The sequence below is a fragment of the Vicia villosa genome, unplaced genomic scaffold, assembly GCF_029867415.1.
Source record: "Vicia villosa cultivar HV-30 ecotype Madison, WI unplaced genomic scaffold, Vvil1.0 ctg.000941F_1_1, whole genome shotgun sequence".
In the NCBI taxonomy this organism is placed as follows: domain Eukaryota; kingdom Viridiplantae; phylum Streptophyta; class Magnoliopsida; order Fabales; family Fabaceae; genus Vicia; species Vicia villosa.
Window position 1 is genome coordinate 622,667 of NW_026705423.1, and position 72,089 is coordinate 694,755.

At 34.3% G+C, this 72,089-nt stretch overlaps 4 protein-coding genes, 1 long non-coding RNA gene and 1 pseudogene across 16 annotated transcripts; 1 reads left to right on the forward strand and 5 right to left on the reverse strand.

The window, feature by feature from the left end:
- Positions 1-15,708: 15,708 nt before the first annotated feature.
- Positions 15,709-20,505, reverse strand: LOC131632438 (MADS-box transcription factor 1-like). Of its 11 annotated transcripts, none has more exons than XR_009293014.1 (11): positions 20,186-20,505; positions 19,960-20,013; positions 19,679-19,829; positions 19,313-19,543; positions 18,733-18,878; positions 17,700-17,767; positions 17,516-17,615; positions 17,397-17,438; positions 17,270-17,311; positions 16,993-17,174; positions 15,709-16,354 (listed from the first exon to the last, which is right to left on the reverse strand). XR_009293014.1 is itself a non-coding variant. In XM_058903180.1 (10 exons), exons 4-9 carry the CDS (start codon positions 18,821-18,823, stop codon positions 17,037-17,039), a joined length of 420 nt encoding a protein of 139 aa, XP_058759163.1. In that variant the 5' UTR covers positions 18,824-18,878; positions 19,313-19,543; positions 19,679-19,829; positions 20,186-20,505; the 3' UTR covers positions 15,729-16,354; positions 16,993-17,036. The 11 variants fall into 11 exon arrangements, 5 of the variants coding, with proteins under 5 accessions (XP_058759163.1, XP_058759166.1, XP_058759162.1 ...); XR_009293013.1 differs by having other exon boundaries at positions 19,960-20,031; XR_009293015.1 differs by having other exon boundaries at positions 19,313-19,384; positions 19,458-19,543; positions 19,960-20,505.
- Positions 20,506-25,532: 5,027 nt separating this feature from the next.
- LOC131632460 (uncharacterized) lies at positions 25,533-26,813 on the reverse strand (annotated as a pseudogene).
- A 3,797-nt stretch (positions 26,814-30,610) lies between these two features.
- Positions 30,611-43,190, reverse strand: LOC131632472 (ABC transporter G family member 35-like). 2 transcript variants are annotated; one of them, XM_058903215.1, is made up of 22 exons: positions 43,006-43,190; positions 42,446-42,860; positions 41,100-41,309; positions 40,927-41,011; positions 40,548-40,707; positions 40,373-40,449; positions 40,235-40,288; positions 39,787-39,877; positions 34,697-35,597; positions 34,364-34,524; positions 34,161-34,267; positions 33,924-34,077; positions 33,723-33,830; positions 33,330-33,484; positions 32,914-33,246; positions 32,464-32,754; positions 32,299-32,382; positions 32,081-32,214; positions 31,740-31,967; positions 31,470-31,641; positions 31,106-31,360; positions 30,611-31,012 (listed from the first exon to the last, which is right to left on the reverse strand). In XM_058903215.1, the coding sequence occupies exons 2-22, from the start codon at positions 42,808-42,810 to the stop codon at positions 30,740-30,742; spliced, it is 4,398 nt and encodes a 1,465-aa protein (XP_058759198.1). In that variant the 5' UTR covers positions 42,811-42,860; positions 43,006-43,190; the 3' UTR covers positions 30,611-30,739. The 2 variants fall into 2 exon arrangements, with proteins under 2 accessions (XP_058759198.1, XP_058759199.1); XM_058903216.1 differs by having other exon boundaries at positions 42,959-43,190.
- Positions 43,191-52,941: 9,751 nt separating this feature from the next.
- On the reverse strand, positions 52,942-54,216 carry LOC131632461 (uncharacterized; the record flags this gene model as incomplete). The annotated part of the gene is made up of 2 exons (XM_058903204.1): positions 52,942-53,301; positions 53,461-54,216. Coding segments are annotated over 2 exons (768 nt in total), but the record flags the coding sequence as incomplete, so codon positions are not given.
- A 2,335-nt stretch (positions 54,217-56,551) lies between these two features.
- Positions 56,552-58,745, reverse strand: LOC131632464 (uncharacterized). Its single transcript, XR_009293022.1, has 3 exons — positions 58,374-58,745; positions 57,937-58,228; positions 56,552-56,910 (listed from the first exon to the last, which is right to left on the reverse strand). It is a non-coding gene; the product is annotated as an uncharacterized LOC131632464 (long non-coding RNA).
- Positions 58,746-59,854: 1,109 nt separating this feature from the next.
- LOC131632463 (uncharacterized) lies at positions 59,855-60,805 on the forward strand. The gene has a single exon (XM_058903206.1). The coding sequence runs from the start codon at positions 59,967-59,969 to the stop codon at positions 60,495-60,497; it is 531 nt and encodes a 176-aa protein (XP_058759189.1). The 5' UTR covers positions 59,855-59,966; the 3' UTR covers positions 60,498-60,805.
- The last annotated feature ends 11,284 nt before the right edge of the window (positions 60,806-72,089 follow it).

A 72,089-nucleotide genomic window follows, 5' to 3' on the forward strand; every position in this document is an offset into this window, starting at 1 on the left:
ATTTATTGTGGAATCAACAGGTAGAAGGAGTAACTTTAACATAAAAGATGCACAAACTTGTTAATCCTCAAATTCCTCAAAAATTCAAAACAACTCAAGATCGTTTCACATGTATACTTTATGATGAATATGAATCTTGGATTGTCCAAGATCGAGCTATGTTTATATGGTTACTATTCACCATTTTTCGAGTATGTTCTTCCTAGAGTTCTTTCCTGTAAACACACATTTGAAGTTTAGCATAAAATGCATAAGTATTTTAATGCCCAAATGAAAGCTAGGGTTCGTCAAATGTGTGTTGAACTCGAGTAAACAAATAAAGGAAATAGGTCGATTACTGAATTTGTGTTGAAAATCAAAGCTATTTTGAATTCTTAGTTAGCTGTTGGAAACTCAATTAAGATACAATATCAAATCAATTCAATCCTAGATGGTCTTCCCTAAGAATACAACCCCTTGTTTTGCAAATGTATGGGAGTTCTGAATCCCCTTCTCTCTATGATGTGAAAGCCCTTCTTTATGTCCGAGAAGCGCAGTTGAATAAATTTTGTCAAGAGCTAGATGTGTAAACTATTGTCGTGAATCTTTCTCATACAAGTAAAGAAGTAGGTAGCTTCAGAGGAGCATTCTCAGCTAGTCGTGGCAGAGGTAACAAGTTCACTCGTGATCCTAGTCGTGGCAGAGACTACATGTTCACTAGTGGAATTCAACAGGTTCATGACTAATACGTGTCGTGTTAAATCTCAAGCTTCTAAACAAATTCTTGTTAAGGACTTTCTAGAATATAATGGTCTATATTGCTTTCCCAAGCTGCCTTTGGACCTATCAAACATACAGTGCATGAATAAAAGCTACCTGAATATTCTCAATATGGATGATAATGCTCATACTAATTTAGGAAAGACAGAGTTTCGTGGCTTGGTTAATCATGATGGGACATTTTACTTTGGTTTTTATGATAGTTTTAGTTTATCCAATATTCTCCACATGGAAATACACGCGCTTTTGATGGACATTAGATTCTGTTGGCAAAATGAATTTAGAAAAACGATGCATTTTTCGAATTCCTTGCATGTGGTCCAATTGGTCACAAGAGAGGATGTCTCAGTTTCACCACTACGTAGATAAATTAAAGATTATTAAAGATTTCTTGCACAAAAATTAAACCATATATCTACATTACACCCTTCACAAAGAAAATATTTGTGTAGATGCTATAGTCAAGATGAATGCTATTAACCTAAATACTTGTATTTCAAGTTCCCTTTCTATTTTTTCATCGACTTTATTAGCTTACATGTTTTGTATGTCCTTTATATGTGTTAGAAGTAATTCAGATTCAGTTTCATTTAGTTTCTGTTGAAAGAGTATTGTGGTGTACTTTTCGTTATTATCGTATCCACATGGATTATTGCGATATCACCGCCGTTCTATAGCCTATTTTGTCTTGAGTTAATGTTACTTTAGTTTTAGGTTTGCAAAAGATCATTCAATTCTTTTAGTAGCAAAGAGTAAATTAATGAAAGTTCTAAGTTAAAGAAAATGTATCAAGATTCGATTTCATCGACCTAAATTTGTATGTCTCTTTATAAATATACGTATATGAACATGGTAACGATCAACATAATTACGTATCGACGCCTATATCATCCGTGTCCGCAATGATATAGTTAGATTTACCGTATTGTTTAACCGACGATTTCTCCATCCTTTAAACAATACAAATAACGTTTTAAAACCGATATTAAGTAAACATCAAACGCTAAATCCATGTCTGCAATTTATAGTTTGATAGATGATAAAGTTAGATCTAGATACAAATATTGATGTCTCAAACACTTATACCAAAGAAAAAGCTTTAATAAACAAACTAAACCATCTATATTGATCATCACTTGTTCATACATAATATATTCACAAGAACACATACAAAAAGCTAGGAAGATTACATCTTATCTTGATACAAAAGAGATTTAGCTATCCATGAGAATGGTAGCTTGCTCAAGAAGTAAAGGATGAAGATCGACAAGCATCAAAGGCGATTAATCGACGATCAAAGCTTCCAATCTTCAACTATTAGTTTGCTACAGTGATTAGGGTTTATGAGCTCTTAAGAATGTAATGTAATGTCTCCAAAAATCAGAATTACTCTTTATATAGTAAAATCATTTTCTGTCCAGGGCGCGTCGCGCCCTCCAGCGCGCTTCGCGCCAATACACTTAAAAATTTAAACCGCCCATGCGCGTGACGCGCGCAACTCTCTGCTTTGAAGCTCCAAAATATCTTGCCCAGGGCGCGACGCGCCCACATCTCCGCGCGACGCGCGCTTACTTCTGCCAGGCACTCTCTTGCAAAGCTCAAAACAAGCTCCAAACTTCCCCAAAATTGGCTAAAACCTACAAAATCATAACTAAAACACATATTAACATAAAATGAAAGCTTAATATTATAAACTATAAATAATTATCTAAAACTTCAGGGAATTGTACGAATATCCGATAAAAACGGTCGAAAGGTGCCATTAATTAAACTAAATATAAACACAATTTGGCACCTAACAACTCTCCCCAACTTAAACTCTTGTTTGTCCTCAAACAAAACAATGATAAATTACCGGGAACACAAAATATCACAAATGAAACAACAAGGTAGAAACAAGAACAATTGAATGGTTCAAATTCCAAAAGTACACAAAGATCAATCCTTACCAGTTTTCATCAAAGTACCATGATAACAATGCTAATCCTATATACAAATTCTATGTCAGAAATTCCACAAAGCAAAAGAAGTTCAAGAATGAATCACACCTACGTATTTCTCTACTGAGAGAACAAAAATGGAGGATCCTAACACTCACCAGACAATGACGCAAACACAACGAATTAATTATAAACTCATCTAAGCATAAGACATATAAAAAAGTGTATAAGCATGAATCACTAAGGACTTTCGGGTTGTAGCTTGGTTTGGTTAACAAGGAAGTGTCTCATATCTCATGGCCATTGAATCGAAAATGTCAAAACCTAAGAGAGCATTCAAATTCAATTATCACAACCTAAACAACCAAGTTTACCACATTATTCATTACTTGCTCAAGGGTCACAAATTTTTTTTTTTCTTTCTTTTTTTTTTTTCATATATATATATATATATATATATTTTTTTTACTCTTTTTCTTTTCTTTATTATAAACATAAATATATATACCCCTTGAGCACTATCTTTTGATATATCCTCACCAATGTACACCTTTATTTCATTCTCCCCAACTTGTATATTACCAAGACATCACTAAGAATGCTCCCTATTCTAAGGCAAAAAGGAATCAATCCTTACCATATCAAATGGCAACAGTTCAAGGTAGAAAGAAAAGAAAGTCATCAAGATTCTATCAAAAATCGGTATAGAGATCTATATACAACATAAGCTTAACCGATAAGAATCTTGGAAAACGGCTCAAAGTGGTTAGCAAATACTCACACACTCACCGGGTAGGTTACATTTGGATTGGAAGTTTTTCTCATAGTGCAGAACAAAACGCCTTGATCACTTTCATGCTTAACACAATTTAATAATAATGCAAGATTAATCATAATAAAAACGAGTTAAAACGCACATTGCTGGTATCCAGCACAATTTATATATATACACAGTGGAAAGTCTCCTCACAACTACAGCTAGGCTAAAGTGATTCACAATTGAACTAATTTTATCCACAAAAATTAATGACACCTAATTTGTACAATTAAAAGCATCACAATCAAAGGTACTTGATAAATAAAACGATAAAGGATGTACCTTGCGTGTACAGTTTTCAACTTATATCATCACCACTCAAATTGTGTTGCATCATCCAAATTCATCGTGGCAACAAAAATTCGTGTTCCAGCTAATTAATCATCAGGACAACTTATGAAACCATTATTTCTAAAATATAAACACTAAACTAAAATAAACTACTTAAAAATAAATAAATGCAAAAATAAAATAAACTGAACTTATATAAAATAAAAACCACACCAAACGGTGTTAATTATCCAAAGGCGTAAACTTAGCCTTTCAAAGTACCTCATCCACCAGGATGGAACAAAATTAAAAACAAAGACAACTAAAAACTGTTCTAATTATAAAACTAAAAACAATAAAACATAAAGCAATAAAAAAAATAAAGTCTACTCCTCATCGGAAGTCTCCGGATCATCCTGCTCCATCCCCTCCTCAGGATCTGGCCTGCCCTCAGGCCATGAAGTATAGGCAGATAAATCATCCCTGGAACCAACAGGCTGCTGCAGAGAAAGCTGCCGGATAGAATCCTGCAAAAACATAAACGCTCTCTGATGCGCCATATGCATCTGATAGTTCCAATCACTTGCATCACCATACTGTGGACCAGCAGGCGGTGCAGCAGCAACCGGAACAGCTTGAGAAGTATCGGGAAGGTCAGATGCACCAGCAGCAACACCAAAAGGACGACCTCCAGGCAAACAATACCTGTTAGCAAAAATATCATCTATAACACCATCCATGGGAATCCTACCACCAGGTGGAAACCGGACATCAGCCTTCCTGCACAAACCCATTATTAAACCGGGAAAAATCAACCTACATTTCACCCCATCTCCATGAAGAGTCCCATTCAGGGCGACTCTTTTCAGCTCGTTCGCCACAATCCTGGACACATCAATGTTATCACCATTCAAAATACCCTGAACCAAACCTGCCGTATCAATGGTGAGGGAAGAAGTGTGACTCCGTGGCCTAATGTTGTAAAGGACCACCGAAGTCACCAACTGAGCCTCCTCCGTCAACTGACTACGAGTAAAAGTCTTTGGCAGCCCAGCTTTAGTCAGAGTATAGGTGAAACCAGTCCTGCAAATCCTCTCCCTAATACTCTCCACGTCCCAGTTCCCTCTATTCAACCTGGGATGGTACTGGCATTCTTCTACCAAAGCAAGAGGGTTATCCAGAAAATCAAAAATAGCCTCTTTGCTAAAATCAATGGCCTTACCTCTCACCCATGTTTTAAACGGGTAAGCTTCAGTACCTGACCAACCGCTCGGAGGCAAGGCGTTTGCGTAGAATTCTCTGACAATCTCCACCTGATAGAATTTTGGTGGAGCGAACAGCTTGTCCCAGAATGTTTCAGATAAAGCAGTCCACGCCCTTTGGAAAAGGCCGTGGTCAATAGGAACCACCGTGCGTTCACTCCACACAACTCGGCTTTCAAGCTCATGGTACCTCGCCTCTTGCTCCGGACCTAGAAACTTCGTCCGATCAAACCTGCCAGCTTGAGAGGAAGATCCCTCACCAGATCCAGTCTTCTTTCTCTTCAAAAAGGGTGCCATTCCTGCACAATTTCAAATCAAACAAAACACACAAAAATTGAAGCAAAGTTAGCATAACCTCTATTTTAATTGCCTACATCAATCCACATTCATCATCAATCACAAAACAGACCCTATACAACTTCACAGAATGCATAAAAAAAATTCAAAGTTTAACCCAGGGCGCGACGCGCGCTTAACAGGGCGCGACGCGCGCTCTGCGAAACCCAGAAAATTTCCTTCAAAAACTATAAAACAGAAGAGGAGACAAGCTTCTCCTCCCTTCCAAAGGTCCCAGAAAGCAAAAGATACATTAAACGATTGTCTTCTACCCTAGTTTTTCAAAATTATTCAAAATATTCCTAAATCTAAAAACCTAATAACTAAAACTAATTTAATGGAGAAAGAGAAGAAGATAGAACATACCTTGATGATTGATGATGGTAGAGAGACAAAAATAGTGAGGAAATGCAACAATCTAAATGAACAAGTGTGTGTTGTGTTTTTCTTTTCTTTGAACCAAGAGGAGAAAGGGAAGAATGGAGGCAAAACCTCCAAAAACCCTAAAAACCTCTTCTGCCACGAAACCGGGTCGGGCCCAGCATGGGTAGGCCCAAACCAAAATTATTTTTTTTTTCAAAAATACGTACAGCGCGCGACGCGCGCAGAATTGGCGCGACGCGCCCTCATCTCTGCCAGGAAGGGGCTCTTGAATTCACCCAGCACGCGACGCGTGCAGATGGGTGCGGCGCGCGCTACACCAGAAACAGCAAAAAAACTGCATTGTTTCAGCACGCCCAAAAATACCGGTAGATCGTTTCTGGCTCGACGACAACTCAAAAATCCCACCTGCACAAAAAACACAAATACAAGTGAATATATACAACTTGGGGTGCCTCCCAAGAGCGCTTTGTTTAACGTCGGTCAGCTCGACGGTCAAAGGCAATCAAGGATCGCCAAACGATAAAACGCAAGTTTCACGATTAAAATCGCTTCCTCGATAAACCTTCAACCTCTGACCATTTACTACCCACTCTTGGTTTAATTTTTGGTCCTCTATCACAATAGCCCCTTGGCTTCTCACTTCTTTGACCAAAAACGGTCCGGACCATTTAGATTTCAACTTTCCCGGAAAAAGTCTTAACCGGGAATTGAAGAGTAAAACTAATTGCCCTACCTTAAAGTCCTTCATTCTAACCTTACTATCATGATAGAATTTGGTTTTTTCTTTGTAAATTGAATTAGACTTATAGGCATGCAATCTCATCTCTTCCAACTCGTTTAATTGGATTTTTCTTCTCTCTCCACACAACTTGTGGTCAAAATTCAAAAGCTTCAAGGCCCAATATGCCTTATGTTCTAGTTCTACGGGAAGGTGGCAACTTTTACCATACACCATTTGGAATGGTGTAAGACCGATCGGTGCTTTGAAAGCGGTCCGATACGCCCACAAGGTTTCATCTAACTTCATTGACCAATCCTTCCTAGAGCTAGACACAGTTTTCTCAAGAATTCTCTTAATCTCTCTATTGGTCCTCTCAACTTGCCCATTAGTTTGTGGATGATATGGAGTAGCTACCTTGTGCTTTACTCCATATTGCTCCAACACTTTTTCAAGCGGAGCATTACAAAAATGAGATCCACCATCACTAATTATCACTCTTGGCGAGCCAAACCGCGAAAATATATTTTTCTTCAAAAACTTTATCACGGTCTTACCATCCGCTTTGGGTGAAGCAATCGCTTCCACCCACTTAGACACGTAATCCACAGCTACCAAGATGTATTCATTTGACATTGAGGAAGGGAATGGTCCAACAAAATCAATGCCCCAACAATCAAATACTTCTACTTCTACAATACTTTGGAGGGGCATTTCCTCTCTTTTCCCTATTCCACCAGTTCGTTGACAACTGTCGCATGAGGCAACATGGTGGTAAGCATCTTTGAACAAAGTAGGCCACCAAAATCCCGATTGAAGGACTTTTGTGGCCGTACGCAAACCATTAAAATGACCACCATAAGGCGAATTGTGGCAATGCCACAAAATGCTTTTTGCCTCCTCATCCGCGACACATCTTCTCAAAAGATTGTCACTACTCAACTTAAACAAGTGAGGATCATCTCAAACATAAAAATTAGCATCGTTTAAAAACTTTTTTCTTTGATTCCAAGTTAGATCCTCCGGTATCCAGCCAGATGCTTTGTGATTAGCCATATCTGCGAACCAGGGTCTAACTTCTTGTACCATGTACAGTTTTTCATCGGGGAATTCTTCCCTCACTTCTTTTTCATTGTTTGTCACCTCGGTATTCACTAACCGAGACAAATGGTCCGCAATCAAATTTTCTGTACCTTTCTTATCTTTCACTTCAAGATCAAATTCTTGAAGCAAAAGAATCCACCGAATAAGCCTCTGTTTTGAATCAGGCTTGGTGAGAAGATATTTGATTGCGGCATGATCAGTGTAACACACCACTTTAGAACCAATGAGGTAAGAGCGAAACTTTTCCAATGCAAATACAATTGCGAGCAATTCTTTTTCGGTAGTGGCATAGTTAATTTGTGCCTCATTTAAAACTTTGCTCGCATAATGTATAGCATGGAATTGTTTGTTCTTCCTTTGGCCTAAGACCGCACCAACCGCATAGTCACTCGCATCGCACATGAGTTCAAACTCAAGCGACCAATTAGGAGCGACAATTATGGGTGTGGTGGTCAAATTTGCTTTAAGTTCTAGGAAAGCTTTTAGACATGATTCATCAAAATTAAATTCCATACCTTTGTTGAGCAAATTACTCAAAGGCTTTGCGACCTTGGAGAAATCCTTGATGAATCTTCTATAGAACCCAGCATGTCCCAAGAAGCTCCTTATTCCTTTCACATTCACCGGAGGGGGAAGTTTTTCAATAACTTCAATTTTTGCCGGATCGACTCAAGCCCCTTTGAAGAAACCTTGTGGCCAAGAACAATCCCATCCGTCACCATGAAAGTGCATTTCTCCCAGTTGAGAACCAAATTTGTTTCAATGCATCTCTCCATTACCACATCAAGGTTCTTTAAGCACAAGTCAAATGACGACCCGTACACAGAAAAATCATCCATGAACACCTCAATGCTTTTCTCGATCAAATCTGAGAAGATAGCTTGCATGCACCTTTGAAATGTTGCAGGAGCATTACATAGTCCAAATGGCATTCTTCGGTATGCGAAAACGCCAAAAGGACATGTAAAAGCAGTTTTCTCGTGGTCCGCCGGATTCACTGATATTTGATTGTATCCCGAATAACCATCCAAGAAACAATAGAAATTTCTTCCGGATAACCTCTCTAACATTTGATCCATAAAAGGTAATGGAAAGTGATCTTTTCTTGTTGCTTGGTTCAACCTCCTATAATCAATACACATACGCCACCCGGTCACCGCTCTCGAAGGAATCAACTCGTTCTTCTCATTTCTCACAACTGTCAATCCACCCTTCTTAGGAACCACATGCACCGGGCTCACCCATTCGCTATCGGAGATGGGATAAATCATCCCCGCCTCTAATAACTTCACAACCTCTTTTCTAACAACTTCTTTCATGGTTGGATTCAATCGCCTTTGAGGTTGTGCCACGGGACGAAAATCATCTTCTAACATAATCTTATGCATACAATAGGCCGGACTAATACCCTTCAAGTCGGATAAAACCCATCCTATTGCTTCTTGATTCTTTGTCAACACTTCCTTCAATCGATGCTCTTCCTTGTTAGACAAACCACTATTAATGATAACCGGCTTAGTAGAATTGTATCCGAGAAACACGTATTTCAAGTGAGATGGTAACACATTCAACTCCACCTTTTGCTCTTCAACTTTAGGTTCATCCTTCAACTCTTCAATTTGAGTTACAAATGGATTCATCTCCTCACAAGCCTCTAAATTTCTCAAGCAATCTTCAATTTCCTTCTCTTGATCTTTGGTGAGAACTTCGAGAGCTTCCATTAAAGTCTTCTCAAGAGGATTTGACAAGTGCATTTGATTCTCCACTTTCATAATAGCTCTTTCGGTAGCATCGATTCTAAAACAATCATCCTCATCATTAGGATGCTTGATGGCTTCAAAGAGATCAAGACATAATTCTTCATCTTGGTACCTTAATTTCATTAAGCCATCATCAATATCTATCATCATTCGGGCCGTCTTCATAAAAGGCCTTCCTAAGATCAATGGAATCTCAGGATCTTCTTCCATGTCTATGACAATAAAATCAACAGGATACCAAAATTTGTCAACCTTGACAAGCAAGTCTTCCGCAACTCCATGAGGATGAGCTGTGGATTTATCCGCTAATGATAACGTCATTCTTGTCGGCTTCAAATCATTGATTCCTAATCTTCTCACCATAGACAATGGGATCAAATTAATGCTAGAACCGGTATCTACCAAACCTTTGCCTATGTGAACATTTCCAATAGACACCGGTAAGGTTACCCGCCCAGGATCATTTGATTTTATCGGAGTAGTGCGTTGAATTAACGCATTACAACAAGAGCTCACCATTACTACCTCCGGATCCAAGAATCTTCTCTTCTTAGTGATGATGTCTTTGATGAATTTTGCATACATCGGCATTTGCTCTAATGCCTCGGAAAAAGGAACATTAATTTGCAACTTGCTAAAAATATCCAAGAACCGAGCATAGTGCTTTGCATCTTCTTTCTTTGACGGACCGGGAGGGTAAGGTAATTTCTTCACTTGTATAGAATCATCCACCTTCTTCTTTCCCTTCTCACTCACACTCAATTTTTTTCTCTCTTTTTCTACAACCTTCTCAAGAGTTTCTTTTTCCACTAATTCTTTCTCTTTCTCATTTTCAACTAAATCACCTTCAACATTTTTTTCTACTTCAATCACCCTATCTTTTTCACCCTCAACAATTTCCTCCTCAACTATCTCTCCTACACCCATATCAATATTTCTACCGCTACGAGTTAGAATTGACTTACAATGCTCACGAGGATTTTCTTGTGTAGTAGCCGGAAAAGGACCTTTGTTTTGATCGGCAAGTTGCTTTGACAATTGCCCGACTTGAGTTTCAATGTTCTTTATTGCGGCATCCGTACTCTTTTGGCTTGCAATTTGCAATTGCATGAATTGGCTAAGAGTGTCCTCGATTGAAAGCTTTGTTTGTTGAGGTTGTTGATTGTAACCGCCTTGATAAGGATTTTGACGATTCGATGGGCCCGCTTCCGGCCTCCATCCTTGTTGATAACCTTGATTACCTCTTTGTTGGTAACCTTGGTTGTTATTGTAAGGTTGTTGTTGTTGTCTCCCACCATATCCTTGATTAGGATTAGACACATAATTCACCTCTTCACCCGGTGGAGGACAAAAACCTGTTTGATGGTCACCCCTACACAATTCACAACACATAACATGTTGATTTTTAGAAGGGCTCCCATTTATCTCTTTGATTTGTTGAGGGAGTTTTGACATTTGTTGAGTGAGCAATTCTACTTGTTGTGTCAACAACTTGTTTTGAGCAAGTATTGCATCACTAGTATTCAATTCAAGAACTCCCGGTTTTCTTTGCGATGCACTACGGTTGTGTTGCCCTTGATGATCATTCAAAGACATCCTATCAATGATAGCAATTGCTTCAGCAGCTGTTTTTGACATCAACGAACCACCCGCGGTAGCATCTAAAAGAGTTTTTGGTTGAGGTTGGAGTCCATTCCTAAAGATATGGATTTGAGACAATTCATCAAACCCATGACCTTTGCACTTTCTAACCATGGACTTGAACCTCTCCCATGCTTCATTGAGAGATTCATTCGAACCTTGAGAGAACACCGCAATAGAAGTTTTCGCTTCCATGAACCTATTGTGAGGAAAGAACCGATCCAAGAACTTCTCTTCTAACTCGTTCCAATTTGTCATGACATTATTTGGTTGATCAAGGTACCATTCCTTAGCTTTTCCAATTAAGGAATGAGGAAAAAGTCTCCTGAACACCTGTTCTTCTTGGTCTTCCGGAGCACCAATTGTTCCGGCGATCTCGTAGAACTTTGTTAGATGAGTAAATGGATCCTCGTGATCTGCCCCGGTGAACGGATTTTGGTATAATAATTGAAGTAACCCCGTCTTCATCTCGGAGTTTCTTCCATTGGCTTGATCACGAGCAAATTGTGCATTGAGTCGAGGGCTATTAACACAAGGCCCTCGAGCTGGAACATTAGGGATCTCTCCTGCCATTTCTCCCTCAACTAAGTTTTCAACCGGAGTTGAAGAAGAAGATGCCTCTTGTTGTTGTCTTCTTTCCCTAGCTAGTTGTCTCCTCCTACGAGTTTTGCTATTCTCTCTACGAGCAGTCCTCTCAATCTCAGGATCAAAAAGGAGTTGATCTGCAGGTACACGTCCTCGCATAAACTGTAATCTGAAAAACTAACCAAGCAAATTAACAAACACAAGGAAAATAAATTTGGAAACAAGATATTACCTATAAGACTCAATACAAAACAAACTATTGCAATGCTTGCAATATCTAAACAACAATCCCCGGCAACGGCGCCATTTTATTGAAAGAGTATTGTGGTGTACTTTTCGTTATTATCGTATCCACAGGGATTATTGCGATATCACCGCCGTTCTATAGCCTATTTTGTCTTGAGTTAATGTTACTTTAGTTTTAGGTTTGCAAAAGATCATTCAATTCTTTTAGTAGCAAAGAGTAAATTAATGAAAGTTCTAAGTTAAAGAAAATGTATCAAGATTCGATTTCATCGACCTAAATTTGTATGTCTCTTTATAAATATACGTATATGAACATGGTAACGATCAACATAATTACGTATCGACGCCTATATCATCCGTGTCCGCAATGATATAGTTAGATTTACCGTATTGTTTAACCGACGATTTCTCCATCCTTTAAACAATACAAATAACGTTTTAAAACCGATATTAAGTAAACATCAAACGCTAAATCCATGTCTGCAATTTATAGTTTGATAGATGATAAAGTTAGATCTAGATACAAATATTGATGTCTCAAACACTTATACCAAAGAAAAAGCTTTAATAAACAAACTAAACCATCTATATTGATCATCACTTGTTCATACATAATATATTCACAAGAACACATACAAAAAGCTAGGAAGATTACATCTTATCTTGATACAAAAGAGATTTAGCTATCCATGAGAATGGTAGCTTGCTCAAGAAGTAAAGGATGAAGATCGACAAGCATCAAAGGCGATTAATCGACGATCAAAGCTTCCAATCTTCAACTATTAGTTTGCTACAGTGATTAGGGTTTATGAGCTCTTAAGAATGTAATGTAATGTCTCCAAAAATCAGAATTACTCTTTATATAGTAAAATCATTTTCTGTCCAGGGCGCGTCGCGCCCTCCAGCGCGCTTCGCGCCAATACACTTAAAAATTTAAACCGCCCATGCGCGTGACGCGCGCAACTCTCTGCTTTGAAGCTCCAAAATATCTTGCCCAGGGCGCGACGCGCGCTTACTTCTGCCTGGCACTCTCTTGCAAAGCTCAAAACAAGCTCCAAACTTCCCCAAAATTGGCTAAAACCTACAAAATCATAACTAAAACACATATTAACATAAAATGAAAGCTTAATATTATAAACTATAAATAATTATCTAAAACTTCAGGGAATTGTACGAATATCCGATAAAAACGGTCGAAAGGTGCCATTAATTAAACTAAATATAAACACAATTTGGCACCTAACAGTTTCAACATTTTCATTTCAATTTAAAACAGAAACAACGAAAACAATAGCTTGAACATGAAGCTTCTAGTATTTGATGAAAGTAACTGGAATCGGTGGATGATTCAGATACATGTGTTTTTTGGCGTTCAAGATGTTCTCGATCTCGTCAATGACGGTTACATGGTGGTTGCAATAGATGCAACAAAAGCGCAAAGTAACATGCTATGTAAAACGAGGAAGAAGGATCAGAAGGCATTGTTCTATATCTATCAATCTGTGGATACAAATGTAATTGAGAAATCGATGATTCAACGACGGTGAATGCTGCGTGGGACACACTGGTACAGTGCTAAGGAGGTGACACATTAGTGAAGAAGGTGAAGCTTTAGAGTCTACGTAAGAAGTATGGGAAACTCAACATGAAGAACAATAAGAAAGTACCAGATTACATCTCCAGAGTGACTGTGGTCACCAATGAGATGAAGTCTTATGGAGAAACGCTCCCTGAACAAGTTATTGTTGAGAAGGTACTCAGATCCCTTACACCTTAGTTTGATTACAATGTTATAGGAATTGAATATTCTAAGAACCTCAATACCATGAGAATTTAAGAATTATAGAGTAGTCTAGAGATACAAGAGTAGTGTCTGACTGAGAGAAACTTTGAAAGGGAGGTAGAGCATGCTCTGAAAGCATCTTATGACAAGAAGTTGCTCCAAGAGCAAACCATGCGTTAGGAGCAGTGCATTATGATGTATGTGCGTGGGTCATTTAAAGTACCTTCACTTGGAGGAAACAAGTACTTTGTGTCTTCTGTTGATGAGTTCACAAGAATGACATGGGTAGAACTCATCAAGTTTAAGTATGAGGTGTTTGCTGAGTTTCAAAAGTTCAAAGTAAAGGCTTAAAAATAGAGCGGTCAGAAGCTGAAAGTTCTCAGAATTAATGGTGGAGTAAATACAACTCTGTAGAGTTCTAGAAGTACTGTGAGGAGAATATAATTAAGTATGAGGTTACTTCTCCGTACGCTCCTCAATACAATGGTATTTTTGAAAGAAAAAATATGACTTTTCTTGATATGACAAGGAGCATGCTGAAAGAGAAGAATCTCCCCCACACATTGTAGGGTGAAGCTGTTGTCACTGTAGCATATGTGCTTAACACGTGTCCAACCAAGAAGCTAAAGGAAAATGTTCCTTTTGAGAAATAAATTGGAGATAAGTAAAGTGTGAGTCATTTTAGAGTATTTGGTTCCGTTTGTTAAAAACATGTTCCAAGTGCTACTAGAAAGAAGATGGATGATAGAAGTAAAGTAATTTTATTGATTGGATACCACAATACATGTGATTATAAGTTTTATTGTCCATTCACTAAAAAAGTTGAATTCAGTAAAGATGTCATTGTGAAGGAAGCAAAAGTTTGGGACTGGAGCAAGTCTCAATCCAACCCTGGTGCAGTGTTAACACCTGAAATAACTTCTAAAGGAGTATTTGCCTCTGAAGGGGATTCTCCCTCTGAAGATGAGTCAGAGTCTAAAGGTAACTCTGAAGCTGAAAAATATTCTAAAGGTGAGTCAGACTCTAAAGGTGAATTTGATTCTGATCCAGATTTTGATGATAATCCATCCTGTGAAGCTGGTTATACCTCTGAAGGTGGAACTTCTGAAGGTGGTCTAACATTTGATACTATTCTAGCATCTGAAGAAGATTTTGAACAAGTTCAAAGGCCACAAAGAATCAGACAAATACCAAGAAGATTCGTAGAGTTTAACATGTTGCAAGATACTGAGATAGAATATGAAGTGGAATTCATTCAGTATGCCATGTTAGTAGACTTTGAACATGTTAATATTGAAGAATCTCTCAAGAAGGAAAATGTGGATGAAGGCCATGAAAGAAGAACTTGAGGCTATAGAAAAAAACTAAACTTGGGAGTTGACTGCGTTTCCAAAGAACAAGAAAGCCATCAGCGACAAATGTGTTTTCAAGATAAGGCTAAATTCAGATGGGTCAATTGCAAAGCACAAATCAAGGTTAGTAGCTAGAGAATTTCTACAGAAATCTTGTTTACACTACTTAGAATTGTTTGCTCCTATAGCTATACATGGAACAACCTATTGGTGATTGCTATAGTTGCTAATAGAAATTGGCCTATGATGTATTCAGATGTGAAATGTGCTTTTCTGAATGGTCCTTTACAAGAGGAAGTTTATGTGCCACAAGCCCACAACCTCCTGGATTTGTGAAAAAGAATCAGGAAGGGATGTTGTATAAGTTGCATAAAGCCTTATATGGACTGAAAAAAGCTCAAAGAGCTTGGATTATGAAAATTGATTTATTTTCATGCTTCAAGGATTCAGAAAATGTGAGATGGAGTATAGGGTTTATGTTCAGCATACCTCTGAAATCAATATGATTTTGGTGTCTCTATATAGATGACATATTACTAACGGGGACACTACAGAAAAAAACGTCTCATGCCACGCCCAAAAAACCGAGGCTATATGCAAAATAACCGTGGCGTAACGCTGAGGCCACGGTTCGGCCACGGAAATCCAACAGTGGAGTATGCGGCCGTGGCCTAAAGTAAAGTCCACGGTTTTTTGGTATAGACCACGCCTTTTTGACAACCGTGGCTTTGTTAGACCACGGTTTAGGTAGCTTGATTAAGACCGCGGTTTGTATTTGCCATGATTACAGAACTGTGGCCATATGATAAAGCCACGGTTTCAATTTAACATTTAACATACAGTTTTGGTTCAAGATATAGCCATGGTTTGGTTATGACCACAAATTTAAAACCGTGGCTATATTTTGTATATTTTAAACCATTAATCTTGCCACGGTTTATTTCTGTTCCATTATATAAAAATGCCATTATAGAACTAATTTTTTAGACATTAATGATTAGAATCTAATTACAAGCAAATTAACATTTACGTCAAAAACAAAATATTCATTAAGAAATGACGTTATGTACCCACTAATAAGTTCGATAAAATATAGATAATTAAGTTTTGATGTCTTCCCAAATTCAAAACCATGGGATTCAAAACAAGAGCTAAATTAAACACTTAAAAACAACAAAAATCCATTGACAAAACTAACTATATCTTTCCTCTTACAATTTGCACCACCAAACAAACTCTACCTAGAAACTGGACATTTGAAAATAAAAAAAGTACACATGAGCTGAATCTTTCCTCTTTCCTCTCCAAGAATTTGATGTAGCTTTAAGTGGAGCTGGCTAATGACTGAAGTAAAGCTACTGCATCTCCAGCATCCTTTGTTGTTACCAATGCTGGACCTACAGGACACAGTCCAAGTAAGTCCCGTGATGATATTGATTACTTAAGCATCTAGTTTAAAATAAATCATGAGGAAGAATACAAATGCTCGTATGAAATAAGACTAAGCTATAGTATTCAATAGATAAAACATAAAAATTAACAATTAAGGATGGTACTCTAGAAACAAACTTCACTTGGTGAGTTCAAAGACATGAAAATTAACAATTAAGGATGGTACTCTAGAAACAAACTTCACTTGGTGAGTTCAAAGACATGAAAATTATTTAGAACGCTATACAAACCCAATTTGGGAAACCTCTCCCGCACCAACTCTTCAAAAACAAGTTGATCCACATGATAAAATGAATATGTATTTGAACCAAATTTGTATGTAATTTATGTAATTGTGTATGTAATTGTGAGGGTAATTGAACCAAATTTGTAAAGGTGTAAGCTATATAACATGTGCAAGTAATTTAGGAATTCAACTTGTAAGATATTTTCTTTCATATATAGATTGTTACTTGATCTAATAGAGGTGCATCCACCTCTATTAGATCCTCTTCTAGTTAATACACTTACAGTTAACTTCCATTCCACTTACAGTTCAACAAAACATTGCATAAAGTCACAAACAGGAATGATGAAGAATTACCAAATTCAATCCAAGGGATAAGGCATCTAGAGCAATGAGCCATATCAAATGAGTTTGATGAGAAAGGAAGTCTTTGAGTAGAGATGACACCAAGAATTTATTTGATGATGATGATGATGTCCATATCCCATATCTTCACCACTCATATTCAGTTGGAGTGAATTTATTTGATACCCTTCCATCTGAGAAAAAAACAACATCACTAACTAAATAACTTTCATAATAAACCCACCAAATTTTATGTAGCAGAGGTAGTTTCAATTCAAATGTTTGTTACCCTTTGTCTAAGAGCTCTGTTAGCCTCACATAGCAAGTGTTCCTTCACAAATGATGCAAACAAGTGAGCATGAGGAGTAACTTGAGGAAGAAGATAGCAGACATTTATAGAGAATGTTCTCTCATACCTTACGTTGAAGATCTCCCAGCTGATCCAGCATGAATTGGGTCTATAGAAAAAAAATAGTTACACAAAAATCTACTGAAAAAAATGTAGAAATGAGAAAGGTTTGTGAAAGTTGAGTACCCTTGTGGATCTGATTTGCTTCAAGGAAGAATCTAGCTGCCTTTCAAGAGTTTCAAGATCTTTGCTGCTTAGAGGGCCAAGATCTTCTCCCATTAGGTTCCTAATTAAATGAGAGAACATGTCAAATACTACATCATTGAGACTTATACATACCAGTATTCTATAATCATGTATGATTGAGTACCTCTGAAAGCGTTGTAGAGACTCATAACGTGCCTTCAGCTTCAAGTATTCCTGTTGACTGCTTAATTCCTACAGTTATAGTAGCAAAAGTATTGCATGTTAAAGAAAAGGAAAAACTCTAATTTTGTTTGGATAAACATTCATGGGAATGGGACTGTTCCAAAAGCCAAGCAAGGTGCACCATAAAAAATTAAAAGCAAAAATAATAGTAGAGTGCTTCATGAAAAATAGATAGCTAATCCGAATTTAAATCTAAAAACTTAAAGACATGCTGCATTTGAGGTAGAAAACTTGGGACCGAAATATGATTCAACAAAATCTAAGCACTTAAACAATATTTGATGTACTCGTCTACTCAATATACTACTTCAATCTTCTATTCACAATGCGCCTGTGCTGTCCACTATTTTTTAAGTAGAAACAAAGAGAGCATGTAAACACCACTTTTTTTCCCTGTGCTGTCCATTTTACAAATAAAATCAACAACTTTGCCATGAAAAAACATATGTTAATTTCATTTCACTTATATTCCATGAAAAAGGGAACTCACTTTACTAATACCATGAAAATTTATATACTTCCAAAATTGTTCTGTGAACAATGTATAAAAGAACACATGAATCTTCTTATGTTTAAGCTTGGCATAAATATAACTATTTGAAGTTACTTGATGGAAATTTAATGTTTTTGTTAGCACACTTAACGAACAGATTGACACCAAATAGTTCTCATTCTTAAACCTAAACTATGTTGTCAAGATTAACGTGTAAAGATACTTGATGATCATGAATCATGGAAGAACAATATACTTTTCAATTACCATTGATTAACATGTAAAACGTTACTCACCTAAAAATTAATATACTTTTCTACTAAAGTACACAGTAAGAACTACAAAACTAACAGAAATTTACTCACCCGAAAAATCCATATACTAACATAAGAATCCATATTTTTTTTCTATAAAAGTAAACTGATATATGAGAAAAGTCAATAATAACACAAATAAAAACAAATCAAGGTTCAGCTTTAACCTTAATAAGCTTTATAATTTCTTTAGCATTTAGTTAGAGAAATGACTTTTGTTTTGCATACATCATGGACACATTTGAATGCTGAGATCATGCCCTGGATGCTCCTTGTTCAACAACATGATCCACACCTCCAATCGTCATTTCAACTATACATGTACAACAACAATTTAATCAATAGAGTCATAATCAAAATTCAAATAAGAAAATACACAGAACATAAATATAATAAAACATTATGATATCTTTCATGATAAAAGTTTATACTAACCTTTAATTAAGATCATTAATTTCAAACTTAATCATAAACCAATTTACCAAACCAGTTCATAGATATTTTAATCAAAAGCTAACCCAAAACACACATAACAAACTAAGCTAGCATTAGCAAATTTAGATTCAGCCGAAATCACACATAATTGATTAAGTTAACATAAACATGAGATATGAAAACTTAATATAACTAAGGGAATAGGAACCAGATGCAGATACTACGTGAGAGTTTCTAGCCTAATTAGAAGCAAGAATGAACCAAGAATGATGATAATAAAGAACTATAATGCGGATATTCGTATATACGTACAGAGTTGTAAGACGTTTTAGAGCTCCTACTCTTGGTGTCAAGGTTCTAGTCAATCCCATAAAAGCTAGTGAACTCCAATGAAATGAATAAAATCATCGACCATCAATAAGGTAAACATGTTCTACGAATCAAGAAAAACCCTTACACTTGAACAACATTAGAATTCTGGTCGCAGTAAACACGGGACAAACCAGTACAACTCCAGCAGGTACAGTTACACCAGTTGCAAGTCTAACACAAGGATGAACATTAATGAACAAGTAGTTAAATTTTCACATTTCGAGGATATAAATATAATAATTCTTGCATATATTACATAATAATCTATATTATACTTGCTGCAGTGAAGAGTAAGCAATATCTCACCTTGTTTCATAGAACTTCTCTGCAGCATGGGACCAGCCGAGATAAACTTACAGATTCATAAATTGTAGCCAATATCAAAGGCATCCTATAAAAAATCTTCATGTTCATATTTTGAAGGGTTTCTCCCAACCATGCTAATCTCCGAATAAACCTGCAAAAGCATATGAAAATAAGCTATCGGGATGCCTTATAAACATCAAGAACTACATTTAATTTATATCATTTGTAAGTTCTTCAATTTCACAAAACTGAAATTGAACAAAAACAACAAAAATACTTACAATCATAACCTGCAACGTTGCAGCAAGCATCACAAAGCAACAAGAGCCGACCAACTAAAATAATGGAACACGCTAACACAGATAAAACCTCACACTCAATAAACACTGACTCACCAAATTACAACATCAACGGATACACAACAGAACAAGAAAATGCAGAAGAAGGAGATGAGCACGAAGAACAGTAACGAAGAGGAGGAATCGAGTTAAAGAGCAAAGTGTATACCTGGGGTTGGGTTTGATTTGGGGATTAGGGTTTTTCCTGTTTGCATCTTGTTTGATTTTGCTAGAGAGCGACGCAATTGAGAGGATTTCGTTGTTATTGTTCACGGCGTGTGGGTGTGTGGGTTCGTCTGAGTTCTAAGAGCTCTTGTCATGGCGGAAAACAATCGAGAGTGGAAAGAACAGAGTATTATGTTGCTATGTTTCGTGTTCATCGCGAGCAGAAGAGTGAGGAGAGAACAATCGCTGTTGTTGTTCACGGCGTGTGGGTGTGTGGGTTTGAAACAAAGAGGCGGAGAGAATTGGTTTTAGGGTTTCCATAGATACAATATAATAAGCAAAGGATTTATTGTATTTATGTTTTCAATTTTTTTTCCTTTTTTTAATTTAATAAAATTAGAAAAGAAAATAATTGACAAGAGGGAAACTAAAAAAAAAGAGGGAAGTTCTGGCGGGATTTTTTTTTTTGGTTTGGGCCAGAGTTTGAAGTGAAAATTATGAGGCCGCGGTTTTTATTTGCGGCTTAAAATATCTACAGTTTGTTAACCGTGGAAAATGAAGAAAAGGCTACAGTTTCATACTCCGAATTCAATATTTTATGACATATTTCTACGCTTTGAAAACTCTGGCCAAATCATATATGTGGCCACAGTTTCTGAGCCGTGCAAAATTTTAGTGTGGCCTTAGGCCAAAAATGTAGTAGTGGGAGTTGTTAAGATGAGATAATCAAGTTCAAGAAGATGCTGATGAATGAGTTTGAGATGACTGATATAGGAAACATGGTATATTTTATAGGGATGAAGATTATGTACTTTAAGAAGGATATAATTTTGCATTAGCTGAAGTATAAACTTAAACTTCTGAAGAGATTTGAATTAACAAATTGCAAGTTTACAATCACATTTCCTGAAACAAATTAGAAAATGGATTATGATGTTGGGGGTGATGATATAGATGCTAAATCTTTTAAACTGTTGGTTGGCTCATTGAGATATCTTTGTAACACCAGACCTGACATCTATTATGCAGTTGGAATTTTGAGTAAGTTTATGAACAAACCAAAGTGGTATCATTACCAAGCTTCTGTCAGGATACTAAGGTATATCAAGAGGACTCTGAGGTATGGAGTTTTATTCTCTTCTGGTGCTCAATCTGATTCAAAGCTGATATGCTATTCAGACTTTGATTGGTGTGAAGACAAAGTTGACAGAAGAAGTACTTCTGGATATTTCTTCAAATATTTGGGAAGTCCCATTTTTCGGTGCTTCAAGAAGCAACTCGTGGTTGCCCTGTAAACCTGTGAAGCTAAATGTATAGTTGGTGCTTTGTCAGTTTGTCAAGCTGTTTGGTTGATGAATTTAATGCAGGATTTGAATATCAAGGTGAGCAAGCCTGTGAAGCTGGTGATAGATAACAAATATGCCATAAGCCTTACAAAGAACCCAATGCTGCATGGGAAAATCAAGCAGATAGAGACAAAATTTCATTTTTTGCGCAATCAAGTTCAAAACGGAGTGATAGAATTTGCTCACTATAATACTAAGAAGCAACTTGCAGATGTTCTGACTAAAGCTATCTATACCGAACACTTTATCCATTTGAGGGATGAAGTTAGAATTGTTGATTTTAATTAGCTAAATATGAATTAAGGGATGACGTTAGAAGTGATTCAGATTCAATTTCATTTGGTTTCAACATTTGCATTTCAATTTAATTTGATTTGCATTTAAGTTTGGTTGTATAAACAATAAAACTCAGTTTTCTGTTTGTAGCTGATTTCATTTGAGAAAGTTTGTTAGGAAATTTATTTATCTTTCTCTTCTTCCATCTCCATCTTCAATCTTGTGCACTAACAATATGGACATAATCATTTTTATTCTATTTAGTTTCTATTTATTTTTTCATGTAACAAAAAAGTGAGATTTAATTGAACCTTTATGTAAATTTTTCTTCTCCACCCTGTTGTGAATCTTGTTGTAAATTACGATAAAATTCAATATCAATTTGTGAGGCAAAGAATAGTAGCAACCAAAACAAATGGCCTACAACAATAATAATTCGAACACAAAAAGTATAACAGAATAAGGAGAGAAAAAAACGACGTTTACCAAATTCGATTAAACGATCTACTCTGGGGGAGAGAGCGGCTCTCCAGTTCACTATACTCATAAAGTTGTTACAAGAGATTACAATGAGTTACAAGAAAATAGCCTTTGCCTACCTAAGGTGTAAATAAATGTTTCCCAATTCCCCTAGATAACTCCAAAGCTTTCCCAAAAACCCTGGCTTTCTAAGGTTTCTCTTGAGAATAGCCAAAATCCTATGCTATGTCTTTAAACTCTTGCTCTCCCTTGTTGCTGTAAGTTCTAAGATTGTCACACTATAATAATAGAAGATATACATATTTATAATAGGCAAAATCCAACAAATCCATAACAAATCCCAAATCATAACTCCTTAATTATTAGAATAAAAGATATTATTATTATCTAATAATATATCTCAAAGATTATAAATATCTTATAATATCTCTTAGACTATTATAAATATAGAAAACATATCAACTGCGAATGACAAAGCTATATGAGAATGTGACAATTTAAAAACAACCATTGAATTTATTTCTAATATTGAGATTAAAAGATATTTTTTAAATTTAATTAAAGATTTCTTTTTCATTTTAATGACACATGATTTAGTGAAAACAACAATTTAATCTTAACCCTTCCTTTTTAAATCTGATGATTCTTATTTATTCTCGCATTCTCATGTAACTTACTTATTCTAAATAAAATGTTCTCTATAAATATATATTTTATAATATCTTTTAGAATATTATAAATTTTTTATAAAATATTTTTATATTAATTTATATGATATTTAAATTAATATAAATTATTCTAACATTAATGAATGAATCTATGAACTGAACCGAACCTAATATCCGTAAATCCCTCGAATTAGATTAATTTTCAACTTTATGATTTTTTGACAATATCTAAACATATTTTCTTTCTCTTCATCACCAAAGATTTTTCATATTTTTTTAATTTGTAATATTTGTTTGAGAAAAATTTAATATTATCTTTTAAAGTTAATAAGAAGTGAGTTATTTTTAAATTAAATAGTTATTGTGGTTTTTTTGAAAATTTATAAAATTGAAAAGAAATTCTGTTAATAATTTCTTAGGATATATATATATATATATGAAAAAATGTATACGTGTTAAATTATTGTAATAATTTAAAATTAATATAATAGTCTAGTGTAACGTAATTAAATGGTACTTATATTATTGCATGTGTAAAAAGATTGAATGTTTGAAATTGGATAGTTAGCATTGCATTGTAAAGGAATAATATAGTCTATAATTTGGAATTCTAAGTGGGGGCACATGCCCACATTCCTTTATGGGTAGCTCTGATATATATATATATATATATATATATATATATATATATATATATATATATATATATATATATATATATATATATATATATATATATAAATATATAAGTATTAAACGATAATAATTTATTAGATTTTTGGTCTTGATAAAATCACATGCAAGCACAGACAATTAATGTTCATCAAAACTAAAAATCTAATCCAATAGTTATCATTTAATCCTCTATCTCCTATTTTACAAGATAAAAAGATACATCTACTTTTTGTTTTTGGTAGATTCCTTCAACAAGATAGTATAAACAAATGCAGAACATATAGCCATATATATTCATAATAGTAACACTTTCCCGAACCAATAAAAAAGAAGAACATGAGTCCCCTACCCTAAAAAATGAAACAAGCAATGACACAAAAATGACTTAAAAAGTGTTTAGCTTTATTTAGCATTTTGGCCCACACTGGAGAAAAAGTTTACTTGAGGACTAAAATTAGTGGGTAGAGATGAAGCACGTTCCAGTCGCAGCGTCCTTGAAAATAACGTCACTTTTGGTGCCCACCACACGCTTTCACATATTCAATGCAACCACTCTCTCTACTACCTTAAATATATATTGAATAAATAAGTTTTTTTTAAAAAATAAATAATATTTTCCAATTTTTATTTTAATATTAATTATTATTATTTTTAATTTTTTTAAATAATACTACTATTTAGATCACTTTCAATTTAATCCTTTTTATTTTTTATGACAAAAAAAGGATATATTTGTCATTTTCACACTCTTAAATATAAGCAAAAATTAGTCAACAAAATTAATATAACTAGTCTAAAATTTGAACGACATACAAACTAAGCCAAACACTCCTCTTCTCTATATTTAATGTACACTTTGACAGCGTGCAATTTAACCAATTCAATTAGTGTCAATTGAACCCATAAACTGGATATAATAAAGTTAAATTTATCATGGTCATATTATAAACAGAAGCACAAATATCAATATCCATTTTTTTCTTTCAAAGTGAGACTGAACATACAACTGCTTCAAATGTTCTACAATATTCTTAACATTATCATATTTTTAAACATGCATGTCAATCGACTAAAGGATGAGAAAGTATATAAATTTGTATTTGAATGGAAGTTGAGTGCCTTGATGTTTTGCGACGGGGCTGAATATGAACTTGTGCAATCTGACCCGTTACACATGGTCTCGAAAAATCGGAGCCTCAAAATCGAAAAAGGATTAAGAAATTGTAATAGTTAATAATAAATAAATAAATTATTTTGCTAAATAATTTTCTGATCCATCACTAGGCCTATGGAAAAAGTATATTTTGTTTTCAACAAAGGGTCGTCAATTCGATTACGTAAAAATTGAAAAGTTATGTCACATATATTTTTTACATAATTGATGAAATATTTAGACTCTATTAGGCTATCAAACAATGATTTCTAAATTCAACATCATACTTTTTCATTTTTTACACTCCACATCATCATCTTTCTCTTCTACCTAATTATTCAACACCCATTCAATTTTTACTTACTACAATGATTTTGTTTAATAAAATTCAACACTCTATCCCACCAATTTTATTTTATATTAGTATTTTCTTTTATGTTTTTATTTTTGTGATTATATATTAATAACAATTATCGATTAAAATTAAATTAAAATAGTTAAGAGTTAAATAATTTATTTTTTTTTCTTTTCTAATTTAATAATTTATTTTAATTTTATTTTTCTAATTTTATATTCTTAATTAATTTTTTTCCGTGCAAGTAATAAATACGAAATATAGGAATAATCATTATTAAAACAAATAAAATTATATAAAACTTAAAATGCAATACAATACACTAAACACACAACACACCTAAAATGAAACACACATAACTTAATTAGTACAATAGACTCAACTCACAAACAATCTATTTAATCATGAAACATTCCGAACTTTGCCCATATGTGTTTGACTAAATCTTCTTGCAGTTCGTGTGTACATGTGAATCACGCATTACAGATCTAGCACACACATGATTCGCAAATGCAGGTAGCACCTCGGTTGAGAATGGCTTCGGTGTACTAGACCCACTTGCCTCAGATTGATCATAATCTGTCCAATGTTGAGCATATGTATCTCGTTCATCCTCAACAATCATATTATGCAATATGATACATGACCTCATGATGAGAGCCAAATTGGCTATGTCCCACAAACGGACTGGTTCACGAATCATTTTAAATCGAGTCTGCAACACCCCAAATGCACGTTCAATGTCCTTCCGACATTCCTCCTGATATTTTGCAAATAACTTACCTGGTTCACTTTGAGGAAGTCTAATTGATTTGACGAAAGTTGGATAAGAAGGGTAGATACCGTCAACAAGATAGTATGCCATATTATACGGACGTTTATTCACAATGGAGTATTTCCCTATTAAACGTCATCGAACACGGGTGAACGATCTAAAACGTTTATATCGTTCAATGTGTCCGGACATCCAAAAAAGGCATGCCAAATCCATAGATCATAAGTTGCAACTGCTTCAAGAATAACAGTGGTGGTTCCCTTATCTCCCCGAGTAAATTGACCTTCCCATGCTGTAGGACAAATTTTTCATTCCCAGTGCATGCAATCAATACTCCCAATCATCATCGGGAACCCCCGCATTTCACTAACATGCAGTATTCTTTGCAGGTCATCTTGAGTTGGGCTCTAAGATACATTGGCTCATACAAATGTATGATTTCTTTACGGAATCTACGCAAGCACTCCAATGCTGTAGTACTTTCTATTTTGATGTATTCATCGACCGCATCGGCCGCCACACCATATGCTAACATTCGCATGGCCGTGACACATTTTGCTAATGGAGATATACCTTATTTTTTGGTTGCGTCAAATCTTTGGGTGAAGTAGTTGTCACTGCTAGATAGGTCCCCAACGATCTGAAGGAACATATGTTTTCGCATCCGGAAGCACCGACGAAACATTGCATCGTCATATGTAGGTTGTTTTGCAAAGTAGTCATCAATTAGTCTTTGGTTTGTCGCTGCATGATCTCTATTGAGATAGTTTCTCTTGACACGAGGTGTATATCCTTACTCTATTTGGTTCCTTCGCTCCCTGAACCGGTTGACAATATACCTCTCATCAATTTCAGACTGCCTTTTGTAAGCTTCGATATCTAAAGGAAATTCTGATGGATCCATTGATATTTTTTTTAGTAATATGAGATTTTTGGTATTGATACATCAATGGAAGAATGATGAAGTTAAATAATAGATAAGGCACAAAGTGACAAAATACAAACAATGATTTGACAAAACTTAATTTTCAAACAAATACAAACAAAGTGACAAAATACAAACAATGACTTGACAAAGCTTAATTTCTAAACAAATACAAACAATGACTTGACCAAACTTAATTTTCAAACAAATACAAACAAAGTGACAAAATACAAACAATGACTTGACAAAACTTAATTTCCAAACAAATACAAACAAAGTGACAAAATACAAACAATGACTTGACAACACTTAATTTTCAAAAAAAATACAAACAATGACTTGACAAAACTTAATTTTCAAACAAATACAAACAATGACTTGACAAAACTTAATTTCCAAATAAATACAAACAATGACTTGACAAAACTTAATTTTTAAACAAATACAAACAAAGTGACAAAATACAAACAATGACTTGACAAAACTTAATTTCCTAACAAATACAAACAATGACTTGACAAAACTTAATTTTCAAACAAATACAAACAAAGTGACAAAGTACAAACAATGACTTGACAAAACTTAATTTTCAAACAAATACAAACAATGACTTGACAAAACTTAATTTCCAAACAAATACAAACAAAGTGACAAAATACAAACAATGACTTAACAAAACTTAATTTTCAAACAAATACAAACAATGACTTGACAAAACTTAATTTTCAAACAAATACAAACAATGACTTGACAAAACTTAATTTCCAAACAAATACAAACAAAGTGACAAAATACAAACAATGACTTGACAAAACTTATTAAGTATTTTGTTCATGTAATTGTAATGATTTCTACACGCAACTCCATCACGGGGAGGATCAAATGAGCAATGCTCGTTACAGTAATAAGCAATTTTACCCCAATATGAATCACTTTTTTGGTTTCTCCCAACAACACTGTCTATTTCATATTTAATCCACCCACTAATTAGAACCAAATTTTGATCAGTGGTCCATTTGGGGTTTTTTCGACGAACAGGGGTTGAATCCTCTGCATTTGGAGTGGCTCCTTGACCACCGCTCATGGCACCAAAAGTCACTTGTGTAGAAAATTCAGAAAATTCATCAAGTTCAACAATCGGAACATTTTCATTTTCCGTTGGAGTAGAAGAATAATAAGGGAGGTGTTTGAGATGAATATGACATCATTGATCCATAATATGGACGATAATTTGGATTAGATGACGACATTATGAAATTCTGAGGGAATCCATAATTTGGTATATTTTGGGGACCTTGTTGATTGGAAGATTGATTTTGAAATATATACGGATTTGGGTAGTTGAGAGGATAATTAGTGGAATTTTGAGTGTTAAAAGAGTTGTTGTTGGGATTCATTTCACTAAAAATATGTTAAGAGCTACAAACAAGAAGGCTAAATAGAAAAATTAGAAAGAAGAAAGTTAATTTATTTTTTTGTTTCCAAATCTAATGAAACTAGTCTCTATTTATAGAGAAAAAAAATGATGAATTTTGATAAAAATAAAAAAAATAAAGAAGGTAATTTACTATGAAATAATTGACCCCAAATGATTATGATAAAATAAAAATATAATAACTTACACCAACCAATAATATTTTGGCAAGTGTTTTTTGTGGCCCCACTCTCTCTTATTCAACACAATTTAATCCACCTCATTTTCAACACCCAGTTCAACACCTCATTGCACTCATTCAACCACTTAATAAATTATTCAGCATGTCCATTGTAAATAGTCTTATATATATTAAAACAGACTCTCATGATATTTGCCACATAAAATTATTTTTGCCACATCACTCTTAATTCTATGTGACATCTTTTAAAATTTATCTTTATTTTTTAAAATTCAAAATCATATAGAATATTTATTTGAGGTCGGGAGTTAGAATCCTGAAAAATGCAAAAAATAAATAAAATTATTCTAATAACTACTTACATACTTTAATAAAACTTATAAAGCAATGTTTATATTTTTCTTACAATAATTTTTTAATTATAGGTCTCGCAACTATTTCCTTAACATTTCTTTGATAATATTCTTACGGATATTTGACAAGATTTTGTAAAATATAGGCTAGAAATGTCATTTTTTTATGTTCTCTTCTTTTTCAGTGTGTTTTGGTATAGTCCCCCACTATTTTGTGTATGTTTTCCTTTCTTAATATATCGTTTCTATTAAAAAAACTTACATATTTTCATAAAAACTTATAAAAAAATTTTTTTATTTTTCTCGCAATTTTTTTAATTAATAAAAATAAAATTAAATTTTTTTACATATTTTATTATATAATATATCTAAAATAATTTTAGTTTTTTTAAAAAAAATATTATACTACTATTTCATTATACTTATTTCAACAAAGAATACTCTTATGACAACCCAATTGTTAATTTTAACATTTGATATTTCACTTTGCAAAAACTCAAATACAATATAAGATCTACAAGTTTTTATATAATTTTTACCCTAAATCTTCTTTTGTATTTGGTTTTTTATTTGTTTATATTTTATTTCATATGTGATATCTTATTTGTTTTGATACTAAGCAGTGATGGTGTATATTGATGTTATTATGTGTTTATTACAATCTTCTGAAAGTATTCTGTTAAATTAAGTTCATAAAATGGACAATTGTGTTTTATTTTTTATGTTGAGAATCACATCAATCTGTTTCTCTGTATATTTCAATTTATTTATGTTTTTTAAACAAATTTAGATAGAAAAAATGCTATATAATACATATATCATTTTCTTATATATCAATAGCATACTCAAAATTCAACTCACTGCAATATTTTATTCTCATTATAAGAAGTATTTTGAAAGATATGACTTTAAAACTCATTTTAAACTAAAATTTTTAACAACACAAGAATCACTTCAACTAAATTTACTTAGTTAGTTGAGTATATTTTTTTGAAATTCACCACTTCTCAAAAGACAAAATCATGTATTGAATTTCTATTTGAGATCACAAGTTCAAATTTCAACAAATACAAAAGTATATTATTTCAAATATCATTATTTTTACAGTAGAATAATAAAATTTAAAATTTAATAGTCATATATCATTTATATAAAACAAAATTACTTTTTTGAAAGACAATTTAATTTTACACAAATAAATCATATCTAAAAATTATTTTAAAATTTTCAATTACATAAAATATGAAAAATAGATTAAACACATCCGCGCAACGCGCGCGTCACATTCTAGTAATATTATAGTTTGTAATATTTTGAAGATTCTCATTGATTTATCCTAATTAATGTTAATTATCACTGAACCAACTAACTATTGGTTTCTTAAATAAATATTTAAAAATTCATCATACAATTATCTAATTTATTATTAAATTGTTGTATGCAAGAACAACAAACTTTACTTTTAAGATGATTGGTTTAAAAAAGAGCACTGAAATAACTTATAGTACGGGTTGTCTACTTTTTTTTTTTTTTTAATTATTCATGTATTTTTAAAATTGGAATATAACCTCTAAATTGTTTGAGACGGCCGGCCTGATTTGAGAAGTACATTCTCAAAACTGTCCAGGACCTTGCAAACATTATGAACCACTTTATAATAGATCCTAAAATTGAACCATGCTATAATATCTTGTTAACAATTGAAATTCAAATATAAAAAGCGAAGATCAGAATGACAAAAGATGAGAGTTTAAATAAAAATGACAAAGGTTACTAATACTAGAATTACAAAGAGAATATATGTATATAGTAAAACATATAAAAAGATTACACTAACCTTAACCTCCCAATAACATATTTATATAGTAGTATGCATATATACATATACATAAGGCACTCTCATTAACAAAAAATTCAAGAATTTGACTTTATATTTTTATCTGGTTTGGAAGTTGAGTGCCTTGATGCAGAAGGCAAATACAAAGGCAAAAAATACAGCGAAAGCAACCAATACAGCAGCAACCGGTCCCATGAAATCCGATCTGAAACCATAATGATCTTCAATAAACTTATTGATCGGAGTTTCTCCGGTCTCTCCCGCCACAGTTATGCCTTTTGTCACATCTCCATACTGCGACACAATTAGTCCATACACTGTCCACGCAACCGGACAAAGCCAATAGTACCAAACCCACCATTTCGGAATTTTCTGATACGTAAAATTTCGTATAGGAATCATCATGTCAGCAAAAATAGCCAAGAAAGTTTAAATGTGTTTAAGAAAAAAAAATATAGTACTTACTGGTCTTGGGATAAAGAAACCCGAAAAGAGATTGAAGAGTCCATAAAATGCTGCACCAAAGATTGATGCTACTTGATGATTTGGAGTAATGGAAACTGTCATCATTCCGTAGTATGTGAAGTACAAGAAGGAGAAGAAGCTCACAAAGAAGAACCATAACACTTTCTCCACTTTCCATTCAAAGCCAACCATCGCGTACACGATGAATGCGAAATATATAGTTTCAACAAACACATATGGTATTTCACATACAACCTGCAAATCATGAAAATGAAACCACTATCAGTATCACTATGTCAATATGAGAATAAGCAACATGTACCGATTTTTTATTATAGTTTTCGATGTAAAGTCCTACTCTGACCTGAGCGATGGCGTAAGGTAAAGCCGAGTACATTCCAGCGGCTTTTTCTCTATAGAATACAGTTCTTTCGACCGCTACAACTGGTTGAACAGTTTGGCAATTGTTGACACCAACGAAAAATACCGCACTGTATAATGCTCCTATAATCATGTTCAAGTCAGCTGAACTATCCCTGTACAAAGATAACAACATTTTTTATATATCGAAATCAAACTAAATGGTTGGAGAATGAAGTTATGTTTCAATAATTTATACGAAACGAGTCTAAACCTTTTCTCGCCGGCTTTCCAAAACACTGATCCTAACATGAGAGATGCAGCCAAGGTAAAGAAGAATCTAACAAGATTGTAATCTGGACTTCGCCAATATGTCAACCACTGCTTCCATAAACATGACTTAAATTGTCCCCAAGTTGATTGAGAGAACTGTGTAGTGAAGTATAGATCTTTTGTTCCTGGAGGCGGTGTACTTAACTCGTTTACGAGAGTTTTGTTTCTCCTGCTCGTTACAGATGTGTTATTTGAACATCAAAATATTGACACTGATACGTGACATCAAAATGCATGCAAATCAAATTGAAAGAAAGGATTTTGTAGTTTTTTTGGACTTACTGATGCAATGGTGATGTCTTGTAGTATTCGGCAAAGTCCATTCTAAGCCTAACTTCAGCTGCTATTGAGCTTACCTCTAACATCCATGTAGCCGGATTGTACTTATCCTTAATTTTAGGGACCCCTTGAATTCCCTGTGATCAAAGAATGATATGTTTAACTTTTGTTACAATAATTGATCCGAAGAATATAATTGAACTTTTGTAAGCTTTTAGAACCTCGAAGTATTCTATAATCTTGTGTGAATTCCTTCCTAATGGTCCTGAGTAGATTACTTGACCTCCTCTCTTTAACAAAAGCAACTGATGCACAAAAAAATGTTTAATTACCATAAGGCCATGAAAATAAAGTGTCGAATTTCATAGGCGCGCATTAAATGATACCTCGTCGAAGGCTTCAAAGATATCGATACTAGGCTGATGAATTGTGCAGACAACTGTTCTACCAGTATCGACAGTGTTTCTCACTGTCCTCATAACAATTGCGGCTGCTCTTGCATCGAGACCAGAAGTAGGTTCATCCATGAAAATGATAGAAGGATTAGCAACTAGCTCAACAGCTATTGTTAGCCTTTTTCGCTGTTCTGTCGACAACCCTGTAACGCCCGGAAGCCCGACTATAGCGTCTTTAAGATTATCCAGCTCCACCAAATTCATTACTTCATCCACAAATTTCTGCAAAGATAAAACAAAAACATCTAAGATCACAAATGATTGTGTTAAGCTTGAAGACTAAATGTAGTTGGGACAGTTACTTGCATAGCAAGTAACTTCACAATTGATGTAATCTTAAGTGTTGTAAATCATAAAAAAGATAAAATGCGTAGTACTTACCATTTTTTCGTCGTTATTTACTTCCCTAGGTAATCGAAGGAAAGCTGAGTAAATAACGGATTCTCTGACAGTAACTTGAGGCGAATGGATATCGGTTTGCTCACAGTAACCCGAAATTCTTGCGAAAGTTTGTTGATTCTTCGGAAAGCCAGAGATTCTAACATCTCCTTGAATGTAACCACCCGTCTTTCTTCCAGCTAAAACATCCATCAAAGTCGTCTTTCCAGCTCCACTAACTCCCATTAAAGCAGTTAGAACTCCAGGCCTAAATGCACCAGTTACTTCTCTAAGCAATTGTAGCCTATTATCTGTTACTCCTTGCTCTTTCATTTCCTGTTCGAAGTTACATTCGACGATTAATATTGTAAAGGCGTAAGAATAAAGTCAATGAGGATTGAGGATTATGTTGTTCTTACTGCTGGCATGTCGACGAAGTAATTAACACTATCGAAAGACATTGCAAGTGGTTGAAAAGGAAGAACCATTCCTCTCTTTGGTGCAATTCCAGCGGCTGACTCGAGTTTTGAACTCGCATTACCTCTACTGCCCATTCTCTGCATTGCCACTTCTCCTGAAAATGTAAAAACAATCTTCATTAGCCTAATGCGCCTACGTCTTCGACTGCAATGCGGCTGCAATATCTTTCTATTTTTCAAGCTTAAGGTTTACATACTACAACTCGTGTTTAAATAGTCGCTCCGCTCGAGCGACCTGCCTACATATCAGTAAACTATGTGCCATACCCGACAAAACAAAAGTACAATTCTAACTAAGCTTTTACGATAAGGCCTATAGTTGAAGTTGTTTACCTTTTTCGGGCTCCTGTCTTACAAGTCTCGGTTCCTCCTTCGAATCTCCTCCGGTTTCCATTTCACTCGCTTCTTCTTTTGATATAATTGCTTGTTTCTTTCCAATAGCTAGTGAACCAAACAAAAAACAAATCAAATTAAAAGCTTTTCTTGACACTTAAGTAACATACTAAACATTTTGTAGAGAATGCGAGCTCTTACGGTTAAGGTACATAAGTGAAAGGGTGAACAGAACATTGTATAAAACAGTGAAACCAATAAGAGCTCCAACACCTATCCAGTACCAATTTTTATTATTATAAACATCAAAGACATTCAATGTGGCTACACCCAATGATGTTGATCCATCTGAAGACTGCAAAACATGAAAACTTCGAGTCAGAACTATAATTTTGGATCAAATATGTTTTTAGTCTTTTTGAATACGATAATACTCACCGGTTTACTCCATCTTGGCGCAAGCATTTCGTTAACCGATAATGCATTGAAAGCATATGACAATGGAGAAAGCCAATAGCCCCATACCCACCAATCTGGAATGTCACCTGTTAACACATTAAGGCTTAACCATATTAGTGACAATAAAAAATTACATAAGATTAGTGTCTTAATCAGAGTTTGATTAATGATTAGTGACTCACGTTTCGGAAGAACGAAACCTCCAAGTAAGAAAACAAGAAGAAGCATGAGTGATCCACCAGTGTTGGCTATGATCATTGTCCTACAAACTCCTGATATTACCCTAAACATCCCAGCTGCCATTTGTTGAATAAGAAACACCAACAACAAATGCTTGAAGAACCTACAATGATTTAATAGTATCACGAATATATTAGAAAACACTCCTGTTATATAGTATCAGAGTGGCGTTAGCGTTACTGACACGATCCACTGAGATTCAACCCTTGTCAATTTGATTCATATAGAAATAAACAAACAATATATCAGTGACAATAGTCGGTAATCGAGGTTACCTTGAGGCTTCAGGTGCGAGTCCAATGGTGTTATATGTAATAAGAACCCAAACAGTAGCCTCGAAAAGTGTAATAGGGATTCTCAGAACAAAATTGGGAAGAGTGTAAGTCCATGGAGGATGAAAAAGGTGGTCTCTATGTTTATAGAACACAGGAAGCCTAGCAATTGTGAGTGGACACTCAGAAAAACCATTAAACATGTTCATAGCTATAGTAAACAGAATAGCACCAATATAAACAGCTGCATCATCCTCATTCCTTCTATGCATTTCACTTCTTAAGAAAACAGTTCCAGATATAACAGCCATAATGCATATTTGAACTGTCTTGAATATGTAAATAAAAGAGTTTCTCTTTATCAAAAGCCATTCTTTGTCCCAACCAGCTTTCAATAGTCCAATTGTAGGAACTGTATATTTCTTGAAAACAAGAGCTGCTCTATGCGTGGTCGATCTATCAAACGGTATAGATACTTCATTCTTAAGCTGCATTCCAACATGAAAATTCTTGAATCTGTTTGCGAATTCAGTAACCGTTACATAACGGTATTGTATGTTTCTGTTTGACCAATACTGTTGTTGGTCTTTCCTTGAAGTAACCTCTTGCAAGAAATCTGCAGTTCCTTTTCTGTCAGGACATTTGAAGCCGCATGATTCGAAGAATTCAAGAACATGTTCACGCGGGCCTTGGTATACTATCTGGCCCTCAGATATTAAGACAATGTCATCAAAGAGATCGAAAGTCTCGGGAGCTGGTTGAAGTAAGGACATGAATATGGTTGCTTCAGTGAGGTGTACAATTTGTTGGAAACATTTTACTATTTGGTATGTTGTGGAACTGTCAAGACCAGTGGATATTTCATCCATAAATAGAGTTTTTGTTGGTCCAACAATCATCTCACCTGTATCAAATCCGAGTCCATGTCATTATTTTTAATAAATACATCAGAACTATGTTAATGAGGTGAAGCTTGATGATGAGAACAAAACTCTACTGTTGTTGAGTTTATCGCAAAGAACTTTTAAACATTTTAAGGATACTCTTCTTTAAGATAAGGAATGCGTCATCACCTTATATGAGGTCAATCGACTATTAAAACCAATGAATTAATCAAGTTTAAGGAAATGAAGGTTGATGCAAGTGGTAAAGGCATGAATGTTTAAGGGAGAGAAATTAGAGTAGATGAAATCATAAAGAGAATAAATCTAAGTCAAATTCCACGTCAAAAGTGTTTATAAGTAGAAGTATAAGTGCTTCAATTGTCACAAGATCGACCAATTCAAGAAAGATCGTCCAAAAAAGGGTGGCGATGAAGGCTTCATTCACATTGTGGGTTCGTTTGATGTGAATTATGAAAGTGCAAGTGAACTAGTGATGACTAGTTGGAAAATTGAAAAGAGTTGGGTCATGGATTTTATATGCTCTTATAACATGTTTCATAGGAATGAGTGTTTTGAAGTCTTGGAGTTGAAAGAATGTGGAGTTGTTTGAGTAAAAATAATAAAATTTGTAAGGTCTAAGGTTTGAGTTTTATTCGTCTAGAGATGTTCAATACAATCTGAGGCATGTTCTTGAACTTAGGACACATTTATCAAAAAAAAAATTATCTATAAGAATGTTTGATGAACAATGTTATTCTACTAGATTGAACTTGACATTCAAAGAGTTTTTGTAGGTGCCTTGATTCTTGCTAAGAGGTCCATGATGTCTGGTTTATATATTTTAGATGATTCAGTGGTTATAGGTCATGCGTCATTATCTAGTAAAAAAATAAAGCCTATCTATGGTAATTAAGGTTATGGCGTGTTAGTGAAATTGTTTTAGTTCAGCTAGTTAAACAAGAATTGAATTTCCCAAAAGTTAATTGGTAAAGCTATGAGTACATTAACCTTTTGATCAACATGAATTGACCTCAAGACACCAATAAAGATATGGAGTGGGAGAACGACAAAATACTCAAATTTAAAGGTTTTTAGAGTTTTGACATTTTCACATATTAAACAAGACAAGCTTGATGTTAGAGTTGTAAAATATGTATTTATTGGTTATCTAGGGAGTGTGAAGGGTTATAAATTGTGGGAGATGAAACTTGGAGAAGAATCGAAATTTATGATAAACAAAGATGTTATATTTGATGAAAATTTCAAGGAGATAAAGTGCAATGACCTAATGAATATAGAGTCGATAACAATAATGGAAAATACTTGGTTTAAGGTGGAGTCTTCCACTAGCGTGTCTAGAGATGATAAAAATAAGTATAATCTGACTTCTAGTCTTAGTAAAAGACATCCTACAATGGCTTCTAACTATTAATTGTCAAACAATAGGGTGAAGAGTGATATTATACCAGCAAAAAGATACAGTTATCTTGACTTTAATTTTTATGCTATAAATGGAGATGAAGACTTTCAAGACTTAAAACAAACAATTTTAGTTAGGCATTTAAGTACAAATAAAACAAGAAATGGTTGAAGAAAGGGTATGAGGAAATGTATTCATTAAAGATGAACCATATTTGAAAACTTATGGATCTACGTAAGAACCAAAATGTAGTTGGATGCTAGTGGATCTTTAAGAAGAAGGAAGCTATTCTAGAAATTGAACAAAGGTACAAAGAAATATTTATGGCAAAGAGTTTTACTCAAATAACAAGAATTAATTACCACAATAATTTCTTAGCAATGGTAAAAATATTGTTCCATAAGAACTCTAATGGCTATTGTAAATCAGTACAGTCTTGAGTTAGAACAGATGAATGTGAAGACCTTTTTTTTATTTGAAAACCTTGAAGAGACAATTTATATGGAATAACATTTTTTCTGTAAAGGACAAGTCTAGTGCATGTATTTTGAAGAATTTTTTGTACGTGCTGAAACAAAGCTCTAGGAAATCATATATCTGATTTAATGAATTTTTTCTCAAAAAATAATTTTGTGAGAAGTATGTATGACGATTGTGCTTACATATTGAAGAGGAATGAGAAAGTGAATCACTACCTAAATATTTTTTCGTTTTGCTTCATATATGAGACAGATATGCTATGGCGTGAGGCGCTTGGATTATCGTTGGCAAGGGCGAGACGGGGATAGGGATGGCAGTAGATCCAAATCCGCGGGGCCCACTCGCACTCGAAACTGAGTCAACAGTTGAAAATATAAGTTGACTTGGTTCGAGTGTCATCCGATATTTCGGATGCGGGTTTGAATAGTGTGTAATCCGCACTTGAAACCTGAAATCACACCCGCTTAGACTTGAAATTACATAAGTGCCCTTAAATTATATATAATTCGACGTTGCTTTTGTATTTATGTCCCTAAATATACTTTAATTCTACGGTGTTTTTCCCGTTTGAATTGATGAAAAATTTCAATATTGTTGTTGTATTTTATGTGTTTTGGTGCGGGTTCGGGTTTGAGTGAAAAAATTCAAACCTAACGGATGTGAACATGGGTGTTATTTTGTCATCTAAATAACCTTTGGATTTAAGTTCGGGTAATAATTTTGGGTGTGGGTTTGGGTAGTTTGAAACTCGCACTTGACCCTAGCCGTTGCCGGGTTTGGGTAGTTTGAAACTCGCACTTGACCCTAGCCGTTGCCATCCCTTCAGGAGGATAACCTTATTTTGTGAGGTAAATATATACTTTAATTTTATTGTTTGGTGGTTAATCTTGAGAGATTATAAGAGACAACTTGAGAAAAAAAAAGGCAAAATGTTAGTGCTTTTTGGAAAAATAATTGGATTGAAAAACACATTCTTGATTTCTCTTAAGAACTTTTGTGAGTAGGGATGTCAACAGGGCAGAGATTGTTCGCAGGGTGCTTCTCCGCTCCCCGCCCCGTTCCCAAATTTATTCCCCATCCCCAATCCCCGCCACGGGGGAATATTTCCCCCATCCCCATCCCCACAGATCCCCACAGATATCCACGGAGATCGAATCTTAAGAAAATTTCTACACTTTTTGATCAAAACTACGGCATTAGTATTTTGTTATTTTTTTTCGTTTTTTTTAAAATGCATATATTTGCATCTTTATTTTATAAAAAAATCAAAATACATCTTGCATCAATAATAAATAAAAAAAGCAAAAGAACTTGATGTTGCTAATATTGTTATGTAAAAATAAATAAATAAATAGTAACATAACTTCTTGCTACCGTGCTTCCATAATTTACTACCACAATACCGATGTCGTCCAACGCAAGTGGTTGATTATGTGTGACAAATCTATAACTTCTAATGACTCTTCATTTTTATAATACATTAATATTTTTTATGTAAAATTATATAATATATAATATATAATATATAAAGTATAAAAATTAAAATATATCGTCGGAGTCGGGGAATCTACGGGGCGGAGGATACTTTTCCAATCCCCGCCCCAAAGTGTTATTGGGGGAACTTTTCCCTCCATCCTCATCCCCACGGGGAAAAAAATCTCCAACTTCGGATCTCCGCACAGATATTCTCCACAGAAATCCCTATTAACAGATGCAATTGACATCCCTATTTGTGAGTTGAGTGGAAAGAGTAAATCTTTGAAATTAAGAATTGTTCTTAGAGAACATGAGAAGTTAATTTTTTTAAAACTTTTTTTTTTGTAACTTATAACAATGTATTCATAGTGGATCCGACTCTCCTTAAAGATAAATATGAATCAAAATGAGTAAACAAAAATCAATATATTTATTATTCTTTTTCTTTTATGATATGCTTTGATTTATTGTATGATTGATGTTGGTTGTCATTATATTTTTTCTACTATTATTTTATTCTTGTTGGTTTGAACAAGTTTTCAAATCTCCAACAAGTTGCCATTTATAATTTTTAGTTCTATGTGACTAAGTAAACTAGTATGGACTAGGTATTATTGATGTGACTTTTCACAAAATAATTAGTAGGTCATGAATGGTTGAACTTGGTTTATTGCAATCTATTAATCTCACTTAATCTATGTAAGTAATATCATTTTTTATATAAAAAATGTTTTTACTTTTAGTTTTCTCTTACAAATATATTCATTTTTCAATGATTTTTTGCTAGTAAAATTAAAAATTAAAAGTTCTAACATACTATTTAGTATTCTTACCTGTGGTTACTCTCTTTTTTTGACCACCAGATATGCCTCTTTGCATTTCATCACCAACAATAGTATCTTTGCATATATCAAGACCCAATATCTGTTTCACACAAACAAACAAAATACTTCATTTTTTTATAACATAATAATTATGTTATGCCAGCCAAAAATAATTAATGTCAAACTAGCTTTTACTCAATTAAATTAATAAGCTATTAATTTAATATACATCATATTCATAGTTTTTCTAGCTGGCACTACTTGTACTATTTGCTCTTGATTATGTTTAATTAAATTATTTTTCCGATTAAAAATATGATATTTTATTTGATAATATAAATTAGACAGCTTAGACAAGATTCCTGAGAACGTGGTTTGGACTTATAAAAAAGTAGGGAATGATGCTGGAACATAATGATCAAATTATTTTCAATGTTGGAGGAAAAAAGTTACTTACTTTGAGTGTATAGTCAGTAATAAGACTACTTTCTGTTCCTTCCATGGCAGTAGCCTAAAAATTCCATAACAATAATTATTGATTAGTTATTATTATAATCTTTAAGATTACTACATGATTAATTAGTTAAATACATACTTTCATGAAAAGGTCTAATTCTGCCTCTGGAAATATGCCTGCTTCTTTTTCCCTTCTAGCAAGTTCAGTTAATAGATCTGCAAATGTCAATGTATTAGTGTTCGTGTATATGAGTATGTAATTCATATAGTATTGAACATATCATAAAAAAATTAATTGTTGATTAATTAAATACCATATCGTGTCCCGATTCCTTGACATCTAGCTGAAAAATCCAATGTTTCTTTTACGGTCATTTCTCCTATATGTACATCATTTTGACTAATATAAGCTGAAGTTTTTCTAGGAACAAATTCATTAAGCTTGTGACCATTGTAAGTGATTTCTCCTTCTACCTGTTTCATACAAACCAAACAACACATATAAACCATTATAAAGATACTATATGACATATATCTGATGTCTGACATGTGTTTAATATATGTGTCAGACACACTTTTACAATTTTACTAGGAAGAATTTGTACTCCAAAATCTTATTAATTATTATGTAACACAAATAAGAATGAGTTTAAGTTTATAAAATAAGATTAAATTAGGTTGGAGCTTAATTACCCTTAAGTCAGGGTCTAATTTTCCAGCCAAAGCAAGCAAAAGGGTGGTTTTCCCTGATGAAGGGGGGCCTAGTAAAAGGGTCATCCTGCAAAGAAATAAATTTATAATTAAAAAGTTTCAATAGTGAATATTTTACTAAGTTAGTTCCAAAAATGAGTGATGAAATAATGTACCTAGAAGGTTTAATAATGCCAGAGACATTTTTAAGAATATTGAGTTTTGTTGTCTTTGTAGCACTAATACCAAAAATGCGAAGAGATGATTCAAGCATGTTCAATGTAACATTTGGTAAAGTTGGTAGAGCTCTGCTTCCAACATATGAATCAGCTTCAATACTCAGATTTTCAAACCTCACTTCTACTGTTGGGAGTTTGATACCAACCCTGCAATCATTAATACCAACTATTCATCATTTGAATTTAATAAACTTTACCAAATTAATCCCTCATCATTTTAATTTAATAAACTTTGGACTAATTTCTAGTGTAAATTGTCTAGTGTACGGATGAGTAGTAAGAAAATATGTAAATTTGATTGAAATTTTTTCATTGGTCTGGCCGAAGGTTTTCCTATGTGAGTTTGAAATTTTTTATTTCATTAATGACAAAAGATTATTTATAAAAATTCAAAAGTTGATGTATAATAATGTTGTTTATTTTCGGTCAACCACTGTAATTGGAAAGAAAATTGATTTTATCCAAAAAGGAGTATAACATATATCATACCGGTTATATATTTATATTTTAAATGTAGTAGTAATAAACATAATATTTTTTACTAAAGTGTATCATAAATAGAAATAATATATAATTTTATAAAATTGTCTTTCATTATTAATATAAAAAAAAATAAAAATAGAAGAAATGAAATAATAAATATTAATATATATAAATATATATAATTAATATTTTTACTAACTTGTATGATAAATAGAAATAATATATAATTTTATAAAATTGTCATTCTTTATTAAAATAAAAACTAAAATTAAAAAAAAAAGAGATAACTAACGATTTGGCATAACTAATAATATACTTTACTTAACTGTAATTTAACCGTAACAAGCTCAATATCATATGCGGTATTAGCACCTAACAAGATTCGATTTCAAACAAACGCTCAAAATTCAAGCCGCCGCCACTAAACCAACCTTTCGGGGTTATAGGCTGCTACTTATATTATTTGAAAATTGTTTTCATATGAAGTTTGTTTACAAGGACAAAAGCAGACAATTAATTAATATAAGAAACCAAATAGTTAATTCTTGAACATACTATAATTCAATATCATAATCAGATGCCACTTATCTTGCCGGCCCAAAAGTCAAATGTGTGCAGAAATTACTCTTCACTTTTTAAACAAATCAAAACCAAAATTATCATCACAAGAAACCAATCAATTATTTTATAAATTGTTGATATCTGAGAAATTTATATATATCAAAATTATCGAACAATAATAAAACCAAAAAATAAAAATGATATAAATTCAAAAAGTTCATATGAAACAAAAAACTCACTTGTCAATTCTGTTTCTGAATTTCTGCAAATACTTTTCATTATCTTCTTCAGCAACCTTAAATATTTTATCAATAAACTTTTGTCTTTCATTCCCATCCAACTTCCTAACATCAACTTCCTTATGTTGCACTATGTTTGGATGATCTTCATCACCAAGATATTCCTCAGTATATGTTTGAAGAATACTTGTTCTCAACCTATCATAAGTAGGTAACCTCTCTATTGCAGCCCATTTAAGTGCTTCCTCATCTTCATCAACATTAGAAGTCCTTCTTGAATATCTTCCACTAGCAAACACTCCCTCCATCCTCCAACTTGACCTACTCAAACTCCTACTTATGCTTCTACTTAAACTCCCATCCATCTTTTCGTCTCGTCCAGATCCAAACTCGAACTCGAACTTAGACTCAGACTCTTCAAAACAAATATTTTTTCAAAGGAAATAAGATAGGTTTTTAAATATAAATGAAAGGAGATGAAGGTTCAAAAAGAAAATATGTAAATATATTTACTTGAATGTGAAGGAATTGCTCTTTTGGATTGAGAGAAGAATAAGTACCTAACGTAAAACACTTTGTCTTGAAAAAGAAAAGTTTGAAAGTTGAGAGTTGATTATGTATGGGCTTCTAACATTTTTGATGTGTTTTCTGCAAATATTTTCATCTCTTTTTCTTTCTTTCTCTTTTCGTGTTTTCCACTCATTAATGAAGGTTTGAAAATGGGTAGAGTTTTGTTATATTTATGAAGAAAAGGTTATAAAAATGTTATATATTTATAGTATGATGTATATGAAAATGACAGATGGGTTGATAGAGAAAATTTGTTGCCAAGTGAAGAATTGGTGTGATACGTGGCTGCCAGCATTGTCGTAATGGATGATAATTAAACTAGTAATGTTAATTAAACATTTAAAAATTGATAGGGTATGTAATAGTATATAAATATACATTATTTATAATGATGATGTCATAAAACAATAATAAAACAAAACATAGTTTTTAATAGGAACGACAATCGGGTATGCTTCTTGATTTAATTCTGTCCTAAAAAACCTCGAAAAAAATAAATAAAGTGATGCGAGACGAATATAGTTGATGGTACAATTAAAAATAGTTCATTTTGAAAATAAACGAATGTAGCACAAGGCAAGACAGGACAAGCATGCAGCCAATGTATATTTTAAGTCCAAAACTAAAAAATTTATATTTAATGCTATGTTTGCAATAATTTGCAAAAATAAAAGAACATACCCATTAGAGAATATGGGTCAAAATCTTATCTATCCTAAAAAAAAAAAGGGTAAAACAGATTTAGTTAAGGTTGGACAATCGATCGGTTTGGATTAATATTGAGCCAAAAACTTAATCTTGACAAAAAAAATGGGGTTTTATATTTTTAAACTCAAAAATAAAAGAACATACCCTTTACCTTTGCCATGATTGATAAGCCAAGTAATTTCTTCATCCCAACCTTTTGGAGTATGCTTCCATTGGATCCATTGCAATATACGAGACCAAATCTAATTCATCTCATTACATTCAAAGAAGAGGTGTTGAATTGTTTCCTCCTTACTGCAAAAAATACAATCACTATTAGCCAACAGGCCCAATCTAGCCAACCTACTTTTTGTAGCCAACCTTTTACGACAAGCAAGCCAGAAAATCAGAGTCGCTCTTGGCTTCGCACAATTATATTTAATCAGACTATGCCATTCCACAATGCTGCCAGTTTTTAGTCTGCCATACACCAGCTGCATTTGGAATTTGCCTTGGTTTACCATGGTATTCCACTTAGTATCCATTTGGTGAATGAACTCCCGTTGTTCCAGAATTTTACGCATGATCCAAGTGTTGTTCGTCGCGACTTTGACATCCATAATATTCTTTTGTTTTATGTAGTAAGCATGGATCCACTTCACCCAGAGGTTGTCACTTTTGTTGCAAATATTCCATAACAGCTTTAGCATGGCACAATTGTTCTAAACTGTCATATCAATCACACCGAGCCCACCTTTTTTGATTGGTTTGCAAACCTCTGCCCAAGCAACTGGATTTTTCCTGCACGAAGAATAAGAACCAGACCAGAGTAAGCCTCTACAAATAGACTCGATTTTCATAATCACTGCTTTTGGAAAGGGGAAACACATGAGCCAATAGTTAGCCATGGAAAAGGTAATGCTTTTAATCAACTGCAGTCTCCCTGCATAACTCAGAAGCTTTGCAGACCGGTGCCTAATTCTGCTCAACTTGATATAATTTTTTATTTATATTAATAAGTTATTTTCTAAATTCTGTTCAGCTTGACTTGGTATATCAGTCATGTTAATGACCACTTGAAGTTTTTTTTTTGAAATGCATGACCACTTGAAGTTAAATCCAGAAACTAGTAATTTTTCATTAATTAATTGTATAAATGTTTCCGTATTTAGTCTTCTAGAATAATATCGTTATTTCATAATATTTAAAATCGTAAAGTATTAATTAAACTAAACCGTGCGTCAAAAAATGTTAACTCAATTGTTAAAAAGTTAATTTATACCGTTTTGAAGTCTGTCTCAACCTAATGAATCCAAGAGTCTAACTTACATATATTTTTTGTATTAAAAAATTGGACTGCAGATACCTAAATTGTTGAAAATTTGAGTGTGAATGATTAGTATTTATTGGTTGAATTCATTTATTTTTCATCAATAAACCTCAACTTTAGATTATATTCGGTATAGTTTACGTTATAGTATATATTACGTTATCGTGTAAATATAATTGAGTTTAATTGTTTTTATCTCATTTTTGCCGGCATTCAAGCATTGATATATATTCATTGTTAGATAGAGCATTGAATAAGTTTTCCAACGCTTCGAATCGGGCGCAAACCGAAGTTATAGATTTTAAGTTATGGCCGAAACAGTGCTGGATTTTGATGTTTGTTGTCATGCTGCTTCTGGTGTGCTTCGCCGGGCGAGGAAGAAGGACCCAGAAGCGTGAAAAAGACGCTGTTTTGAGTCGCCGGGAGAACCATTTAGTCGCCAGGCGAAGCGGTCCTGACAAAAATACGTTTAAAAGGGTAAAAACACATTTTTTAGGATATAATTTGGGGGTTAGTTGCTCCTGTTGTGAATTCAATGCTGTAGGTGTTTTTAAATTGGCTGCATTTTGTGGTAAAACATTCCTGGATGTTTAATATCTTGACCAATGTCATGACATGATTTATAGTGTGTTATGCAGGCTGCATATGTGTTAAGCTAATACAGGTTTTGTTAGTGAATGTCATGACCGATGTCATGACATCCTTGTCTGACAGCAAAGCTGTTATGTTTTATTATTATGTTTCCTGATTTATCTCAATCTACAATTTAAGAAACCTTTTATTGTGTGCTAAATATTTCGTTTAGAAGATTTCGTTGACAGCACAATCTGTAACAACCTGATGACGTGTAAATTAAGTTAACTTGGTTAACCCTAATTTGATTCTTGAAAAGCCCGAGGCCCACGAGCTGCATATAAGAAGACTGTAATCCTAATTTGGAACGTAGAGAGAAATTTGGTTAATTGTGAAGAACTGTAGTTCTGTAGCTGTGTGTTTAGTCTCTTGTACTCCAAGCAATTGTCTTGTGATGATTGTATTGGAATAGTCTGTTTATGTACTTTGTCACTAGAAGCTTTTAAGCACGAGTGTGTGTCTCTTGATTGAAGCTTTTAAGCAGATCAAGGTGTGTTTTTGAAGTGTGTCTTCTCTCTAATTTGTTTAATGTTTGTTTGTAATCACTGCTGTGATTGAGGGGGAGTGAGTGGAGATACTCAGGTCTAGGAATAGATTGTAATTACATTGGGTAGGTCTTAAGTGAGGAGTTGTAAACGGGGAAGTTTAATTGCGAATTAATTCTGCTTATATTGGATTCTCTCCTTGGCTTGGTAGCCCCATAGTAGGTATTGTTATATACCGAACTGGGTGAACAATTTTCTGTGTTCTTTACTGTTTTTATGCACTTCTATTTTAACGTTTTGTTCAGTGTAATATTGGATGTCATAACATCCAGTACGACATCGCGCGTGAGTTACTAGAATTTTCAATTGGTATCAGAACAGGCACCCTGCCTGTTTACATCTGGGTGAGATCTAGGGACAATAAAATTCTGATACTATGGAGAAGGATATGTTAGTGTTTGGGAATAGACCACCCATCCTGGATGGCTCTAACTATGACTACTGGAAACCTCGTATGGTAGCTGTCATAGAATCTGTGGACAGCAAGGCCTGGAGAGTTGTGGAAAACGGATGGAAACATCCTGAGAAGTTTATGGAAGATGGAACCACTGTTCTAATTCCTGAAGCACAATGGAACAAAACTGAAGAAGAGTTAGCTTTGGGCAATTCCAAGGCACTAAATGCCTTGTTCAATGAAATTGACAAAAACATATTCAGACTTGTGCAGCACTGTGATTGAGCTAAATAAGTTTGGGATATTCTCAAAACATCTATTGAAGGCACATCCAAGGTAAAGATGTCTAAACTTCAAATGCTTACCACTAAGTTTGAAAATCTCAAGATGAAAAAGAGGATGGAACCATTTATGAGTTTTACATGAATGTCCTTGAGATTGCAAATAACTCAGGAGCCCTAGGAGAAAAAATGTCTGAAGAAAAACTGGTAAGAAAGATCCTCAGATCACTGCCTAAGAGATTTCATATGAAGGTGACTGCCATAGAAGAAGCCCAGGACATCAGCAACATGAAGCTGGACGAACTCATTGGTTCTCTACAATCCTTTGAGATGAGTATTTGTGAGTCTGTTGAAAAGAAGAACACGAGCATAACTTTTGTTTCCAACGCAGAAGATAATTCAAGAGAAAGCAATGGTGGAAGTGATGAAAATTTATCAGAAGCCATAGCCATGCTTGGAAAACAATTCAATAGGTTTATTAAAAGGGTTGATCAGAAGTCCAGACCCAATGTCAAGAACACTTCCAATGACATCAGCAAGACTTATGATCCTAGCAGAAGATTCAAAGCTGAAGAGAAACCCAATCAAGGAAAAGGAGTTCAGTGTCATGGATGTGAAGGATATGGACACATTAGAGCTGAATGTCCTACCTACCTCAAAGAGCAAAAGAAAGGGTTGTCTGTCACTTGGTCTGATGAAGACTCTGAGTCTGAAGAAGAAACTGCAAAACATGTTACAGTTCTAACTAGTGTCTATGCATCTGATGATGATTCCAGTGATGACGAGCTAACCTTTGATGAACTTGCTGCCTCATACAAGAAGCTGTGTATCAAGAATGCTGAAGTCTGCAAACAAGTGGAGAAGCAAGATATAATCATAATGGAGCTAGAAACTGAGAAAAATAGACATCTTGCAACCATAGACTCTCTCAGTAGTGAAGTGAGCATATTGAACTACAAGCTTGATCAAATGACCAAATCCTTCAGAATGCTGAACAATGGAACTGATACTCTAGAGGAAATTCTGGAGTCTGGACAAAGAGCAGGAGATATGTCTGGGGTAGGATTTATGGTTAAAGAGAAATTCACTTCTGGGATCAGGAGATCAAAACCTGAAACTTGTGTGACTAACCAGATGTCAGCACCAATGTCACAACATCAAGGAAATAGAAGAAGGGGCCATACAAAAGAAGAAATTCCAAAGATGGAGGTTTCACCACTGTGGAAGATTTGGTCACATAAAGCCATTCTTTTTCAGACTAGTTGGATATCCAAACCAAACTCATCAAGCGAAACCTAAATATGATACCCTTAACAAAAAGCAACAGTGGGCCAAGAATGTTGCTCTAGTAGCACACACTTCTCTAAGAATGGCTGCCAAGGAAGATTGGTACCTTGACAGTGGTTGCTCAAATCATATGACTGGAAGAAAGAACGTATTAGTAGACATCCAACTTGAGGGAACCAGTTATGTGACTCTTGGTGATGGAGAAATAAGAGAAGTCAAAGGTGTTGGCAAGACAGGAGGTCATGTTGTTCCTAATCTGAATAATATCTTACTTGTACAAGGACTGACTGCAAATCTTATAAGCATCAGTCAACTGTGTGATAAAGGTTTCAATGTCAGGTTCATTAAAGAAGAATGCATTGTCACAAATGATAAAAATGTAGAAATCATAAAGGGAGCCAGATCTAAGAATAATTGTTACCTATGGAATCCTAAAAACTCCAAGTTTCTTTCTCTTTTCGTGTTTTCCACTCATTAATGAAGGTTTGAAAATGGGTAGAGTTTTGTTCTATTTATGAAGAAAGGGTTATAAAAATGTTATATATTTATAGTATGATGTATATGAAAATGACAGATGGATTGATAGAGAAAATTTGTAACCAATAGAAGGAATTGTGTGATACGTGGCTGCCAGCATTGTCGAAACTCTTAATCTATTATTCAAAAGATAAACTTAATGTGTGATAATTAAACTTGTAATGTCATTTAAATACTTAAAAATTGATAGGGTATGTAATAGTATTTATAATTACTGATGATGTGACTGAAAAAGAAAAAAAGTAAAATGAAATAAAACATAGTATTTAAAACAGTATAAAAGTACTTATTGGACAAAAAAATTATTGTGTGCGTAATATTTTTTTAATTAAACTATCATTCTCTTTAAGGTGACTTGCAATAGAATATTTTAAGAAAAAAACAAGCTGTTTTAATTTTTTATTTATATAAATAAGTTATTTTCTAAATTCTTTTCGGCTTGACTTCGGTAGATCTGTCATGTTAATGACCGCTTGAAGTGAAATCTAGAAGCTACTAATTTTTCATTAATTAATGTATAAATGTATCAATATTTAATCTTCTAGAATAATATCAAGTTTTCATAAATATAAAATTGTAAAGTTTAATTAAACTAGATTCCTTACACCATATATATTAACACAATTGATAATAAGTTGAATCACATACAAGTTTGCCTCGATCCAGTGAGTTTATAGTCTAATTTACTAAAAAAAAATTGTAATAAAATTTACTGGATTGCTGAGACATGTTATCATCGCTCATGTCTTTTAGAATTGTAGACAAATTTAATTTGATATCTAATTGTTTTTACCTAGTGAAATTTTAGTGGATAGCTCAATAAAAATAACCTTGTCTAATATCGGCTCTGATTGATGACCCAATAGAAGAAGGTGATCCACGTAGTCATAAGAGCACGAGAGAAAAATACCTGATCCAAAAGTGACGTCGGAATGGCAACGTCGAGAGATAAACACTTGTCATCCTCCAGAAGATTTTAGGACCTAGCAGGCAGGACGAGCAATGCCATTGAGAAAATCCAATCCGAGCAAAAAGGGAAAAAAGAATCATGGGATGATGGAACGAATTATATTTCACCATCTTAATACATTAACAGTCTAGATGAAGACCAAACGACAAGAAATCATAGAACTCTTGGGGTTATAGACAACAAATAAGGTATATACAAAAATTTCTTTACAACTTTATATATATCATCTCTGAAGTTCACTAACTTAGGCACATTGTGTAAGTTCCCCCTCCCCACTTTCTCTCTTCCTCATAAGAAGAAACACTAGTGTCGTATGTGGGAAACGAGAAATAATGTTTCAAACACCTAATCAAAAATACTCTGTTAAGAAGTGTGGTTGGGCCTAACTCATCCCTACAAAACCGGCTTGTACGGTGAGGATTGTCCCCACTTATAAGAACATGTTCAGGCCATATATTGTCCGATGTGGGACTCTTAACACACCCCCTCACGCCCAGGACTAGACAACTGGAGCGTGGAAATAAACGGTGGGTGGCCCGATAGCGGAAACCATAGAAGGTGGCCCACCATATCTTAAACGAGGCTCTTGATACCATGTTAAGAAGTGTGGTTGGGCCTAACTCATCCCTACAAAACCGGCTTGTAGGGTGAGGATTGCCCCCCACTTATAAGGACATGTTCATGCCATATATTGTCCGATGTGGGACTCTTAACATACTCAATGAACGACGAATTAAGGAATAAGATTAACTTATAACCTCAACCATCCATGATTCATAGCAAACACAATTGTGAGGGAAAACTCGCGTCAAAAGGAAAGTCTCGCTGCTTCATCATTCAACTCCGAGAATCAGGTCCAACGAACTCCAAGATTCGAGACCCATGTGCCTCCTCCACAAGAGAAAGAGATCGATAAACCTAAAACCATCCAAGTAGATTCAGCCACTTGAAGTCATCCAGGTAGATCCAACTAGAAAAGAGAATTACACTCAAAACCAACCCTATCGGGACTAGCTAATTAACATCAAAATTAACATATTGTTGAGGAATTAATTGGTGGCCATCATCAAGAAATCAGGAATCTAATGACACCATAACAAGAAAATTAGAGGGGGAGAAAACTTGAATCATCATTGCACCTATAATCCAAGAGATGAGTTCACTAATCAGAGTGACGACTCTTCCGACATAGAGGAACACAAAGAGGCATTCAAAGATGTAGATTCTGGTCCCCAGTAGTCTGAGAGAGACTCATCTAAATCTCATACGGGAGAAGATTTACGACCAAAAGCTTGTGTTGATGTAAGGAGAGGGCCATTCAGTACTCCTCTTTGGGAAAGTTTGAGGAGGAAGGAGAATAATCATTGTTTAGAAAGCATTCACATAAAGAATCAACGAATATCCTATTAGGTGAAAACTCAAAAAACCATTGGGAATGGGCAACTATGAAAGAAGGATTGATCCCGAAGAACACGTAGTGTTGGTCGGTGTACTCTTCATCTTCTGAGGCGCGATAGATCCAAAGAAGTGTAAGTTATTTGTTCTTTATTTAAAGGGTGGTGACATGACTTTGTTTAAAATAATTATGAAAGTATAAGTTACACCTCTTTGACCTCATTATCTTTGACCTCATTGAGTTAGACATTAAAGTACTATCCTTACAGACGTACCCCCGATCAGCTGTCCTATAAATATGCTTCTCCATATTAAAAAAACTTCACATCATCAATCTTGTCCTATAAATATGCTTTGCATATCAAAAAAAACTTCACATCATCAATCTTGGTACTGAAATATCTATTAAACACCGTAAAAACCTGAAAGACGAATCAAATATTACCTATTTAAATGTCCAAATTCTAAAAGTGAAGTTGTCTGAGTAATTGGGAAAAATTCAAATAAAAAAAAACTCTCAAACCTATTTATTTGTAAGCTTTCTTCAATCATTTTTTTAGTTTGAATATAATGAATTTATTCAATCTCTCTTCTTTCTCTAATTAGTCCAGCTTAATTTTATCATGTTCTTGATCTTCTTTCATTTTTATTTATACTTTAATTTATTTATATTTTAATTTAGTTAATATTTATTTTATGGTAGACTGAGACTCCTATTTATGTTTAGTTAATTTATCTGTTTTTATGTGCATTCACATCACACACACAGTCTCTTTGCTTATCTATCTTTTATTTTATCTTTGAATTGATTTTTATCTATTTCCGAGTGTTTGGTAGGCAAGAAATAGGCGAGGGAGAAATAGAAATACCCGTGAAAAAATAATAATTAAATGTATAGAAAAATAACTGATACCCGTAAAAACATTTAGATCAATAAATTTTTTTAATACAAAATATAATTTTATTATAAAATATATGAATAATAGAAACTAAAAAAATGACTGTCAAAAAAAAAAATGTAATAAAAAATAGAAGAAAACAAATATTATTAGCAAATAGAACTAAATATTTGTTTTTCTAAGATGGAAGATTTTTAATAATTTAAATTATAGTTGTCTTTTCAAGAAATAAATAAAAAACTCATGGACAAAGCATGCAACATTTATAAAAGCTGAAGAAGAGTAGAATAGAAAGATGGAACAAGAAAATGTGGAAGAAGGAGAACATGCACACGGAAGCATATATAAGCAGAAGACTAATATTGTAGATAATTTGGTATTTTCCAGACCAATTCATTCATTTTCTTATATTGTAGATAATAAGATTGTAAAGTTGTGAAATACTCGTTTACTATAAAAAGTTGTAAAATACAAAGCCATATACATGCCGTTTTATATAGAAACTTAAATTTTCAAGAATTTTTTAACTTTTATGAGAAGAGATGTGATTTTCATGCGATAAAAGGTAGAATCTGAGAATTGTAGAATCTAAAAAAATGATCAATGAAGCATAAAACAAATAATTCATGAGATGAAACCAACCCAGATTACCAAAAGATAATCATGAAGTGTATCATGAAGCATGATTGTACTAGATATTCTCAATTTGTTCAACAGAAGATAATACCCTGCATTTTACAATTGAAATCTGCGGAGTGAATGCATTATTGTTTAACTCTCCAGAAAGGCCAATAGTATGCTCAACCAAGAAGCAGCATTGTCTGTGACAGTAACAGATGCAACTGAATAATAATAGCATGAGAGGAATTAATAGAGTTACTACAACTCATTGTAGAAAATGTAGACACACAAAATCCAAAAGGGAACATACATATATAATAATAGCATGAGAGGAATTTTAAAGTAGAAATTGAAATTAAACTAAGCAGCGAGTTCCTCTTCCTTGTGATTATCAATAATATCATCGGACTTAGGGGCAACACAAGTGATAACAAAACCACGTTCAATCTGTTCATCATCAAGGAAAGAAAGAACCATCCAGCATAAACCAGTTAAAACATGTTTAAACTAATCATGAGGCAGCTAGTAAGAGCCTTACAACATCCATCTTTGTAATGAAAACAGAACATGGAAAGATATATACAATGACAACTCAATAGATTCAATTTTTGACCCCATCGGCAAGGACGTGCAATCAGCTTATAGTAAATTTTGGTAACTTCGATGCAGGCCACCCATCATAAATCAGACTACTATCAATATCTACCCTGCATAAAATAACAAGAACAAATCACATTTCTCATTAATTGAAACAAGGAAATTACTTCTTTTTCCTTTTTCTTTCTGATAGCACATATTATAGAGATATAATATAAATTCTTATTCTTAAATAAACATAAATATTGCCCAATTCTATTCTATCACACCTCTCCAGTAAAATTGCCAGGACCAGGAGGTGGAAATCTTTGTTGGGAACCTGACTGTTCATTGGGATGCTGATTCCCCTTATTGGCCTGTTCAAATTCCTCCATATATGATGGTTTGAAATCCCATCCACCTTCACTAGGCACAGAGTCTCTTCTTTCTCCTTGTCCTGGTGGCCCGAAGTTCTGTTGTGGAGCAAAATTTCTTCTTTCTCCTTGTCCTGGTGGTCCGAAGTTCTGTAGAGGTGCAAAATTTCTTCTATCTCCTTGCCCTGGTGGTCCAAAGTTCTGCTGTGGCGCAAAATTTCCTCTTTCTCCTTGTCCTGGAGGTCTGAAATTCTGTCGTGGCGCATAATTTCTTCCTTCTCCTTGTCCCGGTGGTCTAAAGTTCTGTTGTGGAGCAAAATTTCTTCTATCTCCTTGCCCTGGTGGTCCGAAGTTCTGTTGTGGTGCATAATTTCTTCTTTCTCCTTGTCCTGGAGATCCAAAGCTCTGTTGTGGTGGAGCAGAACCAAACATTTGCTGTTGGTGGTAATTCTGTGGTGCTTGATCAATGTTACGTGGGGGTGAATAATTTTGTTGGGGTGGATATCCTTGCGATGTTTGACCATGACTCTGTTGGGATGGATATCCTTGTGATCCTTGTCGGGGCGGATAGTTTTGTGAAGGTCTGAAGTTCCTTGCACCCTGATTATTGTAAGAGGGATTCCCTTGTCCTTGTCGATTAAAGTCTCGTCTTCCTCCTTGGTTTCTCCCGTAATGTATGGGCGGAGGCCGATGGATGATGGTTCCATCAATGTACTGGTCTCCTGTATCATACGATTAAAAATGCATAATCAAAAGGGGCAGGCAGCTTAATATTTAAGAGATCATAAAGTAAATATCTTACATTGAAATTGAACTAAGAATATCTAGACGACAATTACAACGACAACAACCCAGCCTTATCCTATTAAATGAGATCGGCTACATGGATCAACTTTCGTCATAATGTTCTATCAAGAACCATGCTTCTATCCAAATCATTAATCTCGAGATCTTTCGTAATAACTTCTATGATAGTCTTAAGATAAAAATGTTCCCTCCATATTGCTTGTTGTCAGGGTTTATATAGGAATCTGGTAGCACAAAGATGACTCCGGGAAGACCTATTATCGAAAAGCATAAAAATGTATCAACTAATCTAAACAAGGTTATTGAATGAAAGCTGAATATATTAGGAACGAGAAGATGAAATACTTTCAAATTTCTTGGACTCTTCTTCGGTGACCACAGCCTGAAAGCCAGTGTAAGTGGTTGTGCTGCAAGCGTAAATTTTCTTCTTTGCCTCTTCACACTAAAATCACATACACATTCAAATTCAAAATCAAACAAATTTTCAAGAATCTTAACTAAAATTTGTAACTATTCAGGAATAATAAAAAACCTGATGTTGAGACCCTTAGCACAAGTCTCTTCGTAGGTGCGAACCATTTCTTCGGGTGAAGGCTTGTTATCTTTCAGAAAATCCATGACGAATAGCCAGTGGTTGTAGTCGCAACCCTCGAAGAAGATCGTATCGGGACCAATCTCCTCGGGAGTTTCGGTATAACGAGAAGATAAAAGAGAAATTGGGGTAGACCTGAATGAACGGGATTGAACGCCGACGATGTTCGGCGACAATTCCCCGACGTGAAGGTAGTGATGACGATGAAATGTGGGAGCTGATTGGGAGAGTCAGAGTTGATGAAAAGGAATGGTGGAGGGTGGAGAGTGCTCTGAAGGTGCGGCGGTAGATGATTAGCGACGATGCCATCGCGGTGGTCGGAAGTAGTAGGGTTTAGGGGGTTTAGAGAATATGGGAATTGATTGACAGTAATCGAAGTAAGAAGAAGGTAGAAGCTTTCCCAAATGGGCCTTCTATTTGTTTAAATCTTTAATATTTGGGCTTTGTTTTTTTATTTTAAGAAAACTTTACCTTATATCCTTACTACTACTCCTACACCCTAACATTTATCAAAAATATTCCAATTCTACCTTTCTCATTTATTATTAAATTTTTCTTCTTTGACAACAACTGAAAAATGTTGCTAAAACTATGAAAAGCGTTGCCTAAAAGAATAAGGGACGTTTTTCAGCCGTCTTTTATGCGAGCGTTGCCTATTGTTTCTAGGCAACGTTTTTTATTGCTTTTTGGCCACACTTTTCTAAAACGTCGCCTAAACTATTGAAAAGGGAACATTTTTATGTGACATCTTAGGGGACGCTTTTTAAATGTTGTTATAACGAGCAACAACCACAAAACGTTCCCTAAAAGTAGTGGAGTGAGAACATCTTGTGGCAACGATTTTCAAATGTTGCGGTAGACAATAATTACAAATTATTTTCTAATAGTAAGCACACTTGATAAATGTATCTAGTCTCATAGTAAATAGTTTTTGTTAAGAAGTGTGGTTTGGCCTAACTCAACCCTACAAAACCGGCTTGTAGGGTGAGGATTGCCCCCCACTTATAAGGACATGTTCAGGCCATATATTGTCCGATGTGGGACTCTTAACACACCCCCTCACGCCCAGGACTAGACAATTGGAGCGTGGAAATAAATGGTGGGTGGCCCGATAGCGGAAACCATAGAAGGTGTCCGATGTGTTAAGAGTCCCACATCGGACAATATATGGCCTAAACATGTCCTTATAAGTGGGGGCAATCCTCACCCTACAAGCCGGTTTTGTAGGGTTGAGTTAGGCCCAACCACATTTCTTAAAATGGTATCAAAGCCTCGTTTAAGATCCGGTGGGCCACCTTCTATGGTTTCCGCTATCGGGCCACCCACCATTTATTTCCACGCTCCAATTGTCTAGTCCTGGGCGTGAGGGGGTGTGTTAAGAGTCCCACATCGGACAATATATGGCCTGAACATGTCCTTATAAGTGGGGGGCAATCCTCACCCTACAAGCCGGTTTTGTAGGGTTGAGTTAGGCCCAACCACACTTCTTAATAGTTTTTAACTATATTTTTCATAATATAATTAATTCAAACAAGAATTGCACCAAAAGTAAATTGTATGTACATAACTCAAATACACAAAATGTTTAAAATTACTTAATACTGAATATTTAATACTTAGAAGTATAAGTCTAGCAAATGATAAAATACATAGTTTCTTTAAGTTTAATGCTTAAGTACAAGTCTAAAATAACATCATCAAACTCGTTTAAGTTTGTAGAACTCATCATCATCTCTATCATCCTCTTCATAAATATTTGGGATTTAATTTGAAGAACCACAACCTCTCAAGAACATATTTTTGATAGTTTTTCCATTAGTCAATACTAATAATCTATTTGAAATTGAGTGCTATCCTATCATTGGGTACCACTTAACAAGGCCAGATATTATGGTTGATTTAGCAAATGAGTGAATCCTCTTTACAAATGAGAGGCTTCCTCCACTTAAAAATGTCTGTAACATTACCTGGCCAGTAGAAGCTAAAATCAGCATCATAATTATGGATATATATATATATATATATATATATATATAGGAGTGAAATACAAAATAGGAAGGTCAGGTCACCATAAAAAAAATAGAACCAATACCTGTAAAATCATTTTTAATGTTCCAAAGTAAAATAAATTGGAGTTGAATACATATAAAGCAAAGAGAAACATTGAAGATTATCACCACTTCTAAGTAACTTTGCATTGGATAAAAATTATGGGAAAAACACCTTATCTTGTAAAGCATGTTTGTGGCTCACTATTTTATCTTGAAGTGCATGTATTATTTATTCTTACTATCACTATCAATTTGAGTTTTATCCCATGTGCAAAACAAACACCCAAAAGTAACACCTCAAATTACTATCATAATAGGATACATAGGTAGTTAGACAACAAAGTAATTTTTTAACTTTCACAAATTATATTCCAATATATTATTTGTTATTAACTATATCATATATAAAAGAGAAGTTCAAAATACTAGACACTGCAGATTGAAGAACAACAATATATAACAAGCTGGTTGATAGAAAGATGACCCAAATTGACACTAAACTTAACAGGAAATTAGAAGGATGTCACTCATACTAATGGACCACATCTATCCCTGAAAAAAAAATAGGATCTAACACAAGTTGATATACACAATAGAAATATCCACATACACTAAATATCATCGACTACCAGTCTAGCCTCTTTGAATAATTTATCCTTATAATTTATACATAGCACCAAGAAAACACATTAAATTCTATCTCACACAATTATACTTTTTGGCTAGAACTTTAGATTCTATTAAGAGTTTCAACAAACTCAACATAAACAAAAGCAGCACCAAAATAAAAAAAAAATCAATATAGAAATAAAGAGTATACATTTCTTCATAAGCATGAATCATATCCACAAACCAATTAACTATTTTTTATACAAAATTTAGTATATAATCATTAACTTAAACTTATAAAATGTAGAAAAAAAAACATTGGAGAATTATTACCTGGTGCTTACTAGTGCTCATAAGTAGAGCTCAAAACATAAGTAACAATACTCTCTGTATCAATAATAGCAAATCTCTGAGGAGGAGTACCGATCAAAAGCAGAGGGGTATAATAACTACACCTTTCAAGTTTCAGAATAAAAAATAATAAATTAAGCATACATGAAAATCTCATTTGAAAAGAAATTTGTTTGCTTTCTCGCAATTAAAAGTTTAAACAACGAACAAACAAATGAATGAGAAGATTGTTGTTACGGCGTCGTGCGGTTGTTATGAGAGATGATGTTGGTCCCTGTTTGTTTCCATCCACAATGAACAACAATGAATAGTAAAAGTTCAAAAACAAGTAAGCAAATACTCAAGTGCAACACTTGTCAAAATCAAAGTTCAATTACAATATAAATCGACAGAACAATCAAGTGCAACACCACTTTTACCTCTGAAAATGGCGTAATCGAAGGGATTAGAGGCAGCAACCACTCGTCAGAATCAAAGGGATTCGAGAAAACGTTGAAATCGAAAGGATTTGGGCGTGAACTCAACGGGATCTGAGGCAACCGATTGAAATCGGACTTCATCCTCACCTTTTAGGTTGAAATCGGACCTCACTGTCATCTTTTATGTTGAAATCGAACTTCACCATTACATCACCGCTAAAATGGACTTCACCGTCACTGTCACGTTTGAAATAGGAGGTCAGGCGTAATTGAAAAAGTTTGGAGAACCAAAGTTTGGAGAAGAAAGGCGTGAGTAAGGGTTTGGAGAAACAGAAAAGGCGTGAGGGTTTGGAGAAGCAGAAAAAGCGTGAGGGATTGTCAAAAGGGCTTGAAAACGTTTTAAATAATTTAATCTCAAAAAATATATATTTCTATTATTAAAATAAATAATTTTCATTAAATAAGTTTTATATATTTTATTATAATAAATTATATATATTTTTATTATGATAAATTTAATAATATTTCTTTCATAAAATATATTTTTATTATTAAATTTAAAAATGATATATTTTTAATTATTAAATTAAATCAATTTTATAATGTTTGGAGGGAAAGTTGCCACTATCTTTTTTTTCTTTCTAAGAATGATGCAACACTCTAGAATTGTTCCCATAAGTATTTACGGGGACATTTTTCAATTATTGTCAAAGATAAACGGTAGGAACATTTGAAAATTGTTCCCAGAAGTATTTTAGGGAACATTTGTTAGGTGTTGCGAGAATTGTCTGGGCAACAAACAAAAATCGTTGCCTGATCTTTTTTTAGGCAACAATTTACACATGTTGCATAAAAAAGTGTTGCCATAAGCAATAAATGTTGTAGTGAAATATCAACTTTATAATAAAATATAAACTTTATTTTATTTTGCTTAATGAGTTAAGCTTCACAACAACATGGTATATGTATTTATACCAATGTACACCAGTTGCACTTGCACTAATGCTACTCTACTACATACACACACTCATCTATAGCTGTCTAATGCTTTTACACATATATTGCACCTCTACTACACACATAGCTAATGTACGTATATGGTGGACTTCTTCTAATACGCACGAGAATAATTAGTTTTTATTTTATTTTACCTAAAACAAGGTTCATTTACTAGAGTTCCCCCAAAGCTTCAAACTCACATGTTAGATTGCATTAACATGTCGCAATTATGGTTTTGGTTGATGTTTATTTTCAACCAAGTAAAGTAAAGCACTCATTTTGTCGTTCTTCAAAAAGCATATATAGGCCTCCTCCTATAATGTTTGATTGAAATATAACAAAATATTATAAAGATATAAAGTAATACCAAACAAACATGTATCCACCCACGGGTTATTCAATTTCCATATGCTGGATTCAATATTCATTTCTTACTTTCTTTTCCTTTCCTCTAACTATAAATAACCTCATCACCCTCCTTTCTTTGGTCCTCAAATCAAATTCATCTCTTCATATCTTTCTCTCACTTTCAATCTCTCTTTCTCAAAATCACTCTCTGAAATTATTCCATAAAGAAACTCAGTTTCTATAAAAATGGAAAACAATCTACCAGTGATATCAAAGAGAGTGTTGAGTCTCGTACGTGTTGCCTTCTTCATGCTGAAAAAAGAAATATCAAAGGGTAAGATAATGATGAATTTAAACATGATACTTAGACGCCGCAGCAAGCTTGCCGGAAAAGCCATTGCCAATTTAATATCCCACCATCCCAACCACGGTGGCTCCACCTCAAACCGCCACTCCCACTACTCACACCAATTCACTTCCTCAAGGGAGTATGAATTTAGCTGTAGCAACACTCCCAACCACTTTTTCTCAATTGGAAAGCGTCACCACATCCACAACCACAAGAACAATGCTCAAGCAAGACTTATGCATGACGATGAGGTGACGACTATGAATGCAATGAAGGCGGTGGTGGAGATGCTTAACAATGATCAAACAATTGTAGAAGCGTCACCAGGTTTCCCTTTAAGAGATGATGATGAGAAGGACAATCAAGTTGATAAGGCAGCTGAAGATTTCATAAAAAGGTTTTACAGTCAATTGAGGAAGCAAGATTGATTGATTAATATTAATTCAATTTATCTTGTTTGATAGATAATCAAGTAGCCATATATTTTTTTTTTTTTGGTTATTTTCATGATATATAGTGAGGGATTTTGATTCATGTTAATTATGTATTTGCACATGTTTAATTTAACAGCTGCTTAACAATAAGGTAATATATTACAGAGTCGCTAAAAAAAGAGAATAAATTAATGGATTGAATTATATAGTCTTTCTAAAAATATTTTCAAAGAATCTTTTGATTTTAGGATATACTCTCGGCCATTAGCACCTTGCAGAATTTTGTGTTGTAAAAATAACAAGTAACAAGTGTGTTATTTTAATAAAGAAAATATTAGGTAAAAAATTATTTTATTATTATTTGTTTGTGAGGAGATTTTGAAAGATTTAGTTATATATGGCACACACTTGGTTTTCCTAGTATGATTCCACCAAAATTTTGTAGCGTTCTCAACTTCTACTTTTTTTTTTCTCCCACAAACCCACACACAGTTCTTTTCTCTTTTACTTTATCTAAACTAAATAAGAAAAAGTTTTTCAGTTAGTTAAGATGAAAATTATTTTACTCAAAAAAAATAAAAATAGAAATATTAGGAACAAACTCTTACTACAAATATATATATATATATAAAACAATTAAAACCAAGATGTTTAACATGATGGTATCACCGTGTACTTATTTTCATGCATATTAATGACTTATTAAATAGACTAAAATAAAATAAAAAAATGAGGCCCTATTAAACGTGAGGCCCTGTGCAAAGGGTCTCTTTGCACTACCACTTAACCGCCCATAATGTTATATGTGCATTTTGTAATATTGACAGGTTGAAATTATATATTGTTAGAAGTGACACTAATATTGTTGAATTATGGTCTTAAAAGTTATGAAAATGTCATTTTAAGTGGAAAAATAATTAAGTTGAGGTAGATACTTAGTTGGTCGTTATAACTTTTTTTATTGACAATGAAAAAGTGGCAGCCCATAAAGCTAAAAACTTAGGTGAAGTGTTTGGTTGGAACTTAAAAGTATCAATTAAAGGATTGATGTGTACGTTTTAGAACTTCTCACTCTTGTTTGCTTTTTATTTATGGAGTACTCTAAAAATAAATAAATTCATACAAATAAAAGTTAAATTAATGAAAGAAAAACGTATAATCTCCTCTCTTTTTCCACCACCGGTATAGTTCGATTCTGAGATTAATTCTAACATCAAATGGTTTCAATCCCCTCCCGATCATAATTGCGGGAGTATGAATCGTGGTTCTCCCTAACAAATCCAGCGTCAATCATCATTAAATCAACTAACGATTAGTTATAATCTCTCTTTAAATTGATCTAATAATATTTAAAAATATTCAGTCATTCAAAAAAATATTTATGGCCGGTCATTATTAAAAAAATACGAGTAGAACTCATATTTATTCACCATGTCAATTCAATGGCTTAATCTAAGGAAACTACTTCTTAATCAATAGCAATTATATGCAATTTGCGGGGGTTATTTTATCGATTTGCGGGGGTTATTTTATCGATTTGCGGGGGTTTTTAACCTCCGCAAACTATTTTTCGGGAGTTTAAAAAACTGCCGCTTATACGATTCCCACAATTTATCTGCGGGGATTCTGGGGAACCACTTGTATCTTGGTGTAGAATTTGAGGAGGTTGTTTTATGGAGGTTTTAAACCCACACACAAATATTAAAAATATACAAAAAAATTAAATAGTCAAACTTTTGTTTTATTAATTTTTAAAATGAAAAAATATATATTAAAAATAAAATACATAACAAAGATAAAATACAAAGTTTTCTTACACAAATACTCCATTTCTTTGACAAATCTAACCAACTACACTAAAACAACTAAGATAAAAATTGTCCAACTTCTAACATCTAACTATATATATATATATATATATATATATATATATATATATATATATATATATATATATATATATATATATATATATATATATATATATATATAGCAAAGAAGTCTCTCTATCTTATCTAAACAATATTATGTAAACTTGTTTAGCGTAGCATCATCAAAGTGCCCCTTACATTTTCCATGTCTAGTGTGAATCAAATGGAACAATTCAGAACACTGCACAAATATAAATACAACTTCATACAATTCCTAATTTCTTATTTGTAACTGACCTCTTGCAAGAATTGTTCGTGTCTCACTTACTAGAAATACTCTGTTTTCCTGCGGATTTGTGCTAAATTTTCGCAAGAAACACTTTTCCTGCGGATTTTCCTGCGGTTTTATGTCCCCAGCTAAAACCTTCGTGGGTAATATTTTCGGCAGGAAGTTCCGCAGGTAATATATGACCTTGATAACTCAATTTATATAAAGGGCCATATCAAATTTATATGACCTTAAACCAAATTACTACAAGATTGAAAAGATAGTAACACTATGCCAAATTTGTTTTTTAACAGCCCCCTACGAAAGCGCTTTTGGAAAAAGCGCTGGCATAGGCTTCACTAAAAACAAAATTAAAAAACACGCTAAAAAAACATTAAAAAAGCGGTGGTATAGGGTATGCCTACAAAAGCGCTTTCCACAAGCGCTGGTATAGGCCACCTTACGAAAGCGCTTTGTAAAAGCGCTGATATAGGGGTAGATATGAAAGCGCTTCAAAAAGCGCTGGTATAGGTATAGGGTACGAAAGCGCTTTTAGCGAAAAAGCGCTGGTATAGGGTTACCTATGAAAGCGCTTTTGAAAAGCGTTGGCGTAGGTCATTTTAAAATTAAATTTTTTAAAACAAATTAAAACAGACGCGTTTTGTCTTTCATTATTTCATCGTTCTCACTGTTCTTCACTGCCCTCACTGTTCTCTTCTTCATCGTTCATCCTTAACAAAAGCTACAGCCGACCACCACTCAACGTCTGTCGCCGCCGCCAACCTCCCCAACACCGACCACCACTCAACATCTTCTCGCCGCCGCCGCCGTTCTTGCTGAGTTGTTTCACGTTGTGAAGGTTAGCGAAATTCACTATTGTAGTTTTAGGGTCTGTAGTAGTTTTAGGGTTTTGTGTTAGGTTTTAATGAATGGGTTTTCTGTATTATTGAATCCTATTATTAGTAATTTGCAGAAGCCATAAAATTCATGTGTGCTGTGAGTAGAATCGAATAGAGGATTTCATTGCTTTCAGTGCTTTTTCTAATTAGAGAATCGAATGAAAACTGATACTAATTAGCCTCTGAAGAACTTATTATTAGTAGAAAGAAACAGAACAGTTTTGTTACCCATTTTTGGTCTTGTCATGATTCTACCAATGTCCTGTGTTGAAAATGATATATTATATCAGCATTATAATACTGAGAATTAGTAGCCCAATTTTATTTGAATTTGAAAAGTGATTTGTAGCAACTTGTATCGTATCAAAGCTAAATTGCAATGACTCAATGACCATTATTTCATCTTCTCCGTCGTCTTCGTATTCTTCATTGTTAGCTTAGGACATTAACCAAGTTAAATAAGATAGTTTTTTTAATGGCGCTGCTATGGCGATGACAGTATGTGTTTTGTTGTGTCCTGCGCCACAAATTTAGTCTCAGTTACTAATATTTTCACTGTATTTAGTGTGTGTGATTTTCAAGCAAGCATCTTTAATATATAGATATGAGAATTACGTTTTCTTTTCTATATGTTTAAATTAGAATTTGAAGGACTGAATTTCATGTGTCTATTAGGATGTAGGTTCTTTTAGAATCTTTCAATCAATTTTGTCTTAGTGGTTACTAACTTTGTGAATTTGCTATAGGGGTAACTTGTGTAGAGTGAAAGTTTGATCGTTTCCCGGCCTAGTTCGACGTTTGGCGTTTTCTTGAGTTCGGTAACATCCGAGGTAAATTTCTTTCTCAAATTACTGGTATTATGATGAATTTTGCAGTATAGAAACTAATTTTAATATGTTCAATCTAGATTGGGTTTTTTTTGATATTGTGTTAGTAGTGGTGTATTTAACAGCATCGTGTGTGTGTTTAATTTTACAGTTACTTTGAAGCCTCTGGTTTCTACTTGTACAACGCCGATTCAAACCTACCCGTCTCCCACATCAAGTCCAACTCAGGTTACTAGCCCTTTCTTCTTGCTTATAGTTTGTTGTTTTCTGCTTATAGTTTATTGTTTATGGTTCTATTTAATTTCAATTTAGTGTCTCTCAATCAGTTTTTTGGTTTGTGGACTTATATTACCTTGAAATAAGGTAATGTCTTCTTTAAGAAATCGGGGGTAGGCTGAAATAAGGTACTGTATTCTTTTAGAGACTCAAACAATCGAGACAACTATAACTTCCTATCTATAGTATATTTTTGTACTATAGTTGCATAACATTCTATTATTCACACTTTATAGGATCTCACTAGGTATTTTGATCAAGACATAATGATGATAGCTATTTATTATCTTGACAGAATTCCTTAGTACCTGATAGAGAAACCAAGAAGCATTTGTTTAGCTTAATTAAGACATGGATAAGACATGGATGAATTCAAACCGATTGTCGAAAGAGTACGAGAAAGGGGTATGGGAATTCGTTGAGTTTGCGGTTGCGCACTCCGAAGACCCACTTCGAATGTCGTGTCCTTGCCTGGGTTGCTGTTGTGGGGGTAAGGTTGACGGGAATAAGTTGGCATCCCATTTACTACGGTTGAGTTTTGTACTGAATATCTGTCAAATGTTCAATCAATTGGACTCCCCAAATCTCATATTGTCGAAAAAAAAGAAGGAAAAAAGCTAATTGGAAATAAAGTTGTGACAGTATCAATGGTCGAACGGGATCAAGCGCATTGTATGTTCTGCACAATGAGATTGAGGTTGAGCCGTATGTTGAAATGCACAAGGTTGTTCTCCGAGATTTAAATCCAAATAGAAATGAGAGCTGGATAGTACGAGAGCACAATCGAAGTTTCATACCGTGGTTTAGGGATCATATTTATTCAAAGTATCGTTCAGATCCTGCTTCAGTAACAGAAAGGTTGAGATGTTTAGCCTATGGTCCAAGTGTAATTGTGCTTTCTTATAGCGCATACGCAATTAATGGATACACATTTTATACCAAAGAACAGGATGATAAAAGTACTATGCAAAATAGTGGTGTTACCTTGGTAGCTGAAGCAATGCACATATCAAGTGCGAATGACTTAAATCCGAAATTTGCAAATTTGTCATATTTTGGGGTTATCGAGTGCATTTTGGTGTTTGATTACGCGAAGTTTCAGATTCCTGTATTTGGTTGCAAGTGGGTTGAAAATAATAGTGGCATACGAATGGATAAGTCAGGATTTTTGCAAGTGGATCTCAATAGGGTAGGGTACAAAGATGAGCCTTTCATTCTAGCCTCTCAAGCTAAACAAGTGTTCTATGTCAATGATCCGACAAGTACGAAATGGTCTATAGTGCTTTTATCTAACAAAATAGTTGATGAAAACATTGAAGATCAAGGTGATATTGGTGTTGGCATTGAATCTTGTACAAGAAAAGATCAAAATGAGAATGAATCTTGTACTAGAAATGATCATAATGAGGGTATTTGGATCAATCCAACCGTCCGCGTTGTTAAGAGACGCGTAGAACACAATCCTACGAAGAAAAGAAAGAGACGTTAGTGATAAAGGTAATAGTATACATATTCCGACTAATTTGCTTTATTCAATTTGTACCGATTGTTTTATTCAATAGTATAGTACTTATTCAATTTTGGTGCATATTCTCGTTTTGTACATAACTTTTGAACCATGTATCCGTTTGTCGACTTCTTTACATATAACTATACTATTTTGACGATTCCGGAGCTGCTCATGCACTTATCTTTACATTTCGGGACTGTTTTTTTTATCGATTTTGCTTCTGCCCGTAATGAAAAGTCGGGCTTAGGGTTTGAATTTCGGAGAACCGACTTTATTTTTGAGTCCGTGGGGACGTTTTACCATAGCCATGTAAATTTCGTTCAATTCCGACAACTTTCTTTTTTGACGCTTATTTTGATTTGTACCGATTTCGTTTCCGATTTACTTGTACATGAATGGTTTGACTTCCATTTGACTTGTATAGATTGTTAGCTTATTAATAGTGTACTAATGTGCTTTAGTTTGTTTGATACAGGTTCAATGAAGGGAATCATTCCACCTGAAAACTCACAAGAAAACTCACAAGAAAGAGATGCTCAAGAAAGAGATGCTCCGGGTACAAATGCTCCACCTGATACTGAAGCAAAAGAAGTTGCACGAGGCATCACCATTATGAAGGGAATCATTCGACATAGAGACCAAGGATTAGTATACCATTTGGAATGGAATTCTGAAAACCAACCAATTGGTCCTAATTCTGCAAAGTTGACAAGCTATATTGGTACACTTGTTCGTATGCATATTCCAGTCTCCGTAGCTAAATGGAATCTGAAAAGCGAAGAGTTGGATGCGAAAAAAAAAGCGATTTGGGACGAGCTTCAGGTATATATCATATATGGTTGTTGTTATTATCTTGACGATAAATTGTTTAAATTACTTATACTAACACACTATGCGTATGTTTTTTTGCAGAGGACTTTTGAGATACCAGATGATCGTAGACGCTACATACTTAGTTTGGCCGGAAAAAGATATAGAGGGTGGAAAGCTTTTTTGACAAACACCTATCTTAAGGATAAAGATGGAAACTTTCTTGAAGAGGCATCGGGACGGCCAAAAAAGTATGAGATCTTCATTGATGAAAAAGATTGGGTTGAGTTTGTAAATCAAAGAGATGAAGATTTTCGGAAAAAGGAGTGCCACGAATAGTGCGAGAGCATCCAAACCCGCATATCCATACAAAAAAGGGCGTTTGGGATATGCACGCTTAGAGGATAAAATTGTAAGTAAATAGAAATGCGTTTTAATTAATTGTCTAAATGTGTTTTATTTGACGATTTTATCATTTGTGTCAATGCATAGTTAGAGGAGACTAAAAGTGAGGAAACTTCACTTCCTGTACATGTGTTGTGGAAGGAAGCTCGTGTGGGCAAGAATCAAGCTGTCGATCCCGATGTTCAGAGAGTTTATATTGAATGTGTAAGTATAATACTGTGTCTTTAATTAAATCAAATGTTTTTTAATATATAAATGATTTTTTATCTCCACTAATAATTATTGAAATGTAAATGAATTACAGGAGACCTTGTCGCAATCGGTGTCCACCGGTGAGGACCAGGATGATAGGAGCGTACTTAGTAGAGCACTAGATGCTCCTGAGTATCCCGGTCGGGTGAGGGGTAAGGGTCATGGTGTGACTCCAACCTCTTTTTACAAGCATCCTAGGAGAAGAAATCCTTCAAATGAAGAAGTGTTGCAAAAATTGCAGGAATTGCAAGCACAAGTCTCTGAATTGCAAAGAGATAAAGATATTTATATGAGAGAAAAGTGCAATACTGCATCGGTGAAAGAAACTAGTGATAAAGCTAGTTTCAACTGTCAAAGAAAACTTCCCGAGGTAATTATAAATTTCTTTTCCTTACAAATTGTTCTATTTTATTAACGATAATGACTTTATATTTACTATTGGTTTAGGACATTTCTTCTTGCCAACTATACTTATCGTCACCGTCTTATCGCCTAGTTGGCAAGGGAAAAGTGCACAACACTGTGGGAGATTTACTTCACCATAGACCGCTCCCGGATGGACACCTGAAAGTATCAGTTGATGTTGTATTAGATCATGATGCGGTCCTACCGGTACCTGACATGGTCTCAGAGACAACATTGATGCGAGATGCAATAGGGTCATTTGTTGCATGGCCCTCGGAGCTCATTATCATTGGTGATGAGGTATATTCAAAACCATTATGAATCATTTAGTTTTCGAATGTCAATTTTGCACCGTTACGTTAATTATTTTTTACATTTTAATTTTAGACTGCTCCTACAAAACCCGCAATTAAGGGCAAAGGGATTTTACAGGAGGAGGAGTCTGTTGCATCACTAAAAGAGGTACATTTAAGGTGTTAATATATAATTTGAATCTAAAACTGCATGATTTTATATTTTATCGATCGTTATTTGATTTTTAGGCATCTGCTCGGGAGTCACAACAAGTGACACAGGTCGTTCGTAGCGTACCGCCTAAGGGTCCTCCGAAGCAAGCGGCAAAAAAAGGTGGTGCTTTTTTTCCTCGATACCGGACGACGCTCGGAACACTTGTTGATATGTCCGATTTGAAGGAAGGTGCTCTCCGTCAAATCAATATGGAGGAAGGTATCTTTGGTGTTGAATTCATTTCACATATTGCAATAGATGACTTGGAAGAGATTTTTACGTAAGAACAACTAGGCGTCGCTAATATGCACTCGTACATTCGGTAATATTCACTCATCCGATATATTATTTAATTAGTCGAACAATTTATTTACACATTATGTTTATTATGTTTTTCACTCATCCGCTAATATGTTTATAATGTTTTTATTTAAGGTTGTTGCATGACAGAGTGTTGCGCGGGACTGCATTGTCAAACAGATTCCGTTTCGTGTCTTCCGCCCATTGCAGCGGAATGACAATTGCTTCGGAACCGGAATCAGTTAGACAGCGCTTAGTCGATAGATTCATGTCATCCGGCAATACAAAAATATTGTTGATGTTAGAGATTTAGTTTGATTGACATAATGATGTATATATATAATTTTGGATATTATAATGGTATTCTATTAGTATATATATAGTCCTACCTATGGTTGAAAATATATCGTCGAAAAATATATTACAGGTCGAAAATATTACAGGTTGAAAATAATATTACAGGTCGAAAATATTACAGGTCGATCTGGGAGGCTGAAATTATAGGCTGCACTTTAAAATATCTAATTTAGCAACGACAGCGCTTTTAAAAAGCGCTCTTAAAGGTCCACATACGAAAGCGCTTTGCTACAAAAAGCGCTTTATATGGATTGATATACATCATACTATAAATTATATAACGTTTTTATAAACCTTTTCTTCATAAATAGAACAAAACTCTACCAATTTTTCAAACCTTCATTAATGAGTGGAAAACACGAAAAGAGCTAAAGAAATTTGGAGTTTTTAGGATCCGATAGATAACAATTAATATTAGATCCGGATTGAGAATTAACATGGCAAAGAGTAAAGTGTATGGAGTCGGCATTGATGAAGGTTTCTTGGTGACTGCTGCACAGTTTTTGAGTTGTAGCATGGACAGCATCCCATTCAAATTTTTGGGACTCGACTGTTGGTGGAAACCATAGGCGCCTGAATTTTTGGAATCCATTAATTGCGTCACTGAAGGCTAGGCTGTCAACGTGGAAAGGTCGATTATTGTCCCATGGGGGGAAGAATAGCATTAATCAATGCTGTCATCTCTATTATTCCCATTTATCAACTTTCGTTCTTCAAGATTCCGTCAAAAATAGCATACTTAATCACTTGCATCCAAAGGGATTTTCCGTGGAATGGTTCGATAGAGAAACACGGTTTGATGTTGTTGAGTTGGGAAACACTATGTAGATCACAAGGAGGATGGGGGGCTCGGGATTAAGGATGTCGCACGTTCTAAATAAAGCTCTAATGTTTAAGTGGATATGGCGGTGTATTGTGGATGAAGAAGCGGTCTGGCAGAATATCATAAAAATGAGATACAGGGACATTGTTACTCAGTTTGTGGTTGGGGGGGGGGGGAGGTAGAAACAAAGCTAAACTATCTATATTGTGGTGGCGTGTGTCATAACCCCAAAATTTTCCCATCTCATTTTCACTGTCAAGGATTCAAGGCTCAAGGGGTTGGCTCAATGAATACTCTCCTAATCCAAGATCTTCAAAACTAGGGTTTGCATTTCATCAAAGGATTTCGAATCTCTGAGGTCTCAAATGGATCTCTAAGTGTCACATATGTATCATAAGCTATCTCCATGTCAAAAAGTCAAGCTTCAATTCCAAGGATTGCTCACTCAATGTCTCGGATGACCAATAATCGACTATGCTGACCTAAAAGGTCAACTATAGTCAAAATACAGTCAAACTTCAAGATTTTTGGTCAACATCAAGTATGTGAGGTCATATACATCATTTGATCAAAGGTTGATCATAATCCATTACTAAAAAACCTCAGAATATGAACAAATGCAAAGGTTCAAATTAGGGTTTTTTTATAGGAGAAAAGTCAACTCAACTTTGACTGGTCATAACTTTCCACATAGAGCATCAAAAATTTCCCAACTAAAGCCTATTTTGAAGGAAATTTATGTTCTCTACAACTTTGTCTCTCACAAGCCAAGGCCAGAAATGCATCATTTGGGAGATATGGTACAAGAGATTATAGGTCCTCCCAAAAGTCAACAAGAAACACCTTTTGGGTCAAAGCTCATAACTTGAGCATGGAAGCTCCAATTGAGGTGAAAACCAAAAAGGAGGTTTTTAAAGGACTCATCAAGCTTTCTAGAAAGTCCTAGAATGCACTTATATGATTATAATGAAGGGAGATACAATGCGCACAAGCTGGTCGATTTTTCAAGAGATACATAAAACCCCTAAGTGCACAACTTTGCATTCTTTGATTTGATAAGCTTAAGATTTTGATTCCAAACAATCTTATGACCTAAAAAATGACTCCTAAGACCATCCTCATATTTTTATTATTTTTACTTATATTTATTTAAATTTTATTCAATTAAAAGGCAATAAATTGAGTAAAATATGAAAATAATTGGATTAATCCACATGGGTTTAATTGCTATGTTTTGAAGGCCCATATTACATCTCATGAGGTGCCCAAAAGCGTGGAGATTGATTGAGAAGGAAGGATGACCAATTTTGGAAGGTTTTTATACAAATTAAGTGAAATTTCCAAGAGGCTCATGACCTAAAGAGAAAAGCTCATGTTTGACCTAATACACCCATATATATAGAAAAAACGTTCAGCAAAAGGGGGGGGGGGACGAAAATATGGTAAGGAACTAGGGTTCCAAACTTAAAAAAACTCATAAAAAACTAGGGCAAGTTTATTTTTCTGGGCAGTCGTTCTTTGCGAATCACAAGCACATAATCATCATCTCAAGGATCTCAGGAGCCAATCCCACTCCTTACTCAAGCCTGCAAGCGACCGGAGCCGTCCTACTCGTCACCACCATTGTTCACACTTTTTTATTCTCGAATTTTAAAATTTATGCGTTATGATTTGATTGCACCTGTTCATAATTCTCAATATATATTTAGGACATGTTTGACGTGTGATTCGTGAGTTTTGGTGTAGGAATGCATACTTGCCATTGTTGAAGCTATAAACTTCAACCTGCTCGTACAATCATTTGAAGACAATTTCTGGCCATATAAACCGCACCACTGAACGCAGAGGATCCTATATGATGGATCTGGATTATTCTTACGCATGATTAATGTGTTTCTAAGTTACTTTTGATTTCCAGGATCAACTGCCAAAATAATCGTAGCAAAAATCGCAGCGTTTGTAGCAAATCCGTAGCCGGCAAAAACGTGGAAGATGATGAACAGTGCCTCTGGCCTTGACCGCACGCGTGTTGGATCCTTATTCGCTAGTCAATTTCTCCCTCTCTCTCCAGACGCG

Excerpts from the sequence above, each read along its gene's own strand:
- LOC131632438 (XM_058903180.1), bottom strand. The coding sequence starts at position 18,823 with ATGATCTCAGCATTCAAATGTGTCCATGAT. Across the intron at positions 17,768-18,793 it reads CATTCAAATGTGTCCATGAT|GAATTAAGCAGTCAACAGGA; the intron begins GTATGCAAAACA and ends CTATAACTGTAG. Across the intron at positions 17,175-17,269 it reads ACAGAGCTCTTAGACAAAGG|ATGGAAGGGTATCAAATAAA; the intron begins GTAACAAACATT and ends TTTTTTTCTCAG.
- LOC131632463 (XM_058903206.1), top strand. The coding sequence starts at position 59,967 with ATGGAAAACAATCTACCAGTGATATCAAAGAGAGTGTTGAGTCTCGTA.
- LOC131632472 (XM_058903215.1), bottom strand. The coding sequence starts at position 42,810 with ATGGATGGGAGTTTAAGTAGAAGCATAAGTAGGAGTTTGAGTAGGTCA. Across the intron at positions 41,310-42,445 it reads TTCAGAAACAGAATTGACAA|GGTTGGTATCAAACTCCCAA; the intron begins GTGAGTTTTTTG and ends TAATGATTGCAG. Across the intron at positions 40,450-40,547 it reads AGGAATCGGGACACGATATG|ATCTATTAACTGAACTTGCT; the intron begins GTATTTAATTAA and ends TGACATTTGCAG.